General features: G+C 48.8%; 1 protein-coding gene and 1 long non-coding RNA gene across 3 annotated transcripts in view; both read left to right on the plus strand.

The window, feature by feature from the left end:
* LOC147002185 (uncharacterized) overlaps nt 1-4,115 on the plus strand; it is a 4,695-nt gene extending 580 nt beyond the window's left edge. Inside the window, exons 3-4 of the long non-coding RNA XR_015048706.1 lie at nt 234-319; nt 3,248-4,115. This is a non-coding gene — a long non-coding RNA (uncharacterized LOC147002185). The remainder of the gene's footprint in view (nt 1-233; nt 320-3,247) is intronic.
* A 14,975-nt stretch (nt 4,116-19,090) lies between these two features.
* Egln1 (egl-9 family hypoxia inducible factor 1) lies at nt 19,091-59,009 on the plus strand. Of its 2 annotated transcripts, XM_021170905.3 has the most exons (5): nt 19,167-20,184; nt 51,804-51,923; nt 53,428-53,564; nt 55,805-55,872; nt 56,826-59,009. In XM_021170905.3, exons 1-5 carry the CDS (start codon nt 19,363-19,365, stop codon nt 56,879-56,881), a joined length of 1,203 nt encoding a protein of 400 aa, XP_021026564.1. In that variant the 5' UTR covers nt 19,167-19,362; the 3' UTR covers nt 56,882-59,009. The 2 variants fall into 2 exon arrangements, with proteins under 2 accessions (XP_085699642.1, XP_021026564.1); XM_085843516.1 differs by lacking the exon at nt 53,428-53,564 and having other exon boundaries at nt 19,091-20,184.
* Nucleotides 59,010-60,948: the final 1,939 nt, after the last annotated feature.

Below are 60,948 nucleotides of genomic sequence, written 5' to 3' on the forward strand. Positions count from 1 at the left end.
GTGGATAAAGTCCTGGTGACCTCAGTTCGATTCCCCAGGACCCACTTGGGAGAAGTCTAGAGCCAGTTTTCACAAGTTGTCTTCTGGTCAACGCACGTACACACCCCCATACCCTCTGCCCCATGTACAAATACGTAAATAAATGCATTTACTGATTTACAAGAGAATTCAAAATCTGGGCTGTGTGGCAATACCCAAATCTGGATTTTTGTTTTTTGTGTTCTGGTCCCTAGTCATGAAAGGGTCCCACAAACAGGAGTGTGTGCCTGCATGAATTGGGAGAACTGGGCGTCCTCACAGTTTCCAGGAGCTGCTCTATGTAAGTTTGGGTTTCATGTGTTTTCTTTGGGGCTTTGTTTTGAGACAAGTTCTCCCTATGTTACCCAGGCCATCCTCAAACTCACAATTTTCCTGCCTCAGCCTCCCCAGAGTTGAGATGGCAGATGTGCGCCCCAGTAGCTGGCAGAGACATTTTAAGAAAGAAAAGTTGGGCCAGGCAGTGGTGGCGCACGCCTTTAATCCCAGCACTTGGCAGACAGGTGAGCGGAGCTGTGGGCCAGGTGCAGCAGCAGCAGCAGCCACAATGGCAGGTTAGGAAGAGGGGAGGATGCTGGTTACAGAGCCCGGGAGACAGCAGGCAGAGCTCCGGCAGGCTGGCAGGGCACAAGAGTACATGCTGGACATTTTCTTTTTGGGAACCGCAAAATCCGCTCTGACTCTACAATGCATTCAAGGAATTTTTTTTTTTAAAAAAGACTACCGATGCAGTCTAGGGGTGTTGAAATGAGCTCGTTTGCTCTGCCAGTTAAAGAAAAGGCAGGGAAGCCAGGCTTGGTGGCGCACGCCTTTAATACCAACACTTGGGAGGCAGAGGCAGGCAGATTTCTGAGTTCGAGGCCAGCCTGGTCTACAAAGTGAGTTCCAGGGCAGCCAGGGCTGCAGAGAAACCCTGTCTCAAAAAACCAAAAAAAAAAAAAAGAAAGAAAGAAAGAAAGAAAGAAAGAAAGAAAGAAAGAAAGAGAGAAAGAGAGAAAGAAAGAAAGAAAGAAAAGGCAGGGAAAAGCTGAGGTGCAACTTGTAGCCTCAGAGACATTTCAAGCACCTATCAACTATGAGTTTGTGAAAGGGAGGGAGGCGTGTATCTATCGGCCCTGAGGAAACACACTCAGCAGATACACACACACAGAGTGTCTTGGATAGGCTTTTACTGCTGTGAACAGACACCTTGGCCAAGGCAAGTCTTATAAAGGACAACATTTAATTGGAACTGGTTTACAGGTTCAGTCTATTATCATCAAGGCAGGAGGAGCATGGCAGTATCCAGGCAGGTGTGGTGCAGGAGGAGCTGAGAGATCTACATCTTGTTCCAAAGTAAACAAGAGAAGATTGGTTTCCAGGCATTTAGGTCAGGGGTATTAAAGCCCACACCCACAGTGACACACCTACTCCAACAAGACCACACCATCAAATAGTGCCACTCCCTAGGCCAAACCTATTCAAACCACTCCCAGAAGACCCGTTCTCATCTCTCCTTGAGGCCTGGAGGGTTAAAAACCTCTGAAGAATTCCTCTCCTACATTGTGCAGTTTATAGATAGATAAGATGGTTAACTGGTCCACCTCCTGATGCAGCCTTGAACTGAGCCAGTCCAGCAGCAGGGGGACTGTTGGTGAAGGACACGAGCTGCTAAGCTTTGTCTCTAGTCAGGAAGTTGATGAAGAAGGTGGCCATCTTGGAAATTCTCCCCGTTTATTACGTAGCCATGGCTTCTTCCCCATCTGTCTACCTACCGGGGGGTCTAACCTGGTCTCTCACTTCAATGCTAAGATAAAAGGTTTTATTGAAGCCACTGCCTAACTAATTCAACCCGCCACCACACCATCTTCAGGAGCCAACCGGTATCATAAGTGAGTGTTCCACAGTTAAAACAGTTGTCACTAAGATCTGGTGGGAAGGAGATGTCAAGATGTCTCAGCTCTTTTTAGGTTTAGGGATCAATGTTTTCTGGTGTGCATACAATGAAGTTTACTCATGACCAGGGTGGGGTTGGTGTCAAACACTTTTAATCCCAGAACTCTGGGAGACAGAGGCAGACGGATCAGAACAGCCTGGTCTACAGAGTGAATTCAAGGACAGTCAAGGCTACACAGAGAAACCCTATTTCCAAAAAGCAAGCCATAAAAAGTCAGAAAGCAAGTTCAATCACATAGCGCCATGGGTCAAGGCCCAGTAATTTGCCATTTTGTTTAACAATGCCTTGGTGTTTGGTATGCATTAAACTTTCTAATAAACACTGCAAATTACTGGGCCTTGTGACCCAGTCAGAATTTTCTTCCTTTTAAAGGCTGAATAAAACTTTTTTGTATTTGTTTTGGAGACAGGGTTTCTCTGTGGAACAGCCCTGGCTTTTGAACTCAGAGATCTGCCTTCCTCTGATTAAAAGTGTGCTCCACCTGTCTCCAAGGTTGAATGATACTCCGTCCTGTGCATATATACTCTTGTATTCATTTTTTTTTTCACTGCTGTGACCAAATACTTGACAAAAAAGAAGGGGAGGATTCATTTTGGCTCACAGCTGAGAGGGTACAGTGTGCAACAGCAGGAAGGCATGAGGTCTGGCTTAGTGTTAGCAAGAGCGTGAGGCTCCTTGTTCATGTCTACGTAGACCAAGAAAGAAACAGAGATTGGGTTAGAGCTGGAGCCAGCCCATAACGGTCAAAGTCCATTCCTGTGGCCCTCCCTACCTCTGCAGCCAGAACTCCATGTCCCAGAGATTCCATAGTCTCTCAGAACATCGCCACCAGCCAAAGGCCACCAGAGCAGTTAAGTGTTCAACTCATGAACCTGTAGGGATATTCCACACGCAAAGCACAAAATGCTGGAGTTTAACATCTGTTGTCGTCACTGAACACTGAGTCGCCCCCACCTCGTGGATGCCATGAATAAGGCTGTGGTGAGCACAGGCACACAGATTTTTTTTTTTTTTAATAACCCTGCTTTCCATTTTTCTGGGATATACGACCAGAAGTGGGGGTTCTATTTTTACCGTGGCTAACACTTCCTGTGTGGGAGAGTCTTTTGTTTATGTTTATCCATAGCAATGATAAGAAGCTTAAAGAAATTAGGTAACATGCAGGACAGTGGGAAAGCTCCTTAGTTGGTGCGTTGTTCATTAGACTCAACTGACGGCCCTACTGCCTCGGGTCACAGCCCTGCTGATTTCCGCCACCCTGCGGTTTTGTTACAGCCGCATCCCCGGCAGTCACCCGAATCCGTGGCACCTCTGTCCTGCACGTCTGCCTCGTCACTATTATCTGAATGCGGGGGAACAGCATCATTTCTTGTGGCTGAGTCTTGAACGAACTCCTGAGTCTTCCAAAGTGTTCTCTCCTCAGACCTGCCATAGAGACTGCTGTCACTTGGACCCCCGACCTGGAACTCCAGTTGTCCTGTAAGGGCCTTGAAACTCACAGCCAAGCACAAAGGCAAGCTGGCGGAACCTCAGGGGCTTCTCTCCCTCCACTTAAAAGGCTTATTTCTGAAGCTTCAAAGAATCTTTGCATTTGGAGCAAGAGACTCCTGACTGGGGAAAGGGCATGATTCTGGAGGAGGGGGACGGGACGCCTGTCCGAATCTGGTAAGGCACCGGCCTGGTCAGTTTTTAGGGTCCAGCTTATTACTACCAGGTGTGACACACAGTGGGGACACACAGTGGGGACTCTCTAGCACCCGTGGCGTGGCCAAATGGGAATTTCCCATCTTACCTGGCATGGAATAGCACCAATCCCCTGATGGAGAGCAGAGCTCTGTCCGGTACAGCAAGATTTGGTCAGCTACTGCTTGAGGGCCAGAGCTAGCTCTCCATGTGTTTTTGTAAATAATGTCTTGATGGAATACAGACACAGCGTTAAGTTACCCAGTGTCCTGCTGCAGTCAACACACAATGTCGTGAGGTTGTGACACTCTGTGGACTGCAGAAACCTACGGAATTGTAGTACAGAATGTCTACAGTTGTAGTACTTCGGAAGTTGAGGTAGGATGGTCAGGCAGTCTGAGGCCAGCCCGGGGTTATGTTAGATTCTAATTTATAAAACCTTCAAAACAAAACAAAAACAAACAAACAAACAAACAACCCAACCCTGGAGTGTTTCAGTGTTTACTTTTATTTTTTTTTAAATCATTGAGTCTGTCTGTCTGTCTGTCTGTCTGTCGGTATGTGCAGGTAAACACATATATGTAACCTTGGATATTAGAAGAGGGTATTGATCCTAGAACTAGAGTTGAGGCTTGTGAGCTGCCTGGTGTGGGTGTTGGGATCCAAGCTCAGGTCACGTGTAAGTGTAAACTAGCACTCCTAGCTGCTGAGCCAGCCGCCTTCCAGCCTACAGTACATTGACCTTCTACCCAGATCTTTATAGAATGAACAGGGCTCCTAAACATAGCCTGTCCATGTTTGAACACAGGAGTGCCTGGGTACCCTTCCTCAGCAGTGTATGGGAGTATCCTGAGGGAGGGCGGCTGGAGTCCTCTCCTTCTCAGGTAGGAAGCAGCAGGCTCTGCTACCAAGCCCAGGGATGACGCTAACAGGCCAGGCAGTTATTTTCTGGAGTTCTGCCCACAGTCTCCAGATTTCTCCTTTTAAAAACGTTTTTAAACCTAGTTACATTGCCTCTGTGTGTGTGTGTGTGTGTGTGTGTGTGTGTGTGTGTATTTTGTATGGAAGTACAGGTGCCCTCAGAGACCAGAAGAGGGCATCAGATCATCTGGAGTAACAGAAACAGGCAGTTGAGAGAAATCAGTGTGGGTGCCAGAAACTAAATTCTGGGTCCTTGCAAAGAGTAGCACATGCCCTTCCTTGACAACAATGTCGTCCCTCAAGCCTGCTATCAACAACAGTTACTACCAATCCTAATATTAGTTTCTCTTTTACATTTATTTCGTTTGTGTCTGTGTGGATATGCATGTGTGGAGGTCAGAGGAAAACTGGCTGGAGCCCTTCTACCCAAGGGTTGTGTGGTTAAACTCAAGCTGTCAGGCTTGGGGCTGGAACCATCTTACCAGCCCCTCCAGTCTTCTTATGAGGCATATAAGAGCGGAATAAACAGCCTGGCGGTAGTGGCACAGACCCACCACCAGCACAAGCAAAGGAAATGGAGGCAGGTGGATTTCTGGGTTTAAGGCCTGCCTGGTCTACAGAGTTCCAGAGTTACACAGAGAAATCTCATCTTGAAAAAGCCCGGTGTGTTGATCCGTGCCTGTAATCCCAGCAGTTGGGAGGAAGAGACACAGCAAGTTCAAGTCCAGCCTGGGCTACATGAGACCCAATCTCAAAAGATAAAGTTTGAAAAGTAATAATAATAATAATAAAAACAATCCAATAAAATGTCTCGGGTGGGCAGGGTAGGCTCCATGACCATGTGCCTAAACAAACAAACAAAACACCACCAACAAAACAAAGCAACAAAACTTGTGGTTCACTCTGCAGCAATCTTGCCCACGCCCAAATCTTGAACCAACTCAGAAGAATCCTCGGTGCAGAAAGGCCCAGTCACTGACCCCAAAATGAAACTCTGTTTCCCTTTCTGTTTCTTTTTGACCCTCTTACATAGCTCAGGCTTGTCCTTGAGGCCGATCCTCTTGTTTCCACCTCCCACTCACCGGGGTTACAGGTGTGCGGTACCCAGCCCACCTCTGGCACAGACACTGTCAGACAACAGGTTCAACAGTTCATAGAAACTGTTCTGAAACCTACCCTTCACTCTGGAATTGTCTGCCTGGAAATTTCTCTGCTCTCTATGTGAACATTCCTGATCCATCTTTGACTTCTCCATGGATCTTCTTTTGAAGGATGCTTTTCTGCTGAGGGGCTCTCTCAGAGCCTCTGATTTAGGCTCACAGACTTTGCATCTGGTTCTCCCTTCCCCCTTCCATTTTCTCCCTGGCTCATGCCCAACTCACACCCACTCCATCCTGGCTTTGGGTCACAGATCACGTCCAACGTTTCCAACTAACATTGATAGTTTTACACACATTCAGCTCACTTCTATTCCCTGTTCGTCAGCCGGTAACTTAGATTCAAAACGAAGACAATTCCAGGTGCCAGCGATGGTTACAATGTCCAGCCTGTGCCTCTCATCACAAAGCAAAAGCAGGTGGGTCTCTGAGTTTGAGGCAGCCTGGTCTACAGAGCAAGTTCCATGATAGCCAAGGCTGCACAGAAAACTCTCTTTGGAGGCGGGGAGGGAGGTTGCAAACAAACAAACAAACACCAAAAAAAAAAAAAAAAAAAAAAACCCAAAAACCACCAGTAACAAAAAGTTCTGTCAGCCTCGCTTGCTTCATAGAAAGGGGTCTCTTGTGAGATTTGTTATTTTGTCTTTTTTTTGTTTTTGTTTTTTTTTTGTTAACCAGGGTTTTTCTCTCTGTAAACTTCCAACTCCAAGAAAGCAGCTGCTTCCTTCTGCAAACTCCTCTCCAGTCTGATTTATGTTTCACTCATTTATCAACATCATTACCATTATTATATATAATATATACATAGATGATACACACACACACACACACACACACACACACACACAGAGTCTTGGAATTTGTAGAATTGACCTGGAACTCAGAGATCCTCCTGTCTCTGCTTCCCAACTGCTGGGATTAAAGGCGTGGACCACCACACCCAGCCATTATTTTTGGGTCAAGGTCTTGCAATATGGTACCTTAAGATAACCAAACTAATTCAGTATTTCAAGTCCTAAGATTACTGGCAGGTGCCACCATGCCCTGGTGCCTGTTTTTTGGAGACAGGGTAGTCCTGGCTGTCCTGGAACTTACTCTAGGTTGGGCTGGCTTTGAACCTAACTTTTTTTTTCCTCCATAGTGCTGAGCATCATCGGACCCAGGGCCACATGTATGCTAGGCAAACAGTCTACACAGAGCTATACCTCAAGCCCCTCTTTTTCCTTTTCCAGCTTATTTGTTCTCTAGAATGTTAACTCAGCTTCCAATCTTTGACATTCAAGTATTCCGGAATGTAAAATTCCCCTCGCTCTTTCCAAGATGTGTGTGTTTGACGATGGAATTCTCATCCGGGCCCCACCCCCAGGGCAGGCACTGGCCCCGTTTCGATGATCTGTCTTTGACTCTGACAGCAGCGGGACTTTAACCTCTAGGAATGTGAGGCCCACATATTTGTGTGGCTCTGTGGCCCATTCATCACCAAGAGGGCTCCATTATCAGGGCTTCACCGGATTTAAAACAAAACAAAACAAAACAAAACAAAAAAACAACAAAAAACTTTTTTTAATCCTTAAAGGGAAAACAGCAAGGCTGTACTTGAGTTCCTTGGCTCTTGCTGGTCTCTCTCTGGAGTTCTCCTTTCAGTTTTCCTGGCTCACTTTGAGATCAGCCTGGATGCCTCCGCAAGGCACAGGATTGTTTTCAATGAAAGTTTTTAAATTCTTTTGAGACTCAACTGATCTGCTTTCTTCTCTCTTCCTCTCCATCTGTCACTGAGTCTGTTTCTCTGTCTCTCTCTCTTTCATTTCTTCAGTGCCAGAAAGAGGAATTCAAAGAATGTAATAGAACCCCAACAGGTATGAAAGAAAGAGCTGCACAGACTGTGGAAAGCCCAGTGAGAGTGTATGTGTGTGAGTGTTGTGTGTGTGTGATGGGAGGGGGAGGGCTCAGAGAGGAGTCAGAGCCTGAGAGGGGAGGAGGTGGCCAGGCACTCAAAACTCCGCCTTCCTCCTGTATGCGGTTGGAGCCCACTGCTTTCCAAGGTTTGTTATGATTACTGTGCAGGGGAGGAGAGTGAGTTCTGAGCTGACAAGGTTTATTCTGAACAAGGGCTGGGAGCAGGAGATGGGCTGGGAGCAGGGAGGCTGCCATCCAAGCAGCTCAGACACCTACACAGCAGCAACGTGTAGGGGGCAGGTCGGGGAGACCTGAGGGAGCAAACTGGGCAGGAACTTAATTCTGGGAAGTGTGACTAGCCTGTCCTTCTAAACTCTGTCCTGGCCTGTGTGGTTCAGTTTTATCACAGCTGGATCCTCACTGAAAAAGGCCAAAGTGGGCATTCCTTGCAAGCCCATCAACAAACAGATGAATGAGGATGTGGACTGTGTGTGTGTGTGTGCATGCGTCACAGAACTTATGTAACCAAGCACGTTTTATTCAGCCACATGAAGAATGGGATGTCCTCTGCATCGAGCTGGGTGGAAGTAGAGATCCCTGGGTTAAACAGGCCAGACTCACAACAAGAACGGTTGTGTTTTCTTCCTCTTATGCGGGGTCTAGATTTCTCGTGTGTGAGACAAGCAGAAAGTGAGAAGAAAGAATTGACCAGTGGGGGTGGGGGCAAAGGAAGGTAATGAAGGTTGGAAAAGGATGTGCTTTCTCGTATGCGGAATCTAGATTATACACAGACATTCATGCAGGGTGGGAACCATTTGTGGAGAGGAAGGGAACCAGCAAGAGAAGGTGGGGCAGTGAGAGGGTTGGGAAAGGTGTGAGTAAAATGTATTATTCCCATGTGGGAGAACACCACAACAAAACCCATTATTTTGATATCTGCCCACCTAATTATTTATTTGGGTTTTTCAAGACAGGGTTTCCCTGTGTAGCTCTGACTGTCCTGGAACTTGCTCTGCAGACCTGGCTGTCCTCCTGGAACTAGCAGATATCCACCTGCCTCTGCATCTGCATGCTGGGGTGCCACTACCACCCAGCTAACTAACCATTTTAAGATAGAGACATGAGAAGGCTATCCGATCAAGTGAGGTCTTTTTTTATGTCAACGCAGAGCCCATGGCCATGGGTCCTTAGTCACCAGCCCATGGCCACCACTCTTAAATCCTAGCTACAGTCATGCTTCCTTGTGAGTCAACTGGAACTGACTGCTAACGTTTCCCAGTCTGTGTGGCACCAGCTGTAGGAAGTGACCTCCGAGCCATAGCACTTGGGGGCTTTTAACACCATCACCAGGTAGGGCTGCTCTATGGTAACAGATGGAGTAAACCAGCAGCTGAGGGAGACTGGGGTGGGTGGGGTCACTAGCAGGGAGCTAGGGAGGCAGCGAGGGGAACGAGCTGCTAAAACTTTAAGGGTGTCTCTGCAAGACATCAAGGTGGCAGAGAGCCACAAGCAGTGGCAAGGCCCCTTCATCTGTAACTGGAGCTGGCCAACATTCATCGTCATAGGCTGTAGATGAAATATGGGAGTTCCCACCTGTCATTGCTCTAAAGGTGGCTCTGGATGCTTGTTGGGGTGGTATCCAGGAAACAACCAGCCCTTGCCACGACCATGAAGCACCCTCACCCTCACTGATGACCGACACCCTCTTCTCTCACTTAGGGGCTACCTGGCGTGCCCGAAAAATTGATCATCCAATTGTATCCACACTGCTGACAAGGAACTGCTTGTTCCAAAACATAACTCATTTATTTTTGGTTTTGGGCCAGGATCTCAAGTATCCCAGACTGGCTTTGAACTCACTATGTAGTTGAGAATAACTCAGAGTCTGTTTCTCCTGTCTCCAACAAAATGGAAACTTTAAGCATTCTTTGGGAAGTCGCTTAGATGGTGTTTTGCTGGGGCAAACATGTGAAGGAACTTTTTGTTTTGTTTTTATTTTTTGAGATAGGGTTTCTCTGTGTAGCCCTGGCTGTCCTGGAACTCACTCTGTACACCAGGCTGGCCTTGAACTCAGAAATCCATCTGTCTCTGCCTCCCAAGTACTGGGATTAAAGGCGTGCGCCACCACTGCCTGGCTGTGAAGGATTTTTTGTTAAAAGTGGACACAGGTGTGAGAGACTAAGCCAGACATGTAAAGGATGTTTTACTAAAGCAGACACAGGAGAAAGGATGCTCTCTCTGTTAAAGCAAGCACACGAAAGGACATGTGATAAAGGATTCTTTGCTAAAAGGCACGCATGTACTGGTCTGCCCTATACTGTGTAGTTGAGCTGTTATTTTGGGGGATTCTATAGAGATAACATAAAAAAAACCTTTGGTGGTGTGTTATAGTTTGTTGATTTTGTGGACTCCGGCTGATTGGCAGAGTGATATCAGGTGAGACAGACGCACATGCTAAGGCAAGACACACAGAGGACACGTGATATTTGGAAGGTATAAATAGGACTCGACAGTGGCAAAGGCTGACCTAGGTTTGCTTATAGAGCTAGCTGCTAGCTGTGCAGCACTTGTGGGTCTTGAGTCTTCGCTGATCTTTGCTTTGCAGAGAGAGGCACAGCCGAGAACTTCTGGCATTCCTCCTTCTGACTCAAGCCAAGGCTGAGTGAGGCCTGGCTGTCTCTGCGAGGTAGTGCCACTGCTGCTGACTGCAATATATATCATATCTATCTATCTATCTATCTATCTATCTATCTATCTATCTATCTATCTATATCTATATATATCATATCTATCTATCTATCTATCTATATATCATATCTATCTATATATATCCTATCAAACTAGACTGCTGGTGTGTCTGTGAAGTGTCTGGGAGTGGATCGAGCTGTTGTTTTTGATCTGTGCACTGAACGGTTGACTTTTAGATAACATAGAGGGAATTGCTCTAAAGAACCATTTCTAAACAGGTTTACTTTCCCTATATCTTGTTTACCTTTGGTGGGTGGTGGGCTAAAAGGGATGTTAAAGCATTTAAGAACCATCATTAAAAGTAGGTTTTAAAACATTAAAATTACACCCTACCTCTTGGGGGCTGCTACAGCTGTACACCATCACAGCTGGTCTTAGGAGGTGCTGTATACCATCACAGCTGGTCTTAGGAGCAGCTGTACACCATCACAGCTGGTCTTAGGAGGTGCTGTACACCATCACAGCTGGTCTTAGGAGCAGCTGTACACCATCACAGCTGGTCTTAGGAGGTGCTGTACACCATCACAGCTGGTCTTAGGAGCAGCTGTACACCATCACAGCTGGTCTTAGGAGCAGCTGTACACCATCACAGCTGGTCTTAGGAGCAGCTGTATACCATCACAGCTGGTCTTAGGAGGTGCTGTACACCATCACAGCTGGTCTTAGGAGCAGCTGTACACCATCACAGCTGGTCTTAGGAGGTGCTGTACACCATCACAGCTGGTCTTAGGAGGTGCTGGGGACAGATCCCTGTCGCAGGATTTTCCCTGTCCAATTACAATAAGGCAGTGGGAGGCCTGTGATTGGACAGGGAAAGGGAAGCAGCGTTAAGAGTTGCAGAGACGGAGCATCTGGGGTAGCAAGGAGAAGGAAGATAGCAGTGGACGTGAACCCACATGGCATTTACCAGCCACAAGTAGTCGTGATATCCTAAAGTTAGCATAAATTGGGATTGGGGTAAAGCTTTTATCATTATCAATTGGTTCTGAAATTATTCTATTGGCTTACTGTAAACTGTGATATTATTGATACAGAAATCTGATTGGTTCATTACACTTTAAGAGTCTTGATTTTACCGGGTTACTGGGCATTGTGATATGCAACCTCAGGGTTGGCGGTTCCATTTAGTTACAGGGATGTGGGGTCACTGACTACATGGGTTTATGGATGAGGAAGAATGAGCAGCTCCAGGGACAAGCGAATGAGAGCTGGGAACACAGCAAGGGCTCAGGCACAGCGGTCAGGCACAGCAGAGGCTAGCTGGGCAAGAGTAGCTATCTCCCCAGCCCCCCACCAACTTTTTAAATAATATATTCTACATTTATTTATCTTGTAGAGGGTCATGGCATGGCACACAAGGGGTTCAGAGAACAACTTGCTGGGGTCAATTTTCTCCTCTAACAATGTGGATTCTGGGGGTCAAAATTAGGTCACCAGGCTTGGTGACAAGTGCCCTTTAGCAACAAGTGCTCTCTCTCTCTCTGTTTTTTTTTTTTTTTTTAAGATTATTTATTTATTTAATATGAGTGCACTGTAGACACACCAGAAGCGGGCATCAGATCCCATTACAGAAGGTTGTGAGCCACCACGTGGTTGCCGGGAATTTAACTCAGGACCTCTGGAAGAACAGCCAGTGCTCTTAACCGCTGAGCAGCCATCTCTCTAGCCCTGTCACTCCACCTTTTTCTGAGACTGAGTCTTTCACTGACCGTACGTCTTTTCACTGTCCGAGCTGGAGTGGCTGGCCTGAAAGTTCCCAGGGTCCCCCTTGGCTGCACATGCACCTGCGTTGAGCTTATAAGGTGAGTGACATTGCACTGACCTCAGCATGGGTGTGTGGTTTGACCTCGGGCCCTTGTGATCACGATTTGCTCTCTGCTGTTTTGAGACAGGCTCTCTTGTCATCCTGGCTAGTCTGCAGCAAAGCACAACACTGAACTCAACTTCCTGCCCTCACTTCTCAAGCATTGGAATCACGGGCATGCACCACCCCTCTAGATTCTGGCGTCATATTCTGTCTTTTTCCACATTTTACAGTTTGGTGCTTTTTAAACATTTTAAAAGATTTTATTTATTTACTTATTATTTTGAGAAAAGAATCTCACTCTATAGACTTGGCAGGCCTGGAAGTTGTTATATAGACCAAGCTATGTAAGATCAAGTGTATGCCTAAAATCTTAGTACTCGGGAGGTAAAGGTAGGAAGATCAAGGTTACCTTCAGCTACGTGAGGCTCATTCCAGTCAGTGTACACGAGTCCCTGTTTCAATAAACTAAAACAAAACAAAATAAGGAGACCAGTATATCACCCAGTGGGTAACAGCATTTCCTGCTAAGTCTGATGATGGTAGTTCAAGCCTGGGGAATCAGACGGTAGGAGAGAACCAGGAAGCTGTCCTCTGATGCTACACAAACATGTGGTCCGTGTGCCCCTCACTGCACATGTGCAATGTTAAGTCTCACACACACACACACACACACACACACACACACGAATCAACCCTAAACAGCCAAGACAACAGAAAAAGCTGGGTGTAATCGCCCACAACTTTAATCCCAGCCCTCAGGGGCAGAAGCAAATGCATCTCTAAGTTCCAGACTAGACTGCTCTGTATAGTGAGTTCCAGGACAGCGGGAGCTACATAGTTAAGACCCTGTCTCAAGGAGAACCAAAACAGGACCAGCCTTCACAATGCACATCACATAGAATCAAGATGGATGGAAGGCATGCTTCCGTATTCGGTGATATGTAACAGACTCTGTGTCAGTGGTTGTCAAACTTCCTAACGCTGTGACCCTTTAAGACAGTTCCTCCTGTGTGGTTGACACCTCCCCCTACCCCAAAATAAACCCAGAAAATAATTTTCCTTGCTACTTTGTAATTTTGCTACTGCTATGAATCAAGAGCTGATATGCAAGCGATCTGATACAGGACTGTGAAAAGGGGCTGTGACTCACAGACTGAGACTGCTCTGTGGTGACAAAATGTTTCAGGGCTATAGAAGCCGGCACCGACCAGCGTTCTGTGGAATGCCCAGATGTCTTAATAGAGGGCCCGTGATTAACCGGGAGGGGACTCTTACTCAGCAACAGCTCTCCTGCAAGGCAGTCTGTGGCTGCCCTTAAGGCTCACTGCCACCTGCTTCAGCCTCCAGCCACCCCAGTATTCTGAGGAAACCTAAAGGGCAGTTAGGCATTCTTTTTTTTTTTTTTAATAAAAGATTTATTTAATGTATATGAGTACATCTCCATTGCTCTCTTCAGTCACACCAGAAGTGCATCAGACCCCATTACAGATGGTTGAGAGCCACCAATTGGTTGCTGGGAATTGAACTTGGAACCTCTGGAAGAGCAGTTGGTGCTCTTAACTGCTGAGCCATCTCTCCAGCCCTAGGCATTCTTCCTATGAGGATTCATGAGCAAGAAGTTATCAGCAGAGAAGTATGCTTATTGTCCCACCCCTCAAAACGCCTCTTTTGGTTGTGGAGGCACACCCTTGTCATCCTAGAACCCTGAAGGTCAAGGAAGGAACATCACTGCAAGTGTGAGGGCTAACCTGGGCTACGTGGTGATCGCTTGCCTCAAAACAACTATTCTCAGTGCTGAATAACCTAGCACAGGAGGTGGAGGCAGGAGGATAAGAAGTTTAAGGTGATTCTTGTGTATATGTAGCAAGCCTGAGGCCAGCCTGGGCTACACAACACTATCTCAAAGAATAAAATAAAAAAAATATTTATAAGGCCTAGCAAAAATGGCTCAGTGGGTAAAGACGCTTGCCACCAAGCCTGAAAACGTGAGTTGGATCCTTGAACTCATGTAATGGGAACAAGAGAAACAACTTCCACAAGATGGTTTTTTTTTTTAAAAAGATTTATTATATGTAAGTACATTGTAGCTGTCTTCAGACACACCAGAAGAGGGCATCAGATCTCATTACAGATGGTTGTGAGCCACCATGTGGTTGCTGGGACTTGAACTCAGGATCTTCGGAAGAGCAGTCAGTGGTCTTACCCACTGAACCATCTCACCAGCCCCACAAGATGTTTTTTGACACACACACACATACACACACAACACTTACAATCTTTATTTTTTTATTTTTTAGTCTTTCTACATAGCCCTGGCTGTCCTGCAACTCACTATGGTGTAGACCAGCCTGGCCTCAAACTCTCAGGGATCCGCCTGCCTCTGCTTCCTGAGTGTTGGGATTAAAAGTGTGTGCCATCACGCCTGGCAGAATAAATGTTTTTTCTTTTTTTTTTTTTTTCTGAGACAGGGTTTCTCGGTGTAGCCGTCGCTGTCCTGGAACTCACTCTATAGACCAGGCTGACCTCGAACTCAGAAATCTGCCTGCCTCTGCCTCCCAAGTGCTGGGATTAAAGGTGTGCGCCACCACGCCCGGCAAATGTTTTCTTAAAAGAAAATTTTTAATGAGCAATAAGTGTAATTTTATTATTATTATTATTATTTCTTGGCAACTTTAAAATCCAAATCTATTAAGGTTTGGTCACTGGTACACTTTCCTGGACATAAAGTCTCACTGGACGGTTTATTTTCACTAGAGACAGCCTTGCAGGAAGGAAGCTCACCGTGGGCCTGGCAGATCCCCTTTCATGGACAGCAGGTGCTGCTTCCAGCCACACCCATGAGTGCGTCCCCAAACCAGAGTTAGAAAATGGCTGATTTCCAGCCCGTTCCCCAGAACTCAGAGACTGTCTTCCTGTTTATCTTGGTGAAATGCCTATGCTATACTGGCCCTCTGCATCACATTCAGACAAAATGGTCACAGGGAAAAGCCGGAGGTCCTTCGTCACAATCAGGCACTCTGTCCCTTGGGTGGAAAAGACACTATGCTAGGAATGTTTAGTGATTGTCAGGATTTAGGGCACATTCAATATCTTAAGAAACTGAACTCAGAGATGGAGAGACAGCTTAAGAGCACTGGCTGCTCGTCCAGAGGTCCTGGGTTCAATTCCCAGCAACCACAGAGCAGCTTGCAGCTTTCTGTAACTCTTGTGTCAGGGCATCTGACACCCTTATACAAACATACATGTAGTCAAATCACCAACACACATAAAATAAAAATAAAATAAAATAAAAGAAGAGGAAAGCAAACTGAACTCAGCTAGGTGGTGGCAGCGGCACTTGATTTCTGTACTTGGAATGCCAGTCTTGGGAGTTCAAGGCCAGCCTAGTCTAGAGTGAGTTCCAGGACAACCAGGGCTACACTGAGAAACCCTGTCTCGTAAAACAAAACAAAAAACCCCAAAAGTCATTTCCGTGTGTGTATGTGTGTGTTTGTGTGCTCGCACTCACGTGTGTGTAGGTGGGAGGCTGAGGAACTCAGTGTGTGGCAGGAGGATCCTGAATGAGGCCAGCCTGGGCTACAAAGAGACTTTGCCCATGTCACGCCTTCTCTGTTATCTAGCTACATTGCTAAATGTTTTTACTTTACTACTTTGAGACTTTGGGCCTCACTAACTTGTCTAGGCTGACCCTGAACTTGCTCTGTAGCCCAGGCCACACTCTGTAAGCAAGAATTCAACTTTCAATCCTCTTGCCTCAGGAACATGCCACCATCACACCACTGCCCCTCGAACCTCACTCTCTGCCTGGTGTCTGCCTTTGACACTTCTGAGGTCATTGCTTCCTAACTTAGGGGAGCTCTCACTAAGAATGGTGGCCACTCAGGTAGCAATCAGCTGTGGTCCAGGTTGTCATGTAGGAGCAGACATAGTGGCACTTCCTTGAATTCTTCAGTCTGTTTCTACCATGTTGTTCTTGACTGGCCGGAGGCAGGCACTGCCTGAAAAGCAGCGACTCCCACAGCGTACCTCTCACCTTCTGTTCAATGGAGCCTCTACCACTTCCTACTTCATAGACTGACCATTAAGACAGTTTTATGTTGACAGCTACCATGGTGATGGTAGTCCAGATTCTTATCCAAGCAACTTAGTCAGTAGCATGCTAACCAAGACCTCCCAGATAAGAATTACTGCCTAAGTTATCAAACTACAATAATCACAAAGTCCATAATTGTGGACTTTTGGAAACATTTGAAAGGAGTACTTTATATTTGAATATATATACACATATACGTATACTTGTAATTTTATTTATATATTGTAAACATATATGTGTAATATATATTTATGTGTAAATATATATATATATATAAAATTTTGTATGCATTGGTGTGAAAATTTCAGATGCGCTGGAACTAGAGTTATAGTTGTAAGCTGCCACATGGGTGCTGGGATTTGAACCTAGGTCCTTTGGAAGAACAACCAGTGCTCTTAACCACTGATCCATCTTTCCTGCCCTCTGTATTTGACTTTCTATTAACTGTATGTTTGTAATTCTGTATGCTTAATTACAACAAGAAAAGTTACCAGGCATTTCTGGGCTACTTGTCTTCTGAGATAGGCTGGCCTGGAACTTGAAACTCGGAACTGTTTCAGCTTTGTCAGTGTGCGACCGCATGAGAGCCATGACTGATTCTGTTAACTAAAATGTTAAGTCTGATATCTTTAAGCAGTATTCAATAAAAAAATACAATTAAACACACACACACACACCATGTAGAGAGCTAAAATGAACGTTAGCCTCATGAGAGAGAAACTGTTGGGGTCAGCAGCGGCTTGGCAGGAAGAGGTCTTGGGACTGACACCTTGAGCCTGAGCCAAGATTGAAGGAGAGAGCGAAGGAGAGAGCTTACTCCAGAAAGTTATCCTCTGACCTCCAGACGCACTGTGGATTGTACATGCCCACATTACGTACACATACACCCTAAACCAATAAGCTGTAATAAAAAAAAAGTTAAAGTCCTTTGACTATGTGGGCAATTTTAATACGTACAAGCAAGTAAATGTAAAAGAATTGTAACACATTCCCTGCTTGTTGCTTCCTGCTAAGACAAGTTCCTTTTATAAACAGTTAAAAAAAAAAAAAACTGTATGTACTCTAGCAAAAAAAAGAGGCCTAAGAACTATCTGATTCTACTTGTATCTACTTACTTGGGGTGGGGGGAGGTTTCTGGGGATCAAAGTTAGGACTCTAGGAATCCAGCAAAGAGCTAAATGAGCCACAGGCCCAGCCTGCTTCCTGCGTTTAAAGTATGCATTTCAGAAAATATTTTCTTTGGTCCCGGGAAATGAACCCAGGGCTTTGCATACAGCAAGCAAGCACTGTACCCCTGAACTACACCCCCAGATCAAAATGGCTTTGTATTTTTGCATTGGGAAGGAGCTCATGTAGTCAGGGGTGGCCTCTGTGTAAGCAAAGATTTAACTTAGTCTCCATCTCCCAAGAGCTGGCACTACAGATGTGTGCTACCACCATGTCCAGCTTCAAAATTATTCTTAAAAGTGTATGCGTGTAAATGTTGTCCCTCTTACATTTCTGAGTTGTTTGCTTGCAACTTCATTCGAATGGCAGAGCTAACAATTCCCGTTTCTGTGTTCCCCCTGACATCCAAACAGTAATTTTAAACTCTAGGCTGTCTGTCCCAATAGCTACACTCAAGTATATGACCATGTGTACATTATGACAAATGTTCGCGCCTAGGGAGGCCCTCCTGTTTTGGAGGCAGTATGACCATGTTGAACTCCGTAGCCCTGGCTGTCCCGGAACCCACCACATAGAGCAGGTTGGTCCTCAACCTGTACAGCTCTTGCTTCCCTCTCTGCAGCTCCAAATATACCCGTCATTCTCCTTGCCACGGCCCCACTGGTTACTTACTACAAATCACAGGTGGAACCGTCAGTCTCTGGTTTGTTTCTCTGAGCTGTGTGTGCAAGTGCGTTTGATCCTGGAACTCACTTTGTAGCCCAGGCTGGCCCCAATCTCACAATGATCTTCCTGCCTCTGAGTGCCAGCATTAAAGCCGTTTACCACCGTGCCAAGCTCTGTGAGGTTTGAAGGTTTCATAAAAACAAAGAAACACCAACTAGTGTGTTTGTCTCAATTTACAACACTTAAAACAAACAAAATGCAGATAACTGAGTTGGCAAAGAGGGCTCACGCTAATCACCTTACCACTGACCAGTAGAGGTAGGAGAATCTACTGAGGACTACCGGGCTGCGTCTCAAGACAACAAAGAAAGCCCGTAATAATCCTCGTAATTCTGCAGACACTATTGGCAGATTCTAATGTGAGACTTTAACTCCCTGTGCAGCTTCGTTCACCGACTATGCTCTTGAGAGCTTTAGGCCTGAATGCGGATCTGGAACCGAGCCCTGATTACCTTACTTAACCCAGAGGTCTCGAACCGGAACCGGGAGAAATCTCAGAGTTTAAGGACCGCAGAAAAGCAAAAACAAAGCAAAGCCAGAACCAGGCCCGGCGACTGCAGGAACCGGTCCCGGAGCAGGCTGCCTGGGGGGTCTTTGTTGTGCCCTCCGCGGCCTCCGGGGAGCAGCAGACCGGGAGCGCGCAGCGGCCGTCCCGGAGCTTGGAGCGGCCCAGCGGCCGTCTGAGCTTCCGTTTCCTCCTCCGAGAGACGGAGGTGGCCGAGGCAGCCCCGGAGCGCTGCCGGCGGGCCCGGACAGGCAGGTGGAGCCGCGCGCGCGCAGGCCGGCGACGCGCGCCCCGGGCGGAGCCGCGAGGAGGAGGGGAGGGCGGAGGAAGCGGCGCGCCCGCCCGCTAGGCCCGGCCCGCCGCGTGCACGCGGCCCCCGCCCTCTCCGCCCGCGCGCCGGGTCGCCGGGGCCGTGGTGTACGTGCAGCGCGCGCGGAGCGAGTGGCGCCCGCAGGCCCGCGCCCTGCCCGCCCGCCCCGACGCAGCCGGCTGGGCCCGCCCGCCCAGGGCGCTGTGCGCCGCGCAGGCCGCGCTCTCTCCGGCGCGATGCGGCGCTAGGCGGCCCCGGGCAAGGCAGGCGAGGCCAGGGCGCGCGCGGCCTCCCGCAGCGGGCGGCGGCCCCGGGCGGGCGCCCCGACGGCCCCGCCGCCGCCCCGCTCCCGGCCCGCGGCCCGCCCTGCCGCGGCCATGGCCAGTGACAGCGGCGGGTCCGGCGTGCTGAGCGCCAGCGAGCGCGACCGGCAGTACTGCGAGCTGTGCGGGAAGATGGAGAACCTGCTGCGCTGCGGCCGCTGCCGCAGCTCCTTCTACTGCTGCAAAGAGCACCAGCGCCAGGACTGGAAGAAGCACAAGCTGGTGTGCCAGGGCGGCGAGGCCCCCCGCGCGCAGCCCGCGCCGGCGCAGCCCCGCGTCGCGCCCCCGCCCGGTGGGGCCCCCGGAGCCGCGCGCGCCGGCGGGGCGGCCCGGCGCGGGGACAGCGCGGCGGCCTCGCGCGTACCGGGCCCGGAGGACGCGGCGCAGGCCCGGAGCGGCCCCGGCCCAGCCGAGCCCGGCTCCGAGGATCCTCCGCTTAGCCGGTCTCCCGGCCCCGAGCGCGCCAGCCTGTGCCCAGCGGGTGGCGGCCCCGGGGAGACGCTGAGTCCCGGCGGAGGGCTGCGGCCCAACGGGCAGACCAAGCCGCTGCCCGCGTTGAAGCTGGCTCTGGAGTACATCGTGCCGTGCATGAACAAGCACGGCATCTGCGTGGTGGACGACTTCCTGGGCAGGGAGACCGGGCAGCAGATCGGCGACGAGGTGCGCGCCCTGCACGACACCGGCAAGTTCACGGACGGGCAGCTGGTCAGCCAGAAGAGTGACTCTTCCAAGGACATCCGGGGGGACCAGATCACCTGGATCGAGGGCAAAGAGCCCGGCTGCGAAACCATCGGCCTGCTCATGAGCAGCATGGACGACCTGATCCGCCACTGCAGCGGGAAGCTGGGCAACTACAGGATAAACGGCCGAACGAAAGTAAGTGGCTGGGGCTCTCGCGCCCGGAGGAGGGTCTGTGAGGACCACCCCCCTCCCCCGTAGACCCGGGGCCCGGCGCTCTGTCTTAGCGTGGTTCCTTTTGTCCTTGTACTCTCTACCACAGTGCAGAGCCTGCCGGAGCCCTGGTCACTCGTGGGGGTCGTTGGGGTACCAGCTACACCGGGTCTGGGTGATGCATCTTGCCTGTGTGCCTGAGCTAGTTAAAAGCCCCGCGGTTTTCAGCGCGCACCCGGCTCTGATTGAGAGCCAGACACTGTGTTTAGCTAGGACTCTGTCAGCTGCCCCCAGAAAGGTCCATTTAAAAGCCTGTGGTCGGAAAACTCCCTGTATTCAGGAAAAGCTTGGCGGCCTGCTCCCCTCCCCCGTGTAGCTTTATCTTGCTAGCTGTCCCTACCGTTTTGAAACCCACTACCAAACCAGGAAAGCGGTGTTTCCGTTCCCAGGGCTCATAGTAGGTCGGTTGCACTCAGAGCACAGGTTTCCTCTATTCGCTTTGTTAATGAGACTCTCCTGTTGAAAAAGGGCTGCTTCTGTGGCTTCCTGGTTTATTTATTTATTTATTTTGAAAACAAAACCGACACGGAATTGGAGGTCGGAGGGCTCCTTTTAACCTTGGGTTTGGTGGGATTTTCTTCTTTCTCTTACTGTGGCAGTTCCTTCTAGTCTGCTGCTCCCTCCCTCCTGTGGCAGACAGTGACTCTCTCCACTCTCCACTCTCTTCCCAGATCTGAATCTGTTCTTTGTATTCTCACCTCCCCGGGGCACCCTGATCCACCCTCCGTCTACAGTCAGTCGAGTTTTGGGGGAGGTTTTAGAAAACCCTGACACACAAGTTTGTACACACAAGCTCTTCCCGGTAATTATTGGTTGTGTGGGTTTTGAACTATGTTGACAGCCGGATGGGACTGTCAGACTGAGCATGTTTAGGAGGGAAAAATAGAACGAATGCAATGGGAAGCCTAATTGACTGCAAACTCAGTACTGGATAGGGGCACCTGCCTTAATATCAGGTGACCTCCAGAAAAAGTTGCTTAAAATGAAGCCTCGTGTGGAGATGTAGCACAGGTGGTCGTGTGCTTGCCTGGCATGGAGAGGAACCCGAGTTTGGTCGCCAGCAGTGTGCCAGCCTGTGATCCCGTTTCTCTGGAGAACTATCAGGTGGGGGCTTAAGGACACATTCTGCCACATCTCCAGTTGAAGGGTGGTTTGGTCTACATGAGGTCCTGTCTCCAAAAGTACAGTAAACCTGGGACCGGGATAGAAGTCTGACTGGACCTCAGTTTGGGCTTTCTATGCAGTTTTCATAGGCAACAGACAGCTTGGCTCTGAGGGCAGTGGCTCTCCTGGGGAATCCATTGGGAAACAGACACCCTCTTTCCTCATAGGTTGGGGTAGCTGAAAGAACAGTCCTGATTTAAGTCGCTTGCCTGGAGGTCTAGGAGACCAGCTCATTGGCAGGGAGGATGGGCTCCTGCTCCGAATTGGAGCTCACACTTTCATTCATTCGGGGTCTGTGGGGACAGTCTTAAGGACTTCCTTTTACTGACCCTCACATCCTAAAAATTACATTTATTACTGAGTGTGTGTGTGTGTGAGCGTGCGGGCGGGCATGCGTTGGAGGACAGCTTTCCAGAATTGGTTCTCCTAAGGAGTGGGTCCTGGGGATGGAACCTAAGTCATTAGACTTGGCACACATACTTTTACCTCCTGAGTCACCACACCAGCCCCTCATTGAACTTTTTAACTAAAAAGATTAGGTAACCATGTTTGAACATGTAAATTTTAATTACTTATTAAAAAGAAGAAAAAGAAATACTGCTTTTGAGCACTAAGACACCCTTCCAAATACTGAGGAAGCAGGCTGCTTCAGGCTTCCCAGTAGACTCCACACAGCCAGTGTCATTGTGACAGGGACTTCTCTGACTTACACTTTGGGGTAAAAGTCAGGATATAAGAGGCCAGGGCCCACCATTTAGACACCTGGGTCAGGTTCAAGCCAGATTTGAAGCCTCTGTTTGCCTACATTTCTAGGGGATTTTATTTATTTATTTATTTATTTATTTATTTATTTATTTATTTATTTTGAGTCCGGCTCTCACTAGGTAGCTCAGGGTGTGTCCTGGAACTCACTATATAGACCAGGATAGCCTTGAATTCATAGCCCTGCTCAGGGTGTGTCCTGGAACTCACTATATAGACCAGGATAGCCTTGAATTCATAGCCCTGCCTCTGCCTCCCAAGGGCTGGGCTTAAAGGCGCGTGGCACTTTCTAGTTTTGATAGCTATCTCTGTTGATGGTGAGGGGATAGGACACTGGCGCTCTGGGTCTGGCTCTGCAAACGGTTTTGACTGTACAGTGTTTGCTTCACATACTCAAAAGCAGCTGTGTGTTTAGTCACTAAGCTGCGCTCTTTTAAGTCTGTGTCTCTAAGGGGTTCCCCAAAGGAGGCCGTTATGGTTGGTTGTCTTTGGAAGTCTTCGCTCTCGTCCTTGTCTTGTGAGAGCTGTTTCCTACCAGTGTGTATCGCTCACTTCAGCTACTGGAGCGGTAGCGGTTGTCAGTGCCTGGTCCCCGAAGAGCTTGAGGGGACCGCTTCTCTCACTCGAAGTTCTGTAAGACACCAGGAGTACCTTTTATTTATTTATTTTTTTAAATCGTGTGCACAGGTGTTTTGTCTGCATGTCTGTCTGTCTGTCTGTCTGTGCCCCACACATGTACAGTACCCAGTGCAGGCCAGATGAGGACATGGATCCCTCCGGACTGGAATTACAGATATTCGCTAGCTGTGGTGGTGTTGGGGCTGGGAATTGAACCGAGGTCCTCTAGAAGTGCTCTTAACCACTGAGCCATTGCTTCAAGCCCCAAATACGGGGATTTAAGACAGGTCTTCCAGCCAAGTTCCGAGTTTTCTGTCACATGTTCTACATATACACGAGGACATGGTCATCAAGTTGTGAGACTTCACAGGTTGCTCTTCCCCAGTGTCTGCCTCGGACATGCGCATCTGGCCACTGCTTGTCCTCCCTCTTAAAAAGAGGAATCCCCCCCCCCCCCCCGGGAAGGTGAAGTAATACGGGAGAAAACCAGAAACATGATTGTTGTGACTGCTATAACCCACCTCCACTCTTTACCCTCTCAGGGATCCTCTCACCCTTTTCTTACCCTTAAGCTGCCCTTTGACCTCTTAGCCTTTCTCGCATCCTTCCTTCCATCTGGTTGGCTCATGGTGACATCAGCGGCAGGGAGCCACAGTCTTCCCTTGTACAGAGCAATGTCTGAGCACTGTCAGAGGGCACAGGCTCTGTAGCTGGGTAGAGAGAAGGGATGCTGAGGGACGGAACCCCGGGGGAGCATTGTGCTTGGGCTTGTCTGCTGCTCGTCATTAAGATTACTGCAAACACCAGGTGTGCGGAGCACAAGGTCTTTAATCCCAGAGGCAGAGAGAGGCACAGACATCTCTGTGAGCTCAGGCCTTGCAAAAAACAAAAACAAACAAACAAAAAAGGAGGCTGAGGCAGGAGAATAGTGTCGGAGGCTAGCCTGGGTGGCACAGAGATAGATACCTGTGTCCAAAAAAAAAAAAAAAAAAAAAAACCCAAAGCAAACCAGTAAAGAGTGAAATTGCCAGAATTATAACATGTATAAAAATGTTTTTAAAGTCTCATGTTTGTATAAAGGAGAGATATTGGGGCTGTAGATGATTGGAGGAGCACCTACCTGGGAGCACCTACTTCAAAGAAAGAGAAGGAGAGAGACAGACAGACAGACTGTGTGTGTGTGTGTGTGTGTGTGTGTGTGTGTGTGTGTGTGATAGGATGAGGGCAGCAAGCACCTTATACTACTCAGAGTTTTCTGTGCTGCGGTTAATTAGTCAGCTCTGGAAGGCTTTTGGAGCAAGGAATAGGATGAGCACAATCCCGCTGCTTTATTGCGGCTGCCACAGAGAGAGGTGGCAATCCTCTTAGATGACAAAGCCCTACATGGAGAGGCAGATGCATCCCTGGACTGTGCCCGCCCTTGGGTTCAGAGAAAAGCCTCCAGACCCAAAGAAAAGTAAATCTATTTGTGGTCCTGGAGAGAACAGAACTAGACAGGGCTTGCTTCCCCCACACTCTGCCCTCCTTTCATTCCTCCGGGAATTCCCAACGCTGCGACCCCTTTAATACAGTCCCTCATGTGGTGGTCATCTCCAACTCATTCTATTGGTACTCCATAACTAATTTTGCTATTGTTAGGAGTCATAATGTAGATATCGGATATTCGACACCCCAACGAGGTCAAAATCCACAGGTGGAGAACCACTGTCCCAGCACCTTGGCCATAGAAAGAAGAGCAGCTGGCCGGTGCAGTATCAGACGGAAGCGTGAAGCCAGTTGTCCAGTGTGCAGAAAGGCTGAAAGGTTAGGGGCCAGCTGATCCCTGCCAGCTGAATAGAAGATGGTTGTAAAGAAGTTGAGAAGTTACCATGGGGATGGATATGATGGTTCACACCTTTAAACCCAGCATTTAGGAGGCAGCGGCAGGTGGATCTCTGAGTTTGAGGCCAGCCGGGACCATAAAGTGAGACCTTACCTCACAGAAACACCTCTAGGGGGACTGAAGAGGGAAGATGGGCGTTCTAACAGGGTAGTGGGTGTGTGTCCCTGTTAGATCTTGGTTTTGATGTGGTCCTGCTTCTGGGACTCCACCACTGTGGTTGTGCCTTTGGGCTGATGGCTTAGTGTCTCTGGGCCTCGGGTTGGTATTCACAGCACTGTCTGTCTGCCCGTTGCGCTTGCCTTGGGGAGTCTGTGGCTTGCACCACAAGCAGTGCACTTTGACTGCCGAACTGTTACTAAGTATTACTCCTGCCATGTTAAAAAAATAATCAATCTTATGATTCTTTTCTTAGTCTGAGAGAGAGTCTCAGTGTGGAGCCTCAGCTGGGTTGGAACTTGCATGTAGAGCAGGCTAGGCTCACACTTGGAGCTCTAGCCACGATCCTCTCTTTCAGAGATCACTGTTTTCCCTGTCTGTCCACCTCTTGTGAGCTGGAGAAAAAAAAAGGCTTAGGTGGGTTTTGACCCAACCACCACTATCCTGGCACATGTGTGCGCATACACACACACAACACACACAAGCATGCATACATATGCTTGCGCGTACATGAACACGTATTTGGGCATGTACAGGTATGTACACACACTTTTAGTTTTTTTCCTCTCAAATAGAAAGTGAGTTCTGGAGAGGGCTAAGTGACTTTTTCAAGGAGGGACTTTGGAGCTGTTAGTGACACAGCAGAAGTGGGTGTGCCCCCTCTTCTGTCTGCAGTGTGCCCTTTCCTACAGAACTGACTTGGCCCATTTTTGCTGTTTCTGGAAGAACTGGTCATATATGACTCTCTTTGCAAAAGCTTCCTTCAGCCAGGCTGACACTTTCGCTTGACATTTTTTTCCACAGTGTCCTGTTGCTGTTGGAGCTGTGTCACCTGAAGCAGGGCCTCCTGTTCTTGCTCTGTAATGAAAGCAGTCTTTTCTCCCCCTTCCTCCTGCAGGCATTGAATCCTTGGTTGTTTTTTTTTTAAGATTTATTTATTATATATGTAAGTACAGTGTAGCTGTCTCTAGATACTCAGAAGAGGCTTCAGATCTCATTTCGGATGGTTGTGAGCCACCATGTGGTTGCTGGGAATTGAACTCAGGACCTCTGGAAGAGCAGTCGATGCTCTTAACCACTGAGCCATCTCTCCAGCCCCACGTCCTTGGTTTTGAAGCCCATACATTCTGGTATCTTGGGGTTGATGTTATCAGCTTGGTTGTTTAATTTCTCACCATTCACTCTAACAGACTCTTAGACACTTTTCTGGTGCAGGGGACTGAACTTCCTTGTGAATGCCCAGAGAGCTCTCTTACGCTGAGATGGGGTTTCATGTAGCCCAGACTGGCCTCAGACTTGTTAAGGAGCCTGAGCTGGCTTTGAACTCCCTATCCTCCTTCCTCCACCTCTGGAGTGCTGGGATTGCAGGCATCCACCACCATGCTCCTAGACAGTTTTCATAGCTGCTTTGTACGGCTGTTTGTCCCTGTTGTCTTTCCTGCAAGGTGCCCTGTTCCACACTTGGTGTCATCGGCAGCTGCTTGAGATGCTGTTGTCATTCACTGTGTTGTCCTCATGTTGCCCTTGGCTCTGCTTCCAGCCACCCAGATCTTGTTGTGCAGTAAACCCACCAAAGACCACCGCACGGACACCTTAAAGCTGAGAGGAAAATCTCGAGCCTTCCAGCTCTTTGTCTTTCCTGGTTGACACATATCAGTTAGCAAGAAGGGGAGCCACAGAAGCCTCTAACATGGCGGGGACCTGTTGCATTCTAAAACAAAACCGTCACAGATGTGTCACCAGAGTCTCTTCCTCCCGGTTTATTTCATTTCACATTCCCGAGCTCAAACTTGATGTCTTTTGGGGTTATACACAGCTGAGGGATGTCCTGGGTTAGGGTCTTGTTGCCGCCTGCTGTGCCTGCAGAAGGACCTACACCTGTCCCCTATAGCCCTTTTGGCAGGTTCTGCTATTGCCAGGCAGGGATGGGGTTCCTGGATGCAAAGGGGGCAAGTCAAAAAGCCACAGAGAAGCTTCCCAGGGCCTAAGGCCCCCGTCTTTCTAACTAATCTTGGGGGGTATCCCCTCCCCCGCACCCTGTTGTTGTTATAATTGGTTTACGCTGTATCAGTTAATGATAGCTTATCCTTAAGTGTGTGCCCGTGATGATACTTGGTCTGCAGTTCATCCCAGTCTTCCATGTCTCTTTCTGTTTAGAGAGAGGGCCTCGAGCAGTAGTAGATCTCCTGCCTCAGCCTTTGGAGTGCTGGGGATTACAGGTGTGCACCACTGTTATTGTTCCTGGGGGTTACAGGTGTGCACCACTGTTATTGTTCCTGGGGGTTACAGGTGTGCACCACTGTTATTGTTCCTGGAGGTTACATGTGTGCACCACTGTTATTGTTCCTGGGGGTTACAGGTGTGCACCACTGTTATTGTTCCTGGGGGTTACAGGTGTGCACCACTATTTCTGTTTTCTCTGGTCTGTGCTTGCCCAGGGTGACCACAGGTGTTAGCAAACATAGGGTCTGGGGTTTGCTGTTTTCAGACTCTTGTTCTGTCTTTGATTGCTCAGGGTTTTAGACATGTTCTGTAGCAGGGGATGTGTCACCTTCCTGCTAGGTGCATCAGTGTACCTGTAGTGGATGTGACAGTGGAGCGCCAGTACCTGGCTTCTTTGTATATACCTGCAGCAGCCACAACGTCATCTGGGAGGATGTGCAGATTCCTACATCAGTCTCCCACCCTAGCAACTGACTGTACAGGGATGAGACACACACACACACTCACCTCATTTTTAGAAGGCTTGACAAACTCAGCATGTTTCATTTTGAGTTCCCCTGTGTTAGAAGAAGTGAGGGCTAGTAGGGCAGGACAGGAGTCGGTGGATGGAGGAACAGGTTTAAACTGGATTCTGTGTGTGACCTGTTTCTATAGTATCTATCTACATGCACTGTGATCTGTATCTGCCTTTTGCGGGCCCCTCTGTCCTCTCAGCACAGCTGTTGGAGGGAAAGCTCCGAGCTGGGTTGGGCGGATTGCTGTTTTGGGGGTGCTCAGAAGCTGAACCCTGGTGGTCCATAGGCTAGGAAAGCTTACCAGAGAAACTGTCATTTTGGAGAAAGCATCGAGTTTGGGGGTTCAGAGGCCTCTCCTGCCCTCTGTCAGTGGTCCGAATATCTCCTAGGGTTGTGACTCACTCGAGAGCAAAACCTCCTGGTCCATGATCTCAGAAACTGAGGTAGCAGCGTGACAGGATGACAGTAAATGCTGCACTTAGGGGGAGGAGGCAGGAGGATCAGGAATTCAAGGCTATCCTCAGCCACCCAGTGAGTTCAGCGCTAGCCTGGGCTACTTCTTTCCCAGTTTTATTCCTGTTCAAACCCAGCTTCATCTCTACCCTGGAGGATTTCAGAGACCTCTCCCTTTCCTATAGCTCTCCTTTCTAGTCTTCTATCCCTTTGGAAAAGAACAGTTTACTCCCTGCCACACACTTTCTGTGTGGCCTCCTTTGTCCCTTCCCTCTGTGGCTCCCTGCGCTCTTGCCACCTGGAGGTGGTTCAGTGTCCTGCTGTGGCCTTGACAGCTCCTATCCCGAGTGACACAATTCTCACAGTGGGAAGCCTGTGGTCCTAGCACCTTGTCTTATCAAATGAGTGTTCCAGCTGCTTGTATCTCAGATTCAGTGAGTGTTAAATCTGAGATTCTTCCTGCACTCCCTGGTTGAGATTTTTAATCATTTTATATGCAGCCCCTCTTACGTACATCTGTGTTACTGTTTTTTTTTTTTTTCGGTTTTGTTTTGTTTGACGATTTCTTTGCTATGCACAACCTATCATAAGTGTTGACCCAACACTGAAGACTGGGGAGACAGCACAATGGTTAAACTGCTCAGCCTACAGGTAAAGGGAACCTATGTAACCGCCATAAAGCACTGTGATTCCGGCCTCGGGCACTAATGAGATCAAGAAAATAAACTGGTCAGAGAGACCAGAGGTTCCTGTGAGCTCTTGGTTTGACTGAGAGATGCCACAAGGTGGGAGGGCGATGGGGAAGATTCCTAACATCCACCTCAGACCTGTACACACACGTGTGCCATATGTGATTACAAAAATACATACATGCGCTCTGCCACAGATGGGTACGTGAAGAGGAAGGTCATTACCAACACTCACAAAACTTTACTTCAAAGCCTCGGGCACGAGTGTGGAGTTCAAGTCTGAGACCTACACAGTGGGGGGCATGGCCTCTCATCGTGTTGGAAGGAAGTTTATCCTTTAATGTTGGGCTACACTCACCGCGTTCCTGGGGCAGGTGTGACTGTGGGCCACAGATTGGACAGGTTCAGAAGGATGTGGTCTGGTTTCTTTGATTATTGGAGGCTGTCTTAGTCAGGGTTTCTATTCCTGCACAAAACATCCTGACCAAGAAGCAAGTTGGGGAGGAAAGGGTTTATTCAGCTTACACTTCTACGTTGCTGTTCATCACCAAAAGAGGTCAGGACTGGAACTCAAGCAGGTCAGGAAGCAGGAGCTGATGCAGAGGCCATGGAGGGATGTTGCTTACTGGCTTACTTTCCCTGGCTTGCTCAACTTGCTTTCTTATAGAACCCAAGACTACCAGCCCAGGGATGGCACCACCCACAATGGGTTGGGCCCTCCCCCCTTGATCACTAATTGAGAAAATGCCTTGCAACTGGGTCTCATGGAGGCATTTCCTCAAGGGAGGCTCCTTTCTCTGTGATAACTTCAGCCTGTGTCAAGTTGACACACAAAACCAGCCAGTACAGGGGCTGTGAAATATGAGCCTTCTCCATGTTTTAGTCCCCAGCACACCAGTGAATCAGGTTTCTGATGGGCCTCCATCCTGATCCTGCGCCAGCCATTGAGACCTTCCACCTCTTTTAGAGTCTGGGCTAAGTCTCCTTCACAGAAGTGTGGTTCCTCCCACCTCAAACTAATTCAGATCTCTACTGTTCTTTCTGAAAGAAAAACAAACAAACAAACAGGAAAAAAAAAACAAACCAAAACAACCTCTAATCCAGGGCTGGGGCTACGATGGCTCAGTGGGTGAGAGCGCAAACGTGAAGAGTTCGAATCCCCAGCATGCTCGTTACAAAACTATATGGCCACACATGCTCATAATCCTGATGTTGAGACAAGACTTACTTGGGCTTGCTGGCTGATAGCCTAGCTCTTGGTTCACTGAGAGACCCCCACGTCAAGGCAGTAAGGTACCAGGGATACAGCAGGGTCTCTCACATCTTCCTCTGGCCTTTGCACATGCACAGTCATATGCACACTCCAGATGGACACACACACACACACACACACACACACTTCAAGTCCACTGTGGTGGCACACACTTATAATCCTAGCATGTGGGAGGTGGAGACAGGAGGGTCAGGGGTTCAATGTCATCCTCAGCTGCATAGGGAGTTCAGGGCTAGCCTGGGCTATAAGAGATGTCACAAGTCTATAAGCACAGAACAATTGTGATTACTGTGTGGAGCTCCTCAAGCCTTTGCTTTCTGTGTTAGGCACATGCTAGTACCCAGTGACGTAACCTTCACTGTCCTCTGGCCTAGATGTCACCTTCCTTTTACCACCTGCCCAAACTGTTAATCTCTAGGAGCCCTTTTCACCCCCCAAGCCTGTGGGCGTTCTTTCCTATTGTGGTCAACTCCCCTCTCTGCGTACTATGTTGTTCCTGACCCCTAATTTTCCAGATAAAAATAGCCCAGGCCAGCCTGGTCTTAAACTATTTTTAACTCCAAGTACTGGGAGAAAGGTCTGCTTTGAAGGTGAAATGAAGCTCTGTGCCAGTCCCTATGACAGGAGCCAGGCAGGGTTCTGATGGCCTGCCCCCTGCAGAGGGGTGGCCTGTGTGCCTACCTCCTCGGTCCCCTATCCCCCTAGTGCCTGAGACTCTGCAGGACATGCTTGTGTCCCCAAAGCTCACAGCACTTAAGGTATTGATGTTATGTTGAAAGTGACCTCCGACATAGGTTACAAGGTGACCCCCAAGAGAGAGGTACACCATCAGAGTTAAGTTCAACACGTGACATCACTCTGTGGTGTTGCTATGTTTTTAAAACTGTCACACCCAGTCTCTAACGCAGTAAGGCGAGCTGATGAGTTTATTTAACGGGGCTGGAGCGTTGGATGTTCTGAGGACCTGCGATAGATTCTCAGCACAGCACCCACCTTGTGCAGCTCACAACCAATGCAACTCGAGCTCCGGGGAATCTGATGTCGCCCTGGCGACTCCGTTAAAGGGTTTTCTAACAAAGGACGTGGCCTTACCTGGGCATGACCATCTCTCTCAGGGTCAGGGAGCCTGGTTCCGAGCGTGTGTTCTGGATTCCAGTGTTTACCTCACTTCTGAAGCAGCTGGCGGAGCTGCCTGTGACAGGAACCCAACTAGGCATTTACTTCGTTTTGACTTTGATAAACTTTTTACCCTGAAACATTTCACCTGTTAGGGCTGAGGAGGAGATGCGGTAAATCTCCAGCCCCAGTTAGCCCGTTCAAGGAAAATGCAACTCAGTTATATATTTATAAGCTGCCCACCTCTATTGGGCAGATATGCCTCTACACCACTTTCTTCCCCAGCTATGAAGTCCCTGCCACTTGCAGTTTCTCCAGGGCATGTGCTTCCCTTCTGTCTTCCAGCTTCTCTCCCTCTGTCCTCCTCCGTCTGTCCTCTCCCTCTTTTCCTGTCTTGCCCGGGAAACCTGCCTCCTCATTTTTACCCAGTGATGGGCTATTTGTCATCTTTATTAGCCAGTCAGATAATTAAGGGAAATTCCTCTACACCTCCGTGGTTGAAAGGCGCTGTTGCCTCTTGCAGAGGACCTGGGTTCAGTTCCCAGTACCCACAAGCCTATTATTCCAGTTTCAGAGCATCTGACATGCTCTTCTAGCACTATGGGTCAAGGCACACACATGGTGTATATACATTTATGCCAGCAAGACACTCATACACAATCACTAAATAAACTATATATATATAAAGTTCCACCTTAATTGTGCTTAATTTTGACCTTGAAACTTCATTCATTCTCTGAGTACTGAGTTGTTGAGGCAGTTGTCCACAGAGCAAGTCATTTCTGTGGCAACAACAGTGGTACCTGGACAGTGTCTCACTGTGCGACTTACACTAGCCTTGAACTCACGTCTCACGTCTCTTTGTGCCTTAGTCTCAAGTGCTGGCATTACAAACATGCGCTGCCATAGTTGGCATAAACCTGCTGGGCGTGGTAGCACACACCTTTAAGAATCCCAGCACTTGGGAGGCAGAGGCAGGCAGATTTCTGAGTTTGAGGCCAGCCTGGTCTACAGAGTGAGTTCCAGGACAGCCAGAACTATACAGAGAAACACTGTCTCGAAAAACAAACAAACAAAACCCCACAAAAACAACAACAACAACAACAACAAAATATATATATATATATATATATATATATATAAAATTGGCATAAACCATCTTGAGTAAAGATGTATATAGAGACCGTGAGTGTTTTTGTTTTTTAAAAATTTATTTATTATATGTAAGTACACTGTAGCTGTCTTCAGACACCCCAGAAGATCTCGTTACCAATGGTTGTGAGCCATCATGTTGATGCTGGGATTTGAACTCAGGACCTCTGGAAGAGCAGTCAGTGCTCTTATCCACTGAGCCATCTCTTGCCAGCCCCAAATATGTTTTACTTTTGGGTTTGATCCTACAAGGGATGGGCACCGCAGGACAATTCGTCTGAATTTTTATAGATTAAAAAGCTTTAGTAGTTATCACAGTGTGCTGCTGAGCTAAGATACCCTTACTAACTAAACAAAACTGAGCCTCATGCCACTCTGCTCTGCTTATGTTAAAGGAAGTTCCTGTGATTGTTAGCTCCGAAGCATCCCTTGGACGTTTTGGTGGAAAAGGTCTTTAAAACGTGTAGGAACCATTTTGTTCTCTGGGCTGGTTTCCAGGGACTGTGTTTCGGTGTTACACAGTGTGGAAAGTGTTCAGTCCTGCCGATGTCCCCCACCCCCACCCCCCATCATTGTCTGGGAAAGGGAGGGAGGGTACCAGCCAAGAGGCCCTGCCGGTTCCTAAGCAGCTTCAGCTATGCACACTCATTTTAAAGACAGTGTCTCCCATTGGGACCTGACCTTGTCAGTTGGGTTAGTGAGGCTGGCCAGTGAGCCCAAGAATCCACTGTTTTCAGCGCCCCCCCCCCATCTTTTTATGTGGGTGTGGGGATTGAGCTCACACCTCCATGGCAGGCGCTTTACTAACTGAGCTATTTCCCCAGCCCCGGAGTCAGAATTCTTGGTTGGCTTTCAGTAGAACATAAAGCTTTATTTTTAACTAAGCCTATCTGTTGTTGCTTGGGCAGTTGGCCCATGGCCTGGGCCTGGTTGAGGGGAAAGCTGGTCCCTGGTTAAGGGCATTGTGTACTCACACAGCCTGTTACAGTGTGGGTGCCAGGCAAAGAACGCTGGATCCCGGATCCTTTCTCTGGCCCTCCCACTTCACGGCTTCAAGTCAGGCGGCAGTACATGTTCTATTGGTAATGGTGAATTTATTAGGTCTGTATTCAAAAACTGAATATCGCAGACATTAATGTTGAAAGCTAATTACTCGTACAGATGAGCTGTGGTGTGTGTGTGTGTGTGTGTGTTGGGGGGGGGGGTCAGGTCCTGATGGGGTGCCCTAGATCTTTGATAAACATGTAGGCTTGATTGTAATTGTCAGCGAATATATTTTTAAAGAATTATTTTTATGAATGTTTACCTGCATGTATGTATGAATGCATGCATGCATGTATGTATGAATGCATGTATGTATGTATGTATGTATGTTGTGCACTGTGGACATGCTTGGTGCCCTTGAAGTCAAGTAGAGTCCTGGCAGCTTGAGTTATAGACAGTTGTGAGCTGCCATGTAGGTTTGGAGACTGGAACTCAGCAAGTGTTCTTAACCACTGAGGGATCCCAGCCCCTCAGGTACGTAGGTAGGTAGGTTGGTTGATTGGTTTGTTTATTTATTTATTGGTTGTTGTTGGATTTTTGTTTTGTTTTGTTTTTTTTGAGACAGGGTTTCTCTGTGTAGCCCTGGCTGTCCTGGAGCTCACTCTGTAGACCAGGCTGGCCTCAAACTCAGAGCTCCATCTGCCTCTGCCTCCCAAGTGCTGGGATTAAAGGCATGCACCACCACTGCCCTGCCCCTAAGGTTTATTTTAAGCTGTGTAGACTCCTACTCTGTTTTTGTTCCTTGCTGAGAATCAATCCCAGGGTCACACCCAGTCTGAGGAAGCTTTGGAAACTAAATTATAAAATAATGGCTGCTACTTTGGGGTAGCTTTGCCATGTCCACTCCGCCCTGCCCCCGTGTGACTTCTTTAGCCTTAGTCACACCTGCCATTGGCTTATTGTCAGACTTGTAGACTGACTTGATGTTAAGTTGAATTCACATGGTAACTGTCTTCTCTCATCATAAAAAAATTGCATTTTGAGAAGCCTGTGTTACTTTTGACTTTAAGACATTTCTTGTGGGTTCAAGTTTGGTTTAGTTTTCTTTTAGTATCTATTCTTTAAAATATATATATATATATATATATATATATATATATATAGTATTTATATGAGTACACTGTAGCTGTCTTCAAACACACCAGAAGAGGGCCTCAGGTCCCATTACAGATGGTCGTGAGCCACCATGTGGTTGCTGGGAATTGAACTCAGGATCTCTGGAAGAGCAGCTGGTGCTCTTAACCACGGAGCCATCTCTCCAACCCAAGGATCTATTCTTTTAAACTATGTGTATGTATGTGCAAATGAGTGTTGGTGCCCAGGGGTCCAATCCCCTTGGAGCTAGAGTTGTAAGTGGTTGTGAACTGCCTAACATGGAAACTTGAATTCCGGTCCTCTGGAAGAACAGTACTCGCCCTTCACTGATGAGCCCTGTCTCTAGCCCCTAGTTGGGTTTGTGTGTGTCTCTTTGTTTGTTTGTTGTGCTTTGTACAGGAGATAACAATCGCCTGTAGTTTAGGCTGGTCTCGAACTTAACTATATAGCTGAGGCTGGCCTTGAACTTGGGGTGGTTCTCCTGCTTCATCCTTCTGAGTGGGAGCCACTGTGCCCACTTGGTCTGCACAGTAGAAATGACAGACCTGGAAGGTGTAGTCTACTCTGCTTACGTATTTTAAAAATAGCTTTTGTTGACAATGGGTAAAGCTATGTCATCTGTTTACAAAACAGCTCTTTAGGCCATGTGTGCATATATACTTATTTGTTGTAGAAATATATACTATATACACACATGCCCGTGCGTGTGTGTGTGTGTGTTTGTGTGTGACAGTTAGTATGGCCTTAGTCCTCTGTCTTTGGAGATATCGCTTCTTTAGAATTTGGATATTGCAATTGTGTATTTCAGCTGTAGAAATCTTGCCTGTCACGGGGAAAGGTTGCTGCTTTGTGACTTTGTAAGCTTTACTATTACTATAAAGATACCACTAAGCTGTAAACTGTAGGGAAAAAAGTGGGCTGATGGCCAGTTGTGGCATCGGGAGACCTTAGTACTCATTGTTAGGTCAAATAGACCTCAGCTTATCACCTGGCCTGGCCTGTGCTCATCCTGCAGTGGGACATTGAACACCATGTCCCGAGCTGTGACTCAAGTCTCAGGAAACACAGAGGATCAAAGTCATGCAGAGTAGGAATAGACCTTGGCAATTCTAGGGACTACTTGGTAACAGTGAGTCAAATATCTGCATTGATGGGACTCTGGAACTGGAGTTGAGAAGTAGATACACACTCACAGGATCAGTTGGTGTGTGTGTGTGTGTGTGTGTCCGAATGAAAGCTCAAACAGGCCTCAAACTTACATGTAGCCCAGGATGACCCCAAACTTGTGGCAGTCCTCAGTTTCAGCCTCCAAAGTGCTGGCACAACAGATGCGAGCCACCATCAATTGATTTTTTTTTTTCTATTTAAAAAAACTTTATATGTATGGGTGTTTTACTCCCATGTATATGCAGGGTGCCCTCAGAGGTCAGGCTGGGCCATTGGGTCCTCTGAGGAAATTGGAGTTAGTAACAATTTTGAGTTTCTGTATAGGTGCTGGGAATTGAACTCAGGTCCTCTGCAAGAACAGTAAATAAATGTTCACTGAGCCACCTCTCCAACCCAGATTATTCTTTTTTTTTTTTTTTTTTAAACTAAAGAAACAAGAAACCAAGACAATTCAGCGCAGTGCAGTTTTTGTTATGTCTCCTTCTGGTGGATAATTCTAGAGAGCCGTCTCCATGGACACCTTGACCCTGTACACACCAGCATTAGCTCAGAATGGGTCCCATGCCTCCATTGAACCCCAGACCTATAACATTTACAAGAAAATGTAAGAGCAAATCTTTGTGAACTCTAGCTAAAGGTATCTTAGAACACACACACACACACACACACACACACAGGAGGCAGAACAGAAGTCTCCTGAGAGCTGTCTCTGACTTCACACACATCTCATGGCACCAGGGCACCTAGACCACTCAAGTAATAGAAATACATATTTTAAAAAATATCCCAGTCTGGTAAGGGACAGAAGAGATGGCCTAGTGGTTAAGAACGCTTGTTGCTTGCAGAGTACCTGGGTTTTGTTCCCAGCACTTGTATGGTGGCTCACAACCGTCTGCGACTCAGTTCTGGGTGATCCGATGACCTCTTCTGACCCCCTCAGCAGATGCACATACTTATATGCAGGCAAAGAGATCATTAGCCAGGCGTGGTGGCACACGCCTTTAATCCCATCACTTGGGTGGCAGAGGCAGGCGGATTTCTGAGTTCGAGGACAGCCTGATCTACAGAGTGAGTTCCAGGACAGCCAGGGCTACACAGAGAAACCCTGTCTCAAAAAAAACGAGAAAAAAAAAAAGAGAGAGATCATTAAGAACACAGACAAATTAGGACGAAAATAATTACAAAATGTGAGAGATTTGCATGTGAGATTTGCATAACATTTTTTTTTTTTTTATAACCAAGAAGTTAGATAAATGGTCTGGAGAGATGGTTGAGTGGATAAGTGGTCTCCCACAGGAAGTTCATTCAGTTCCTGGCTCCCTTGTCTGGTGTCTCAGTTACCTCCAAGTCCAGCTGTGTGGGATCTAATGCCCTCTTCTGGCCTCTGTGGGCAACTTCACTCACGTGCACAAACCCACACAGACACATTAAATAGACAGTAAGACAAACAAACCAAAGATGTCAGAGAAACAGTCCAACAGATTTGAAAAGCTGTTTCACAGAAGGGGATAAACAGCCGTGGTTGAAGGTGTTAAAAGATCCTCAGGAGGCAGGGGATGTGGCTTGCTCAGCCTTGAGCTTGCTCAGCATGAATGAAGCTGGGAGTTCAATCGCTAGCGCCTCATAAACAGGTCTGGTGTCACACACCTGTAATCCTACACACCTGTAATCCTAGCATGTTGGAGCTGGAGGAAGGAGGACTGGGAATTTGGCACCACGTGGGCTTCATAAAGTCCTGTCTTTCATCTGACTGGTTGTTAGGGAAGCAGAAACCACAGCGGGAGGCTAGCACGCAAGAAGGCACCATGCACCAGGATGAAGGCTCAGGGTAACAGGGATGTGGATAGAGCTGATGACCGTAAAGAAGGTTGCCACACGTGTGTTCATTGCTTAGAGGAATGCAAAATGGTACCACTACTCTAGAAAAACAGGCTGGCTGTGTCTCAGAGAGTTGAATATAAACCCATGATGTGAGACAGGAATTCGATTGCTGAGCGGCTGCAAAGAGAAGTGAGAACCGGCCCATGTGGTCATGGGGGTTTCGTTCATCCTTGCCTACGACAGCATGGCCGTTTCATTGATCCTCGCCTGTGTGGCCATGGGCACTTTTCATTTACCACAGCACAAAATAGAAGGCAGCCCAAGTGTCTACCATCTGCAAATAGATAAGCTAAGGCAGGGGGATGACATCTCAGTAAAAGGACGCCTTGTCCTTGATAAAGCAGCGTGGTACTCCCTGTGCAGCTAAGAGAGGCCACACTGCTGGGGGCCCTGCTGAAATCTGGTGCTGTTACGGTAGTTCAGCACGTGTGCATGTTTGCATGCCCATGTGTCGTGGTCACCCTCCATCACTTTCTGAGATGGAGTCTCCCGTTGGCCTGGAGCTCACTGATTTTGCTGGAGTAACTAGTCAGTAGGCTTCAGGGCTATACCTGTCTTTGCCTCTTTGGTGTTGGGATGGCGGGCTGACAGCCAGGCTTTCTCATGGGTGCTGGGGACCCAAAATCAGATCTGGCATTTACCCTTGTGCAACGAGCATTTTCTCCCTGGCCCCTTTCTGAAATCATTTTTTTTTTTTTAAAGCAAGGTCCCATTGAGATGTTATTTGAGCCAAGATGGGCACATTCTCAACGAGAAATATCCACCAGTCACTGAGGGAGTTTGCTCATGTGGATGTGGTTGTTTGAACGGATCACTCCCCCAGTCACAGGCTGCATCAGGTAGTGTGGGCTGCACGGGCAGAGTGGTGACTGTCAGCTCTAAGGCCATGAATGTTGAGATCCCTCCAGTGAGTCCAAGGCTGAGGCTGTCAAGGTGACTCGGCAGCTAAACCTGCTTGTCCCTCAAGCCTGTTGACTCGAGTTTCATCCCCTGGCCCTACATAAGACGGGAAGAGAACTAACCCCTAAAAGTTGTTCTTTCACCTACACACAGCTTCTCTCTCTCTCTCTCTCTCTCTCTCTCTCTCTCTCTCTCTCTCACACACACACACACACAGCTTCTCTCTCTCTCTCTCTCTCTCTCTCTCACACACACACACACAGCTTCTCTCTCTCTCTCTCACTCTCTCTCTCTGTCTCTCTCACTCTCCCTGTTGTCTCTCTCTCTCTCTGTCTCCTCCCCCCTCCATCCTGCCTTCTCTCAGTAAATTAAAACAAAAATCCCTGGGGATTATCATACTCAGCTGAAAGTCTACTATGTTCGGTTTCTGCCTCAGGCATCCAGAATGCTTCGTACCTCTTCTGAGCACCTCTCCTAACCAGTAAGTTTACATAGAAGGAAGACTTTTTAATCCCCCAAACCACCGGCACCATGTTCTTCACCACACTGACCCCCGTTTTAATACTTGGGCTTTCCCCGGGGTGTCTGCAGTATGAACACTGTCTACCTTTGTTTACTTTGTTCCTTACACCTCCTGATGTGAGCCTTCCTTCAGGTGCTGTTGGGAGACAGGTCTGCCTTCCTCTGTCCAGCCCTTCTGCCTCCTCAGCCCCTCAGCAGCTCTTGTCCCTGGAGGAGGGTCTGTTGGCGCTGTGCCTCAGACTGAGGAACTCAGGAACTGAACGATATGGGATTTGGTGTCAGGCAGCTGGGATTCAGAACCTGCCCTGCTGTTGGCTGACTGTACAATGCCAGCGAGTCTCCTGTCTCAGTGTCTCATTAGTGCTTTGATGACCCCCATGTTGTGGTCATCAGGAGAGTAGATATGCAAAGCAAGATACCTGCCTTCCCCTCTGCCTTCTCTCCTGTTGGTTCACAGGATTCGGGAACAGCCTTGATTTTCTGTAATCGCTTGATTGTTCTTTCTGTTACCTTTCTTCTCAGCAGTTCAGAGGACACACTGGTACAGTGTCAGCCTCGCTGTCTTATATAGCATGTAGTGATGTGTCAAGAAGGCGGTGGCTGGAGAGATGGCTCAGTGCTCAAGAGCAATGCCTGCTCTTTCAAAGAACCCAGGATAGAGCCCCAGCAATCACTAAGGTGGCTTCCAACCATCTTAATTCTAGTTCTAGGGGGTCTGGTGCCCTCCTTTGGCCTTCACAGGTACCAGGACAGTACATGACACACAGACAGGCATGCAGGCACTCAGACACATGAAATAAACAAATGTCTTGTCAAAGAAATAAAATAAAACAGCTATCAAAGAGCCAGAAGACCTGGGATTCCTTGACGAGGACTTGGGTCTGAGCTCTAGATAGCACCCATCTGCTCTCTAACCTGGGATTTCCTCCAGATCCAGTTTTCAGTCTGGGAGGTTTCTTTTATTGCAATATTATGAAGGTGATCAGAGATGACAGGGTCTGAGTCTTGGTGGCTTCTGAGTAAATTGTGACACAGATGCAGTCAGCTCACTCACCAGCGGTGATCATTAACGTTGTTTATTTACTTGACTGGCTCTAGAGTCACCTAAGGGACACACCCCTGGACATGCCCATGAGGGACTGTCTAGTTTGGGTTAGCTGAGACAGGACAGTGAATCCTGAGTGTGGGGAGCACCATCCCATGCGCTGGGATCTTGGATGAGAATATAAGTGAGCTGAACACGAACAGCATCTCCCTCTGCTTCCTCACCATGGACACGGTGTGACCAGCTGTCTTGGTTGGGCTCCTGTCACCATGCCTTCCCTGTATGGCAGACTCTACATTCAGGCCGCAAGCCAATAAACCTTTCCTTATTTAAGTTGGTTTTCTTAGGCATTTTGTCACAGCAGCAAGAAAAGTAAGATTCCGCCAATCAAATGGGACCCTAGGGCCAGCATCACACAGCAAGCCAGCAGCAGCAGGCAGGATTTGGTTTGGACCAGTGCATAGTATCTGTTCTTCCCATCTTCCACTGATCTTTCTTGTCCTCATTGCAGTGGTGGGTATTGAACCCAGAACCTAGCATCAGTTGCCAGGTGCTCTAGCACCGAGCCTCATCCCCAGTCCACTGCTATTTTGTTTTCAAGACATGGTTTCTCTGTGTAACCCTGGCTGTCCTGGAACTTACTCTGTAGACCAGGCTGGCCTTGAACTCAGAGATCCACCTGCCTCTGCCTCCCAAGTGCTGGGCTTAAAGCATGCACCACCTCTACCCAGCTACTGTTGGTTCCTAATTCCACTTATCTAGTCGTGTCCTTCTTGCTTCACCAGGACATAGCCAAGCTACCACTGAACATAGTACCTTGCTGGCATCTTCGGTTTCCCGTCCTAGGAGAGCCTGCTGACTGTTGTGTTCTGTGTTGTAGCTCGTGGTGGAGAGAGAGACCTCCTCCCAGTCACAGTATCTCAGCCCTGACTCATTTGGGCTCTTGTCACTGATCCTGCTTCCTCTCTGCGTTCTCCACCACACCAAGCCTCCTACAGCCTTCTTTGGACATTTGCACTTCCAGCAGCCTCCCAGGCGTGCATGTGCTCAAGCTCGGGACTCCTTTAACCGACTGTTTCCCAAACACTGCACCCAGACACCCCAGAGCTCTGGCAAACTCGTAGAGAGTCTGTGGGTATGCTTGCATTCCAAGCAGATACCATCATTATGTTGGGCAGGTGGCCACGAACCTCTGGGTCATGTCACGTCTTTGTGAAGCTGGGTTTTCAGGGCTCATACAGATGCATAGAAAGTACAGCCCAACAGTCCACGTGGGACAGGAATCCAGGCTGCCAGTGTCCAGTCTGACGCCAAGCTTTGAAGCACCCAATAGGCATCCGTTGTTAAAGCTTAAGACTCATTCAATGCTTACTAGGGAAGATCACTGCTGGCTATTTATTTTGGCCTGGACGTTGTAGGTTTTAGCCAAGTAAGTTTGGGGACGGTAGGATAGACTTGCCTTCACAGAAGCCTGCCTGCGGAGCCTATGTAGAGCTGCAAAGCTTATGGCTGGAAGGACAGTACAAGATTTATTTTAAAATAGATAACGTCTGTCTGTTTTACGTTCAGGAAGGAAGTCACTGATGGAGAGACAGTTACTGAAGGTCACGTGAAGGAGGTCATGACATGGGCTTCGAGTAGCAGGGCTCTGAGGAGAGACAGGGTGCGATGAGACAGTGCTTCCCAGACAGGGTGAGATGAGGCCCTGCTCCTCAGGGCTGCCCGCACACCAGCTGCAGGGCTTTACTGAAGGAAATGCAAAACCACAGTCGTCAACCCTGACTCAGGACACACATGTTAAACAAGGGTCTCTGGTGATGTGCTTGCAGCTAAAATCTCTGAAGCCCTGGGGGAGGCACAGCCTTCTGTGGAGAGAATAACTTCATGCTGCCATGGGCTCTGCTATGGGCTGAGACGGTGGCAGGAGAGAGAGTGATAAGAGGTTTGAGGGAACCATTCCGAGGAACCAAGAGGATAAGAGTGGCCCAGAAGGTCTGCAGGGTCAGGGTCAGGCACACTGAGTTGTAAACATGCATGCGGTCATAGATAACCCTGCTGGTGCCAAGCTGCCTCGGGGCAGTGGCTGCAAAGATAGGGCTCCTCTGAAAGAGTGTGCTTGCTGGGTAAGGATGAGGAAAGACCAGCTAGCATTCGTCTGTCATAGGTGCGGAGAGAAAGGGAGGCACAAGGAGGTAAGATACAGGGAAGGGGTGAGGAAGGGGTTCCCCTGAAGCCAGTGGAAAGAAAGGCTGCACCTATGGGTGGGAGCAAATGGTTCCTGGTTTACTTCTGTCTTAGTTAGGGTTTTACTGCTGTGAACAGACACCGTGACCAAGGCATCTCTTAAAAGGACAACATTTAATCCAGGCTGGCTTACAGGTTCAGAGGTTCAGTCCATTGTCATCAAGGTGGGAGCATGGCAGCATCTAGGCAGGCATGGTACAGGAGCTGAGAGTTCTACATCTTCATCTGAAGGCTGCTAGCAGAAGACTGGCTTCCAGGCAGCTAGGATGGGGGTCTAAAAGCCCACACCCACAGTGACACACCTACTCCAACAAAGCCACACCTCCTAATAGTGCCACTCCCTGGGCCAAGCATATACAAACCATCACACTACATGCGGGGAGGCGCATACTTTGCTACTAGACTGCAGTAGGATATTGGGATTGTCAGGTTTCCCAGGGTTCTAGTGTCAAGGGCAGAGGTCTGGCCCCACTGCTAGTACTTTCTACGGGGAGACCTTAGGAGGCGGCCTGGGAGAGATTAGGAGATGCTGGATTTGAAGTTGGAAAATGGGGTGGGGGATAAGGGGTTGGTAGGAGGGTGGGGTGGAGAGATGGCTCAGAGGTTAAGAACACTGATCGCTCTTCCAAAGGTCCTGAGTTCAATTCCCAGCAACTACATGGTGGCTCACAACCATCTGTAATGGGATCCGATGCCCTCTTCTGGTATGTCTGAAGAGAGCAATAGTGGATTCATATGCATACAATAAATAAATAAATAAATAACTCTTTGAAGTTGGAAAGCAATCTGTTGCTGTATGTGGTGTTGACACCACTGGAAGTGAGACTTGGCACCTTGAAGGCCAAGATTGAGAATTGCTCGGGGAACGGCAGCTGCTCCTCTGTGCGTCGCGGTCAGGCGGAGGCTGAGCAGCCAGTGCACATTGGCACATCCTCCAGGCTGTCTCTGGGGCCATGTCAAGTCAGGTTACAGATGAGGAAATGCCTCGGCAAATGCCCACAGTCACGTAGCTGCTAATTGGCAGAACCAGGATTAGGAACAAGAGCCAGGTCCTTTAAGCTGGGCTGCTCTGGTCTGAGTCACCTGCTCCTGGGTGCTGACTGAGACCAGGGTGTGAAGGGTTGTTAATGGAGGAGGCCAGAGCCCAGCGCTCAGGTTTTCAAACTGGCTTCTGCAATCCTGGAGGAAATTGACCAATAACCTGGCTGTTGTCGCTGGCAGAGAGCTTTGAGCCTCTCTGGTTCTGTTCTGTGACATCAGGGTAGCCTCAGTGATCTTAAAGTGATACCCAGGAGCTAGGAGAAGAGACAAACATGTCTGCTCCAATGACCTTGGCAGAAACCCTAGTCTGAGGTCAGCAAGATGGCTCAGCAGGTGACGGAGCTTGCCATGTAAGCCTGGTGACCTCCACAGGGTTGCCCACTGACCTGTACTGGCACACAGTGGCACACAGGATCACCCCCCCCACACACACACACACATAATAATAAATTGAACTTTTAAAGGGTCTATTTAGATATGCATGTTATGTGTGTGGCTTTTGTCTGCATTTGTGCACACCAGAAAGTGGCATTGGATCCCATGGGTTGCAGTCAGTTGTGAGCCGCCATCAGGTGCTGGGAATCTGGAAGAGCAGCCAGTGCTCTAACTGCTGAGCATCTCTCCAGTCCCAACAAGTTGAGGTTCTAAGAGTTAAAATCTCAGGGTGCGCCCCAGGCTCTTACAGTCTTCAGCTCTGAGCTCCTCTTAGCCCAGTGGTTCTATAATTCTGCTACTGTCGTGAGTCGTAATGCAGATATCTGTGTATTCTGATGGTCTTAGGCAGCCCCTTTCAAAGGGTTGGTTGACCCCCAAAGGGGTCATGACCCAGACTGAGGACCACTTGACTAGCCTCTAGCAAATCTGAGCATGGAATTTTACCCACATGGAGCTCTGAGGACTAGGGTCAGGAAGCCCCCAGTCTCTGACACAGCTCACGACAGTGGGTAGGTGCTGGGCAGGCCACCTGCTGTTCAGAGGTGGCAGGACCAGGACCCTGCAGGGACTGAGTGATGGTGGCAGTGAGACCCACACTGAAGAGTCACAGGCAGATGCCGGTGGGGAGAGGGTCTTGTTTGTTTGTTCACAGTTGCCCTGTAAATGTGTGTGCTATTGGCTCCAAGCATAGTGCAAAGTGGGACTGAAGTTTGCCCTGGCCTGGCCAGCTTCTAGCTGTACCCTCTCTACTGCCATGACCTTGGGTGGCACTGGTCTATCTCAGTGCAGGAAGCCTGAGGGGTGACAGCATGGGAGATAAGGATAGCTCAGTGTTCTCCCTTTAAATTTTTTCCTGTTTGCTTTATATATATGAATATCACTTTGCTTTGTTTGTTTGTTTGTTTGTTTGGTTACTGAGACAAGGTCTCTCTGTGTACCCATCTGTTCTGGAACTCTTTGTTGAGCAGACCAGCCTTGACCTCACAGAGCTCTGCCTGCCTCTGCCTCTGCCCCCCGAGGCGCTGAGATTTCAGGTGTGTGCTGCCATGCCTGGCTGAATGTTTTGCCTGTTTGTACCCATGGAAGCCAGAGGAGGGGCATCAGATCCCCTAGGACTGCAGTTATAAATGGCTGTGAGCCACGTGGCTGCTGGCAATAGTACCTGAATTCTCTGGAAATGCGGCCGGTGGGCTCAGCCACTGACACTGAGCCATCTTCCTGGCCGGCCGGGTGGTTCTCAGCCTGTTTGTTGTGACTCCTTTGTCCCCCATTCAGATATCCTGCACATCAGATGTTTATGTTATGATTCATAACAGCAGAAAAATTACAGTTGTGAAATAGCAATGAAATAGTTTTATGGTTGGGGGAGGGGCACCACAAATGAGGAACTGAATTAAAGGGTTGCAGCATTAGGGAGGCTGAGAGCCACATTTCCAGCCCATCTCCCTAATATACCTTAACCCAGAATTTTGAAGGTAGCTTATGTAACATTTTTGGGTTTTGAGACAAGGTTTCACTCTGTATCCCGGGCTGACCTGGAACTTACTGTTGTAGCCCAGGCTGCTCTGGGACTCCTGAGTGCCATATTTAGAGGCATGTTAAACCACCATACCCAGCCTTAAGAAGGTTTCTGCTTTATGCTTTAACCCTATAAACAGCCTTTAGCTTTATAAATGGCCATGCAAGTCTTTATTTCTGACAGTCTTTGGGTCTGTGGAATTCTAGTTGGATTGTTTCGTTTTCAGTTTATCTCTAGGGACCGTGAAACGTGAAACGTCTCTGATTTTGTTTGACTTCTGTGATAATAGTTGCAAAACCATACCCAGTGTTTACATAATATCTTTGAAGGAAGAAAAAAAAAAAAAAAGCTCAGTCCTATTTCGGGCATTTTCTTATCAGGACGAGCTTTTCTGAGGCTGTCCTGTTGTTAGATTGAGTAATATCAAAAGAAAGAGATAACACTCCAGGCTATGCTCAGCTGGGCCACAGCAGGGCGATCGATGCCAGGCTGGGTGGGCAGGTGATCCAGGCCCCCTCCACATGGGGGCAGACATTGAGCCCGGTGCCCTCCTCCTCCTCCTCCTGCATGGCAGCTGTGCCCAGCTGGGGACAGCCATCTTCTGCCTCTCATTTGAGAAATAAACGTTTATATTATGCTAGGCGTGTACTTAGCCTCAGAGTTGTCTGAACAGGAAGGCACACAGACCCAGGCCAGGTTGGCTCACCATCTGGCCAGGTGTCTCGGCTGTGTGGCTTCAGGTCGGCTTGCTGTTCTGGCCACGCCTCCACAGAACAGGCTCTTATCCAGTCACTGTGTGGATCGGGTGGGCCTGGGCCTGGCAAGACCTCTCAGAGGTTTTAATGACGATGAATGCCTACCTGGCTCCCATGCCCACTCCCCTCGGGGCAGGTCAGTGAAGAAAGAGCCCAGGATGGAGACCGAGTCCTCCGAGGCCCTGCAGCTGTTAGGTGCAGCTGCTGTCCCTGTGTCTTTGCACCAGGCACAGTGACTAGCACTTCTCATGGGCAGTTTGCTGCTGTTGTTTGTACAGGGGGAACATGTAATCGATCCAGAATGACCTGACCAGTGAGGAATGGTGCAGACATTACTCAGGTGCAGGCTGTGGCAGACCCTCTGTTCCTAATTGTCTTTCCTTTCACACTCCCTTCCTGGAAAGCACACACACACTTTAAATAATTGTACACAGCTAGCCATGGTCCTGTGGTCTGCCTGACCTGGTCTCGGGGCCAGAGAACACAGCTATGAACTGTCTTCTCGGCCCTTCCCTGATATTCTGTGCTGTGCCCTTCTCTGCTTTAAAAACTCTTAACATTTCTTTTAATTTTCATTTTATGTGTATAAATGTTTTGCCTGAGTATATGTTCCATACACTGCATGTGTGCAGTGTCCAAGGAGACCAGAAGAGAGCATTAGGTCCCCTGGCTTTAAAGATGGCTGTGAGCTGCCAGGTGGGTAGAGAACTGATCCCAGGTCCTCTGCAATAGCAACAATTTATTTATTTATTTTATACGAGTGCACTGTAGCTGTCCTCAGACACCAGAAGAAGGCATCGGATCCCAGTACAGATGGTTGTGAGCCACCATGGGGTTGCTGGGATTTGTACTCAGGACCTCTGGAAGAGCAGTCAGTGCTCTTAACCGCTGAGCCACCTATCTCTTGGCCCTGTGTGAGACTGATGGCCAGCCAGAGGCCTAGGTCTTGATGCCTACTTCTTGCTTGCTAGTTTTCATTTTTGTTGTTGGGGGGGGTGGAGCTGGGGATGTTGTAGTTGGAGCGCTTGTCAAGGATTCAGGGATCTCTGAGGTCAATCCCCAGCATCACATGAAACCCTGGTGATGCATGCTTACAACCTCAGCAATCGGGAGATGCGGGCGCGGGGAGCAGGCATCCGAGCCGCGTTTGGCTAACCAGTGACTTTGAGACAAGTCTGGGGTAATTAAGACCCTGTCTCAAAAGCAAAGAAAACTCAAAGAGGTGCCTACTCTTCCAGACTGTCTGCTCCCCTTTTACAGCTGGCTTTGAAAATGAGAGCCAATCCCTCTAGGAGCTCTGGGATTAATGAAGAATGCTGTGAAGGTTTTTTGGTTTGGTTTGGTTTGGTTTTTTTTAATTCGTTTATTTATTATATGTAAGTACACTGTGCTGTCTTCAGACACACCAGAAGAAGGCATCAGATCCCATTACTAATGGTTGTGAGCCGAGCCACCATGTGGTTGCAGGGATTTGAACTCAGGACCTTCAGAAGAGCAGTCAGTGCTCTTAACCAGAGCCATCTCTCCAGCCCATGCTGTGAAGGTCTCATGTAATGACAGCTGCAAACTTGTATCTTGAGAAATCCTGATTGTTGTCTGTTACCTTTGTTTGGTTTTGGGTTTTGTTTTGTTGTTGTTGTTTGATGCAGGTTTTCTCAGTGTAGCCCTGGCTGTCCTGGAATTCACACTGTAGACCAGGCTGGCCTTGAAATCAGAGATCCATCTGCCTCTGCCTCCAGAGTGCTGGGATTAAAGGCGTTTTTGTTTTGTTTTGTTGTTTGTTTTTGCCATTTAAAAAGCAGACTCTAAGCCAGATGTGGTGACATGTCCATGTAAGCCTAGTACTCGGAAGACTGAGACGGGGATTGGTAGGGAAGTTAGGTCAGGGAGTTCCTTTACTGCTGTGACTTTATTGAAGGAAACAGAAGCTAGGGCATGCGCAGTTCCTCCAGGTCGACAGGTCCTGGGTGTGGGCTCTGTAAAGAAGGAAGCCTGGATTTAATTTGTGCAGATTGTATTTCACTGTCTAGTAGCCACACGAGTGAGCGGTTTTTCAGGTTCTCTAGATCGTGTGGTCGGTTCTTCCTCTGTTATTAATTTGTTTACAGCTTAGTCATTAGTCATTCTTGTTCTTACAGCCTTGGCCCCCAATTCTTATCATACCCCATCGGTCACTCTGGTGAGCCCTGGCTCTTGTCACCCTGAAGAACTAAGATGAGTTTCCTGTGCTGACAGGATATCCAGATGTGATGCTGTATAGCAGCGGCATGTGCAGCTCTGCCCACAGACTGACCCTGCTGTTGGTCAGGCGACCAGGGTGGAGGAGCTATTGGTCTTAAGGGTCTTTGGGCTATGGAGATTAAACCTGGGCTAACAGAAACGCATGACCCCCCAAACCACAGATGGCTCCAAAGAAAGAGGATGAGGGCCCCAGAGCATTGCTTTGGATGTAGTGAGAATGAGGGGTCAAGAGACTTGGAAGGCTGCTGGAGGTGCGCTGAGCCTTGGGAAACCTTACTTATTCCTCCCTGCAGTCGAGGGCTGTGTGCAGCCACTTGCAGTGTGTTCTTGGACGTTCTTACAGATACGCAGGAGTTAGTGCCAAACGGAACCACAGCACACTGGGTGAAACGAGTCTGCAGACCTAGTTAGTATGTGCTTCCGTGTGTGCATGTATGTGTGTGCATGGTCCGTACCTAGAACCCCAGCACTCGGGTGGGTCCCACACAGAAGGCTTCCTTCACTGTGACGACATCCTGGGCTAACATAGGGAGACTTTCATAAAGAGCAAAAGAAGTTCGCTCATAAGCAAGCCAGCACAGCTACAGGTTTGGCTGTGAGGACCAGATGGGAGTGTGCTTGACCTGAGTGGAGTGATGGCCACAACCTCTCGTGAGTGCATCTGCCACATGCTGGAGACAGGCACTTGGACGGGATGAACTGTCAGCTGCCGACCTTTTCCTCTCATTTATAGTGGGAATAATTTCATAGCCTGTCAGCATCACACAATCTGTTTCCAAGTAATTTACTCCCGAAATAAGGGGGTAGGGGTGGGCAAAGATGAGTTACTCGGTTCAGCTTCACATGGAAGCTGTCCAGGGTCTGAAATGAATACACCTTGGGCTCCTGCGACAGCCGGCCGGCCTCTTCCTTCCTTTTAGTCCCTGGGTGAGAGGAGACAGCTTCATGGTGTTTCTCTCGTGAGAAGGTCCTCCATCTTGTGTGTTTGCATTGCTTGCCTCCTCTGGGGTTTTCCTCCTGGAGAGCGGGGGACATCCAGAGTTGCTGTCTGCAGCGTTAGGTCAGGGACAGGACACTGATGGGACCACGGGGGACTCACACTGTTCACTCTTCCGGCTTTTTGTTTGCCAGGTTTGTTTAGGACTCGGTGTAGCTTTCCATAGTTGTAGCTGTGGCCTGCTGCCTGTCCTAGAGCTGGCGCAGGCAAGGTGGTTGAGGTGGCAGGCCGCCTGCTTCCTGTTATCTCAGGGACTGGAAAGCTAATTAGTGAAATTAAATGGACTTCATTGAATTGAAATTGAAACTTTCTTTAAAGCTGTCCCATCCGTACTCTGTCCCCTGTGTGGTCCATCCTCCCCTCTTCGAATCCCTTACCGGGCTTCTTGAGAGACCAGAGTTGGGTCTCCTTGCCTGGGCTCCTGTCGTCACTCCAATCTCTCTCTTAGAGACTGCATCGGCCTCTCAGTGCTGCACTCCAGCCTTGCTTCAGGGACCAGATTCTCCGTGTCCACCCGGAGAATCTGAGTCTCTGAGGACACTAGCCTTTCTGGCCTTGGTTTCCTTGACAGGTGGATGAAGATGAGAGAGAGCTAAGGCCCTGCACCTGGTGTGTCGGATGCACTTGCCTACAGTGTACTTGGCAGGTGGCGATGTCAAGTCTCTGCAGTCCTTGTCGTGCAGGGGTGGATCTCACTGCGTTTGTCGGCTCCTGTCACTTTCTGTTCTGTTTGAGGCGGTGCCTCTGTCTCCCGAGTGCTGGAATTTCAGATGTGTACCACACCCCTGGCTTTCCTTGATGTTCAGAATAGAATCCATAGTCCTGTGTTTCTTGATTCTCACCCTGGTTTTTTGGGCTCCTTTTGTGCTGGCAATGTCCCAGCCTTCCGTCCTCCTTGTGTGATGCACCCAATTTACTTTTTGTTTGTTTTGCTTTTCGAGACAGGATTTGTCTGTAGACCAAGCTGGCCTTGAACTCAGAGATTATCCATCTGCTCCAGTGCTGGGATTAAAGGCGTGCGCCACCTCCTCCTGGCTCCACTTTACCTTTTGAAATGAGATCACACCAGGAGGCAGTTCTGACTTTAGGTTATTCCTAACCCCACTCTTTGATTCAGATTCTCAGTTAACCCCAGGTGGCAGGATCTTGCAGTTGAGTTGGTATCCAGTGAAGGTCACCATGAGTGCTGTGTTGTCTATGTCTTTAGCAGCTGGTGACAGACCCCTTTGCTGAGCAGTCTGGACCCCCCCCCCTGCTGTTTTCTCATCTCTAAACACTAACAGTAAAACAAAGGTTTGTGAAGTCCATCCTGAGTCAGGAAAAATGGAGGTGTAACGTTCACGGGCCGTCCCACCCGTGATAGGGAGCAGGAGGGCAGGGCGTCTAGAGAGGTGTTGGTGTCGGTGTTTAAGGATTCAGGCTTAACATGTCTCCCAGTCTCTAAGAGATGACTGACTGAATGGCCAGTGACTGCATTCTAAGATTAGCCTTTGTTACATACCTAAATCTCATAGTAGAAGTCTTGAAAATACTAGGTAACCAACCATTCCTAGAGAGTCATCCCAATGCCCTCTCCCTTACCAGTGAATAAGAGTTCCCCACCCTACCCCACCCCCGCCCAGATCCGAGCCACCGTGACTGATGGGAAGACAGTGGCCGATACTTGTCACAGTGGCACTGCAGCTTACAGACCCGCTCACTGCGCTCCTTCTCAGGACTTTTTCACCTTTGACATGGCTGCTTGCCTCTTTCCTGACTGGCGTGAATTTTGGGGGGAAAAAAAAGACACCCAAGTCACACTTTAAAGTCCCACATTTGTTCCCTTGAAGGGTTGACAAAAGAAGAATGCAGATACCAAGGAGAAAGAAGCTAGCACTTGTCACATAGCTAAGTCCTATCATAGAGGACTTGATGTCTACTGGTAGCTTCCTTCGATCCCTCCACGTGAGCACAGGAGTGGTGTGCACTGAGGCCTGACAGCACTGTTTTCCTCCCCACTGCAGGGTTTCTGGCATTAGTTGACCACACGCAGATACCCAGAGCACATGGGTACTCAGCGCCTCTGTGGGTGCAGTCCCTTGGTATACCGTGCTGACTAGTCTGAGCTGAGCCTTGATAAGCTGAGCAGAGCATGCGTTCTTTTTCAGAGGGCTTATTCTCCATCCAGTCTGAGTTTCTTTCCTTCACTGACATGACATGGGAGGGGACTTGTAGTTGGCTGCTCAGAGTGGGGCAGCACCAGGTAGTTCATTCCCCAGGGTTTGGTTTCAAGGCCAGCTCAGAAGACAACTCCGCCAAGCAGGTCAGAAGCCTGCCTTCTTAGTTTGCAGAGTGCGCAACAGTCAGGACAGTGACGCCGCCTAGAACTCTCCTAACTTCTGTTACTTAAAGCAGGGGCTAATGGCTTGCGACAACTCGGGGTCTCCACCATTCGGATCCCTGACCTTCCATGTTGGCTCATTCCATTGCTGCAAAGCTGCCACTGAGCTGGGTTCTCCTGACCTGGGGCTGCTCACTGACCTACGCCGTGGTTTTTATAATGGCTTAGCATGGTTTAACCTCTCCTTACCACAGAATGGGATCTTACAACAGTCACTCTTGGGTGTGAGTCAGAGTTCTCCGTGCTCACTCATGGACTGTTATCTTGTTTTTCAGGCCATGGTTGCTTGTTACCCAGGCAATGGAACAGGCTATGTCCGTCACGTTGATAACCCAAATGGAGATGGAAGATGCGTGACATGTATATATTATCTAAATAAAGACTGGGACGCCAAGGTATGCAACTCAAGTCAGCAGAGATGTTTTTTTCTTGACGATGTGGTTTTTTTTCCCCCTCAAGGGTGTCTGTAGACCTCTCTCGACTCCGCTTCAGTCTGGACACTCAGAGTGGACTTTTGTGACATGATACCTATAATGCTGTGCTTGAAAACAAGCATTAATACAAACACATAGCAGCATGCCTTGTGCAGTACGCACCTATGGGTGGTGCTGAGGTGTCAGTGGGCCTGGTGGAACGCACCAGGAATCCTGGTGCCTGGGAGGTGGAGGCAGGAGATTCAGGAGTTCAGGGCAGGTTTCCAGCTCGAGTTGAGTGTCAACCAGCCAGCTCTCCTTGAGCAGCGGGGTGAGGAGGAGGAGGAGGAGGAGGATGTGTTTGTCATCCCAATCTGTCTCTAAGAGTTTGCAAGGTGCCTTGGGATTCAGTAACCTACAAAAGCAAAGAAGCAGGCCATATTCCTACTGGCTGACATTAGTCTACTGTCTAACGAGTTCTAGGTCAGGCTCGGGGCAACGCACTCAACTGCCCTCCAACTTTGAGTCCACCTGCTCAGGAGCAGCAGTGTGTTGGGCTTGCCGGTGCATACTTATGATCTCAGCATTTGGGAGGCTCAGAGGTTAACGTTGGTCATCCTTGGCTACATGAGAAATCCAAGGCCAGCCTTGGTTATCTGAGACCTTTGTTTCAAAGTGACTAAATATCTCTAGATTGGTGATTTTGGTCTAGTCATAGTCGGAAACACAAGGGCCAGATCTATATGCATGTCCTCCACTCCTCATTTAGGGTCCCTGTGATATTCAGTGGACTCCGTGTACTGTCTATGATGGGTATCCAGTCCCTGCAGAGAGCAGAGGTTGAGGTACATGGGTGGGATGAATGAAGTTGAGCTCACATCAGCTACGATTAGAATTTAGACCCAGGCTACACGGGGATAGCTGAGTACAGAATGGGTTAGGACGGGAGATGACTTAGCAGGCTAGGGTAACTGCCACCAAGCCTGAGGATCTAAGTTCGATCCCTGGGACTCAACAACTCCCAAACGTTGTCTCACCCCCCACCCCCAGCTTCTTTATGTAATGAGTGTAGATTAAAAAAACAGAGACCACCATCTCACCTGCTTGCTAAGCATCTGTAGAAAGTTTAAAGCACCATGGTTGTTTTTCTGATAGTACATTACTAGGTAAGCTACTGGGCAAATGTGGCTTCATACCTACCTTAGCATGACTAGGAATACTCACTGGTTTTCAAACCTTTCAAATAGGGTTGGAAATTGTGCATATTTGTCTATGGCAAGGGCTTACAACAAAAAGGCATTTTCCCATGCATCTGTCTGCCCTATCCGTGGAGTCTCAGCTCACCGTCACACCTTGCTAGTTACGACATAACTATATCTACAAATAGTCCTGTTAAGCATTTTGAGTCCTTTAACTCTGCCTGCTGCCAGGCTAACCCGGTGCCATTCTTGGTGGCGCATACTGACATACTCTGCTCTTTTCCCAGGTAAGTGGAGGTATCCTTCGAATTTTTCCAGAAGGCAAAGCCCAGTTTGCTGACATTGAACCCAAATTTGATAGACTGCTGTTTTTCTGGTCTGACCGGCGTAACCCTCATGAAGTACAGCCAGCATACGCCACAAGGTAGTGTTCCGCTCACGGGAACTTGGTTGACAGCGTGACAGGGCAGGGCGAGTTCAAAGGGTGACCCTGAAGTTTCTGGGGAGCAGCCGCTTCCTGTCCAGGCCCTCTTTCGGCGTTAGGATCTTCTTAACTTGAGTGACCATGAGTATCTGAACATGCTCCTGGGAATGTCAGTCTGCAATAAGCCACCCTTCGCCTGAGATGACCCCCCCCCAGCTCTGCTGCTCCCGACCCCACCCCACCCCACCCCCAGCATGGTTGCACCTGTTATCACTGCCCACTCCGGGATTCGGTGGGTGTTTCCAGAGCGCTCTTAGAAAGCTAGTAAAGGGGGCTGGAGAGATGGCTCAGAGGTTAAGAGCACTGTCTGCTCTTCCAGAGGTCCTGAGTTCAATTCCCAGCAACCACATGGTGGGCTCACAGCCATCTGTAGTGAGGTCTGATGCCCTCTTCTGGCTTGCAAGCATAAATGGAGGCAGAACACTGTATACATAATAAATAAATAAATCTTAAAGAAAAAGAAAACTAGGAAAAGAAAAGTATTTCAGAGAGTAGAAGTGAGGAGAGAAGGAATTGTCAGACGGGGTGGTGGCCATATGTGTGTGGTGCATGCTGGGAAGACAGACCGGGATCACTCTCCACATCTGTGGCCATGTGTGGTGTGTGCCCGACATCGCAGCGCCAGAACTGTTGCAAGTTTATCGCCGGCCCAGGCTAAATTATTAAACTCCAGGCTATGCGATAGCAGCACAAAGCAACCCGTCTGTTTTTTTCTTCACGTCTCTTTCATTGGACTTTAAGGTTTAGATTCTAACCTGACTATGTTAATCCATACACTCTTGTGAGGGTGGTGGTGGTGGTTTTCCATGTGGCATCAGTTAATGAGAAGATTCAGAAGACCCTGAAAGCGCCCGTGTGAAGCGCAGGCTTGTAGTGAGTGTGCCTGTTTTTATCAGGGAAAGTGGCAGGAAAGGTTTTTTCCCCCCTCTGGCATAGAAGCAGCCAACTGCTGGTGAAATGGACCCTCCCCAGTGTTAGGGTACAGTGGCCAAGGTTGGTGGCCATGGATGAGGTCCTGGAGCCTGCATGGCATCTGTCCTCTTCCTGCTTCTGACCCATGCGGCTTCCATCACTGAATCACAGTGGGTGGCAGCTGCCTGGTGGAGCCTGGAGTCACCTGGGAACCAGGCACGACACATGCAGTGAGGCCAGAGGTGCAGTCAGGAGAGGGGCCACCGGGCCAGAGTCCAGGTGGGTCTGCATAGCCCAAGAGAGAGGAGGCTGTCAAGTCTGGGGCTGTGAGGAAGGCAGCACAGGGAAGTAGCAGAGTCTGCTCGTGAGGGCTCAGGGAAGCGCTGATCAGATATCAGACTTCGGATTGGCAGTTGACCGACAGCCTGGGACATGGGCAAGAGCTGTTCAGAACCGTGTTCCCTGAAAAAGACCATGGTAGGAACGGGGGCAGCCCGGGCAGAGCGAGTCAGCTTCTGGCTAGTGCTAGGACACATGCACTGCGGTGCCTGCCGCTGGCTCTGCTCTGTATTTGAGTCTTCAAGCAAGGTGCTGTGATTGCGTAGCCGATTACTCGGGCTGTTGCTTTTCCCATGAACTTTGGCCTGGATCCACAGATTCTGTCTGACCTAATGATGGCTCTCCTGAGGGACCAGTGGCCTGAGGCATATGCTCACAAACACAGCGTCTATTCCTGTGCGCCACTGTTTACAAGTGCTGGCTGCCACATGCTGTTAGCTCTGGAGTAAGACACAGTGAGACACACTTCTGTTGTGCCATGAAGTCACCTGCTTTTAGCTCTGAACAGACCTGTCACACCACATTTATTTGTGTTCAGTTAGATGAGGTCTTTTGGGAAAAGGTCAGCCAAACCCAGCACCAAAACACAGTGGCTTTTGGAGAAGGAACCCTAGAAGCCTGTGAGTGTTGCTTAACTCTTCCTCAGTGACGCAGTCAAAGATGGTGGACTGCTGGACTATGTTCCTTTGTCCCAGTCACTGCCCCTCCTGGGTACTTGCCCTTCCTCTCTCTGTCGCTGACCATGCAGGCTGGGTGGGCATGGAGAGAGGCTATGAGCCTCCCTTGGCTGCTGTAGCTCATCTGCGGGATGGACAGGACCCGCTTGCTGGTTAACACCTCGGTCTTAGAGGCTGCTTCACGCATTACAAATTGTCAGGAACACTTTCTTCCCAGGGACCATTCTGATCCTGTCTTAAATTTCCTTCTAGGTACGCAATAACTGTTTGGTATTTTGATGCAGATGAGCGAGCGAGAGCTAAAGTAAAATATCTAACAGGTAAACACAGCTGGGCGTGGCTGGCAAGGTCGGGGATGGTATCTTCCAAAAGCCACAGTCCAGGAATGTTTCTGCCAGATTCCTGAAGTCCCTATTTTAAACAGGATTTCTCTAGTTAGCCTTCATTCTGACTTGCTGAAATTGTCCAGTGCTTACCGGTTTGATGCATGTCTGTGTTAGGTAGCTCAAGCACAGGCAGAGCTTTGCTGCGATGCCACCCTGAGCCTGAAGCTCCCTGGTGCTCTTCGGCTTCCCTGGTCCCCTCCCCTTGTCTTTCAGATAGACGAATATCTCTTCCTTTCACAACATTCATGTGTGGCGGGCTAGAGAGATGGCTCAGTTGTTAAGAGCATTGACTGCTCTTCGAGAGGTCCTGCGTTCAATTCCCACCAACTCTATGGTAGCTCACAGCCATCTGTAATGGGATGTGGTGCCTTCTTCTGTCATGCAGGCATACATGCAAATTGAGCACTCATATACATAAATAAATTTTAAAATCTTAAAAAGAAAAAAAAAAAGAATGTGTAGCCATAAGGAAAGTCTATACAGAAGGGGCAGACCAGCTCTGCAGACAGGTGTGCGGATGCCCAGGTGCCAGCTCTGTGTAGGCCATAGACTTGTGCACCTGTGTGTCCTGGGACCTGAAGCATACCCAGTAGTCCCAGGACCCACTTTTAAGGAACTGGACTCAGAGCTGTGCTTTATGTACTTTCACTGGCTCAGTACTTTTCAGGACTCAGGCGGCTTTAAATTAAAGATGTCATTGTTTCTGATGAGATGTCTGTGCTTGTCACAGGGGCAATAGGAACAGCTAGTAGGGTAGACCTGATGAGAAGAGCCGCTGGAGAAGTGAGGTGGTGTTTCCGGCGCTGTCACGGACTCTCTGGTGCTTTGTGATTGGGGTGCGGTCTCAGAGCCTGTGCTTCGTGAGTGAATGCCTCTTTTTCTTGCAGGTGAGAAAGGTGTGAGGGTTGAACTCAAGCCCAATTCAGTCAGCAAAGACGTCTAGCAGGGCTTTGGGTCCAGCAGTACCCACGTCACCTACAGCCTCTCAGTTGCCTTCTGTGGACTCGTGGACAGGATGGACAGAGAGACACCTGCCTGGTATTTCAGCTGGGAGCCAGGCGACTTCGCCGGGTGTCATCCAACAGAGGGCTCCATCTGCTGGGACTGTACTGTGGGGTCAGCTCCAGATCTGTGACTGCTCTCGGCTGCTGACCGAAGAGGAGACGCTGTCGGAGGAGAGTAGCTTTTCCATCTGGACACGAAACAAGGGCCCTTTGTAGGAATTTCTTCAGTCTTCTATTTTGCCAGACCTGTCACCTAACTGAGTTCATTTCATCTCTTTTTTATATCAAGTTTTGAATTCGGGGAATTTTTGTATTAGGTACAATTTATCAAAACTGAATTAAGAAAAAAAATTTACAGTATTATTCTCAAAATAACATCAATCTATTTTTGTAAACCTCTTCATGCTATTAAATTTTGCCCTCAAGGCCTCCTGCGATGATTGTTGCCAGTGAGTGACGACGACGTGTTGCTTCTGCCTGAACGTAAAGGACGGGCAGGCGCTGTGTCCCAGCCCGAGTGCACGAGGTTTTTCTTGGCCCGTCTCTCAGTGATTCCAACCCGTAAAGGTCACTGCTCTCGCGCTTCAACCGACCTTAACAGTAGATGGTTGCCACTGGCACTCAACTAACTCATAGTTACGAGAGGAAACAAGCCACAGGGAGAGGGTTTGTCTCTTCTGTTAATTTTTTTTAAAGCGAAGTGACGGGCACTAAATGAACTCGGGCCCCCCCTCAGCTTCGGGCTCCCGAGACAAAGGGCTTTCTTCTGCGGCAGGTCTAGCCTGCCCACAGCCGTGTCCCACTGCCGCAGGTTTCCTTGTGGCTTCTCCGTAGTTTTGACTGTGCTTCCAGACCCTTCCAGGTCAGGGCCGTGTTCTTGTGGCAGGGCACCTGGTGGCCCCAGGCACGTGAATGTGGTATGTGGTTGTAGCCTCAATCGTGGCCATCGGCTCCTTGGACAGCCACGAGCCATTTTCATACCCAGTAATGAAAGCCGTGTGCTAGCTTAGAAATCAAAGGGGGTGTAAAAGCACACGCTCTTTGTTTTATGGGTTTTTCTCTTTTTAGAGGACAGAGGGACAACCACATGAGGCTGCCAGACTCCTGTCACCTCTACAGTCCCCTTAGAAAGCCAGAGTTTGCACAGATTGTGGGTGTAACTCCTGTCCCCTTAGGTGTTCTATCTCCGACCTTGATCTTTGCCAAAATGTGTGTATGCAGAACTATTTCTGTGTATTTCCCTTGACACCTGTCTTAGCGCCTGTGTAGTTTGTATCCGGTTAGAAACCTTTTCTATGGAAAGCTCAGTAATTCTTATTAAGAGATTGCTATTGTTCATGTAAAACATGAAAACAACCAAGTAGAGCCGCGTGTGGATGAGGGCCCACTCAGCACTGTGCTTGCTTGAGGGGCTCTCAGCAGGAAGTCTCCTCCTGACCCATATCCGCTGACCACACCTCTCCAGCAAGTGCCTCTGCCGCTGGCCAGCTCAAGGTTTGCCCACCTGGCCCCGAAGCACCGAATGTTTCGGAGTTGGGAGGAACTGTTTGGCATTGTTGGCAGAAGGTGTGATTGCCTGGAGCAGCAGCCTTTTTAATTCTGGAGACCCCGTAGTCCTTTGTATCCTGATCAGACCTTTACTGATGGACCAGGTCCCAGATTCTGTGGCAGGGGATGGGGTGGGGTGTGCTTGCCAGACGAAATTTAAATTATCTATCTTTTGGAAAGTGTGTGCTTTCCTGGAGGTCACTGTGAAAACAAACAAACAAATCAGGACCGTTAACCCCTTAATGCCCACTTAAACTCAATTTCCTGTTAGGACTCTTGTTTAAAACCATTTGTGGCCTGTGTGTGTTAATCCTGGTTAAAGAGAAAGCTTTATGACACTGTTTCTGTTCAACACACTAACCAGCTGTGGAACAGCCCTTTTTGCACGACAGGCAGGGCACTTCAGGATTCGCAGAGAGACTCGTGTGGTTTGGAAGTGGTATTTCCTATGAAAGCCTCTCACGTTGCTTGTAAAGCTAATCTAATTAAAAAGATGTATAAATGTTCTTGAAAAAAAAACCGTAACTGTTGTCACCTCCAGCTGTCGTCTGTTTGCCTGGCCCATTACCACGGGCCTTCCCCGAGAGCCCATTGGTCAGTTAATAACTGCCGTCCATCTTGGGTCTAGTCCACACCATGCAGCCATTCCCTTCTGTCAATAGCAGAGCAAGCAGCCCGCAGATGCTCCAGGAGCAGAGGCACAGTGGTTGGTGGCTGCACCTGTGTTCTCAGCACTGGCATTCCTTTCTTGGTAAGCTTTCATGTTGCATTAAGCCCCATAGCTATTCAATGTGTCAAGAGTACTCCTGGGCTGCTGCTGCTGCTGAAGGGGAGGGGGCTTGGTACACACCTGCAGGGCCCTTGCTATGCAGCTCTGCACACATGATCACTTGATTTGTGGTCATATGCAAAGACACAAGAGTTCTTGGGGCCTACTGTAGCTCTAAGAATCTAGTGTGGTGGGTGTGGTGACACGCACCTTTAATCCTAGAGCTTGAGAGGCAGAGGCAGGAAGATTTCTGTGAGGTTGGTGAGACCCAACCAACCATCTTGAGTGTGGTATTGAATGTTGTATCTTCTTAGGGCATTTGGGAAATGGTACTGAACTTCGCAGTGGAGTGGCTCAGAGGACGAGTCTAGTGTGGCAATGGGATAAAACACAATTACCGCTCTTTATGTGCAGCCTTCTGAGCCTTTCCTTTAGTTTGGGGACAGGGTCTTGCTTTTGCCCAGGCGGGCCTCAGACAGCAGTCCTGCTCAGCCTCCGTAGTACCCTAACACCCTGCTTTAATCTGAGTGTGCTGACTTCCTCCTGGGTCCTGTGGCTAGACACCTGAGCCCACCACCTGGGCTGGTGTCCCTTTCTGCCCACCTGGCTCCCTGGAGCCATCTATTCAGTGTTGGCTTTCCTGTTCCCTGACTCCATGTTTACCACTACGGGTGCCCACGTTGTGAGGGGAATAGATACTCTTCAAGGTTGGCAACTCAGCCCCAAACAGGAACCCACCCTGGAAAACATTGCCTTAGATTTTGAGATACTGTTCTGGCGTGGCTCTTGGGAAGTCCTAGTCCCGGTTCTTTATGCTAAAGTCTGTCAGAGATTCTGGAATATTCTCATCCCTGGGCTCTATAATCTCACAGCTTGCTTGCCTTTGCTTCTGGCTTTTCTCTGCCCTGGTGAAATCACACCCCAGTGCCTGGAGCATTCTCCACTCTTTTCAGATCTTTCCTGTTGCACAGTGGGGGCAGGGCAACCAGTGAATTCATCCCGACCTGGAAAAGAACTTCACCTATAAAGGCAAGTGCTGGAATCGACCGATCAGCCAGAAGCCCCACTGTGTTTGCAAGGCAAGGAAACTCAAGCCTTTGCAAAGGTTAAAAAAAAAAAAAAAACTTGAGACTTAACAGCATAAGAAAATCTAAATGCAGTCAAACAAGCATTCTTGGATTAAACTTAACCCTTTAAAGATCCATGCCCTGCACTGTGGCACACTACTGTAGGTACAGCTACAAGGAGGGAGTTCCAGGCAGCTGGATTAGCATAGATCAGGAAAGGCAGGCGGGTGGGAACAGTCGTCCCTTTAGGGAACAGACTGAAGAGCCAAGCACCAAGGGCGGCTGAGACGACAGTCAGGCACTCACTGCCAAGACTGACCCTGAACCCATGTGGTAGGTGAGACCTCTGGCTAACCATGCTGTGGCAGGAGCAAGTTCCCAACCTTCAGAAACTTCTACCACATGCAGATGCCCAAGGAAGAACGGAAACTTAGTGAAGGAGAAACGTAGCCCTTCCTAAGGGTCAGCTTGCCCAGAAGGGTTAGAAAGCAAGCAAAGCACACACATCTGTGCTCCAGGCTTAGGTTGCTATAGCCAAGCAGTAGTGATAAAGATGGCTTCTCCAGTATGTAGAGAAACTACCCCACACCTTCCAGTTAAAGATTTAACAAGGAGATAGTGG

This window comes from Mus caroli, unplaced genomic scaffold, assembly GCF_978045245.1.
Source record: "Mus caroli unplaced genomic scaffold, Mus_caroli_1 scaffold_10, whole genome shotgun sequence".
Lineage (NCBI taxonomy): Eukaryota > Metazoa > Chordata > Mammalia > Rodentia > Muridae > Mus > Mus caroli.

Excerpts from the sequence above, each read along its gene's own strand:
- Egln1 (XM_021170905.3), top strand. The coding sequence starts at position 19,363 with ATGGCCAGTGACAGCGGCGGGTCCGGCGTGCTGAGCGCCAGCGAGCGC. Across the intron at positions 20,185-51,803 it reads GGATAAACGGCCGAACGAAA|GCCATGGTTGCTTGTTACCC; the intron begins GTAAGTGGCTGG and ends CTTGTTTTTCAG. Across the intron at positions 55,873-56,825 it reads TAAAGTAAAATATCTAACAG|GTGAGAAAGGTGTGAGGGTT; the intron begins GTAAACACAGCT and ends TTTTTCTTGCAG.